This window comes from Triticum urartu, chromosome 3A, assembly GCF_056163025.1.
Source record: "Triticum urartu cultivar PI428250 chromosome 3A, HENAU_Tu73, whole genome shotgun sequence".
NCBI classification, from domain to species: domain Eukaryota; kingdom Viridiplantae; phylum Streptophyta; class Magnoliopsida; order Poales; family Poaceae; genus Triticum; species Triticum urartu.
The window spans coordinates 4,230,923-4,303,011 of NC_141875.1; the positions used below are offsets into that span (position 1 = coordinate 4,230,923).

The 72,089-nt window shown below is 46.1% G+C and overlaps 2 protein-coding genes and 1 pseudogene across 2 annotated transcripts; 1 reads left to right on the forward strand and 2 right to left on the reverse strand.

The window, feature by feature from the left end:
• Positions 1-14,527: 14,527 nt before the first annotated feature.
• LOC125547460 (pectinesterase inhibitor-like) lies at positions 14,528-15,245 on the forward strand (annotated as a pseudogene).
• A 21,440-nt stretch (positions 15,246-36,685) lies between these two features.
• Positions 36,686-37,974, reverse strand: LOC125542254 (Cyclophilin-like peptidyl-prolyl cis-trans isomerase family protein). The gene is made up of 2 exons (XM_048705216.2): positions 37,092-37,974; positions 36,686-36,975 (listed from the first exon to the last, which is right to left on the reverse strand). Exons 1-2 carry the CDS (start codon positions 37,871-37,873, stop codon positions 36,867-36,869), a joined length of 891 nt encoding a protein of 296 aa, XP_048561173.2. The 5' UTR covers positions 37,874-37,974; the 3' UTR covers positions 36,686-36,866.
• Positions 37,975-50,664: 12,690 nt separating this feature from the next.
• LOC147977572 (uncharacterized) lies at positions 50,665-51,345 on the reverse strand. The gene has a single exon (XM_087516390.1). The coding sequence runs from the start codon at positions 51,321-51,323 to the stop codon at positions 50,781-50,783; it is 543 nt and encodes a 180-aa protein (XP_087372516.1). The 5' UTR covers positions 51,324-51,345; the 3' UTR covers positions 50,665-50,780.
• Between the last annotated feature and the right edge of the window lie 20,744 nt (positions 51,346-72,089).

The window sequence follows — 72,089 nt, forward strand, 5'->3', positions numbered from 1 at the left end:
CATATTTGCTGGTAGAGTATCAAATAAATAAATAAGGGATCTAACTAGGTATAGCATAGTGATAAATGTACAGAGTGTTTAGCAAATCAACTAAATAAATGAAGGATCCCATGAGTGCTACTAGTTGTAGAATAGTGATAAATGTACGAAGTATTTGTCAAATCAACAAATAAATGTAGGACCCCACAACGTCAGATTTGGATCTTTCTATTATTCAACAATTCATTCGAATGGGGGGAGTACTATTATTCATTTGATTTACTATTAATATCATGTAGCAACAAGGATAAATACATAATGATTAAGATGGATAATAGCATAAGGATTTTCTACTACGCAACGTCTTATATATAGAAGAAAGAGTCGCCATATATTGCACCAGCGCAACAACGCCTAGCTAGGTTCGAAGTGCAAACTGCAATAGCGGGTGCTGCAACAACATCCGTATTTATGGTTCTTGCCATGCTCGCCCTTGTGTCCAATGGGCTAACCAGAGTCCACGGCGATGCTGCCTTCATCTATCGCACATGCAAGAAGACCCGAATGCCACGTTGTGCACCGACATGCTCAGGCTCGATGAAGGGAGAGCCAACAAAGCCTCCACGGTGCACGACCTCGCCAGCCTCGCGCTGGAGATAGCCACTGATGCCACCAACTTCTACTACACGATGATCAGAGATGGAACCAGGCATAGCGAGGGAAAGATGTGGGGCATGATGTTCAACTGCCTCGGAGCCTATACTGATGTTGTAGATGACCTCAGCACTGCCAAACCAACCTTCGATGTTGGAAAAAATGAAACGCGTCAAAGCTCATGTTAGGTGCTTAGGCCGCGGGTGATGTGTGTGATAATGCGTTAAAGCAGGCCAAAATAGATTCCCCATGGCCGAACCGAATCGCAATATGAGGGGGAAATGCGGCATCGCCGGTGAACTCATTGGCCTGCTTGTTCACAAGTTATAGATCGTAGACCATTATTGGCTCATCTATGTATGTACCTATCAATAAGTAGTTGGTCAATCCTTTATCAACATGTTTGGCCATTGACACGATCATGAAATATCTATTTGGATACCTACATTTGCATCTGTATCTTAGAAGCCCTCTCAGACATCCGCAGTTGAGCCAAATATTGTTGGCTGTCAGATTTTTTTGAGCAAATATTGGCCGTTCACTAGTGTAGAACCGGGCAATAGCACCGGTTCGTAAGGCCCTTTAGTGCCGGTTTAGGAACCGGCACTAAAGTTTCGGCACTAAAGGCCCCCCCCCCTTTAGTACCGGTTCAGCACGAACCGGTGCTAAAGGGGATCCACGTGGCACGAGCCAGCTCCGGAGGCCGGGAGCCCTTTAGTACCGGTTGGTAACACCAACCGGTACTAAATGGTTGTGTGTTTTTGTTTTATTTTGTATTTTTCAATTAAATTTGTGTTATCAATTTAATTTAGGATTGTTTTACGTTATAATAAGTTGAAGTCGTCATCATCATCATCATCATCATCATCGCATATTAATAAATAAATAAACTCTAGCTAGCTAAAAATCATCATAGTCGTCTAATTACCACTATTTAATCATCATAGTCATTACCGCTAGCTATCTAATCATCATCAACGCTGGCTAGCTTAAAGAGGAAACATTCACTTTGTAACAGAAGCAAAGATATCATCAAGTTCAACATAATCATCACCAACATCGAAGTTCAGGATACGGACATGAGACAAGTACTAATTAAGAGTATGAACTAGTAGCTATTGATCCTGCTGCTCCCTCTCAGGTAGAATAGCATAGAACATGTATAGCTCTCCTGATTCATCATACTGGAGCATGCAGATGAATCTGTCTCCTAATATTGGGTTGCGCTTCTCCTTGCTGCCCCCTAGTACTTCTCTGCGATCGTTAACAATTTTGCTCCAATCTTTCACTATTAAGCATTCTTCGCTTTCAGAAATCCTGAATGCACTCATGTGCAATGTAGGAAATCTTGGTCGTAAGCTAACCATTGACATGCGACCTTTTGTCTCGATCCACTGAGGCACAACTGTCATCGGAAGTCCCTGTTGAAGAACATCGTATAGTAATTAATATACTAAGCAATGAAAGTTTAGCTTCAAAAATAATGTATGCAAAAGATGCACTAATTAAGGACAAATATTTAAAATCTTACCATCTTTCGATTATAGATGTGACCGTAGTTCAATACGATCACCATTGGTCGCACGTTTTGAGTACTAACATTTCTAAGTTCAGGAAAAAAAATTGTCTTGACAGTATTAAGATCCTCAAGCCATGAAACATAATGACTTATCTCCTCGCAGTTTAGTTGAGCCCCGGGGCAGTAGTAGGTCCTGCCTACCAAGCGCCGGACATGTTTGCTTGAACCGAAATAAGCTGACAATACAAATTAGTTGTCAACTATCTTTGAATAAACTGTATGAAAGACATAAACATATGCATGCATGGTTGAGAAAAACTCACCAAATGGTAGAACTGAAGGCGTTTGCACATCGACCCAGATGTCTATATTACCTTCAATATCATCTTCCGGACGAATATCAAAGGTGATAACCATATCAGGCTCAAATGCATAAGCCTTGCATAGTGCTTGCCAAGTTTTGCATTCAAAATGGATGTATGTGTCTCCATTATATAATTTGACGTTGAAAGTATACCCATGCTCCGTCTTCAAGTAAACTCTCTTTACCTCCATATCATATATAGCACTAAAACCTATCTTATCCAAGACAAAAATTCTTGCTATTCCGCAAAAGAAGTCCGGAGTTTAAATAAGTTATTAAAAATAAAAAAGAGGTGCAATGCTGGTTAATTTGCTTCAAGCCATTCGGAATAGTGTAGACTGCACTGCACATAGCTCAGTGCAATATATGCTATTCCGCAAGGCTTGAAGCTAATCAACATGCAGTGAGCATTGCAACTCTTCGTCATTGTCTGTGCACTCACGGCTTATAAACCGCTCATACTGCCTCTCTCTTGGCGAGGTGGGACTAAAAACAACTTGCCATAACCTCATTAGTACCGGTTCGTGATACGAACCGGCAATAAATGGTGATGGTGGGGCCATAGCCTGACCGCAGGCTGACACAGCCTCTTTAGTACCGGTTCGTGGCATGAACCGGTACTAAAGGTTCGCCACGAACCAGTACTATTGATCGCCGCCACGAACCGGCACTAATGTACACATTAGTGCCGGCTCTAATTCAAACCGGCACTAATGTGCTTCACGTTTGATCCTTTTTCTACTAGTGGTTGGATGAACTTGCAATCCCGCGTGGGGGCGACTAAGAGTATTGGCTGCTAATGCTATAACATTATCTCATTGGGCCCTGCCAATGTGAGCTTGGAGAGAGTGAGAATCCCTCGCTCGATCCTCCTAGACTTCTCTCTTGCGCGACATCAGCCCTGCGCCACGGCCGTAATCAACGACCACAAGCGACGGCTCTCCTCCCCGACTCACCATTCTTGATGTTGACGATAGGGCTGGAAGCGACTAAATCAACTTGTGTCAAAAACGAGCTCATCACATTCTCAAAAAAAAACAAGCTCATCGCACACAAGTAGGATCATCGGTGAACCAACCCGTGGACCATCCTCTTCCAACACCTCACCCATTCTTCTCTCTCTCTCTCTCTCTCTCTCTCTCTCCCCTCAGCAATGCCCTAGGTGCACATGCGCCGCCCTGCCACCACCATCTTTCGTCAATGCTCTATGTACTTGTGTCACGTGATAATTGTTTTTCTTTTTAGATGACTAGGAAATATGCCCGTGCATTGCATCGGGGGAAATCATATGCTTCTAGATCAGTAAGCACCAACTTTTTTTTTCTCTATTCGGATTTATATTCGGTAATGACCGGAAAAATAGATTTTTGATTTTTCTTTGGAGAAAACAAATTCGGCTGAATTTTTTTAATGGATTTTGAATTCGGTTGTTCTGCTTCAAAATATAATGGATTTTGAATTCGATTATTCTAGCGTAAGCTCAGGGTCCGAACCACCCCTTCCCCAACCCAACCCAACGAACCGGCCATTTTTTGTTGTTGTAAACTCGAAAAAAACCCATCCCCAGAAGGCACAAGAAAACATGCCTCGAGATTCACGCTCCAAATCAAGCGGATAAGAAAATCGACTATGCACAAAACTAAAGGACGCCGATAAGTCCCGAACGTTTGGGATTTGCCCATGGCAAATCGAAGGTGTTCTGTGGCAAATTATATTTATCGACCATGACAAGTTTAGCTGGTAGGTAGGGCAATTTCTCCCTCGTGTTTTTATTATTATTTACCAGGAAATTGCCGTGCATGACAACTAAATTTCCTATCCTTGCCTCAAGTAAAGTTGCCATAAAAAAGTTCGACCGAACATTCGGGATTTATCATTTCCGAAACGAAAAGGGGTCAGCTTTTGTTTTAGGGAAAATGTAGTTATAGCAAAGCTTCATGTTTTCTTCCTAAAAAATAATATGGGAGGCCTAGACGAGCATTGTTTTGTTTCCAGTTTCCTGTTAAGATTTGTTCTTCCGGATTTGATTTTTGAATGAACAAAAAAAATGTTTTGGGGTCCAGTCCGTATCCAACACCGAGCTCTCTCTATAAAATGTTCCTTCCCTTTGAGAGGTATTTCCATACCCTGCCGCCGCCGGAGTCCTCCACCATTCCCGATCGCCAATTCGCCGTCACGCTGTTCGCAGGAGGAGGACGAGGCGCCTCCACCCGCCCCCGGGGCCATGGACCAGGAGGAGCCGGAGACCTGGAGGAGCGCCGGTGGCGGATCTTTCGGCTCCTCCGTGGTGCCGGTGGCCGCCCCGGGCGAGCACGACGCCGTGGGGCCGCAGCTCAAGTCCGGGGGAGAGGAGTGGATGTTTGCCGCGAACCGGAGCCTGCTGTGGCAGTACGCTGCAGCCGCCGCCGCCGCCGCGCTCCGGCCTCCCGTTGCCGTCTGTCGAGCCCAATCTCCGGCGGCCAGAGCCATCAAGAAGCGCAAGAAGCGGCATGACGGCGCGTTCTGGGCCGGCGTCGAGTCGACGTCGCCGTCTCCAGGGGCCTCCATGGGCGTCAATTCGCTGGACGAGATCATTGCCGTCGACCGCAGGCTGCGAGTGGACGAGGATCTTCGCCGCGGGGAGAGGTTTCTGGCCGCGGACCAGCGCCCGCCGCCGTGCTCCGCTGCCGCGGCACTCCGGCCTTCCGTTGCCATCCGCCGGGCGCGATCCCCTGCGTCCAGAGCCAGCAAGAAGCGCAAGAACCATCAGGAGCGCGAGTTCTTGGCCGGCATCGAGTCGACGTCGCCATCGCCGTGGGCAGAGGCCGCCGCGGCAAGAGCCAGCAAGAAGCGCAAGAACCACCAGGAGCGCGAGTTCTTGGCCGTCAATTCGCTGGACGAGGTGGCCGTCGCGGACCGCAGGGTGCGATGGGAGAACGATCTTGGCCGCAGGGGGAGGCTGCTGGGCGCGACCAGAGCGAGCAAGAAGCGTGAGGGCGGCGTGTTCTGGGCCGGCATGGAGTCGACGTCGTGGTCCGCGGCGGTGCCCGCCCCGGGCGTGGACTCGCTGGACGAGATCGCCGTCGTGGACGGCAAGCTCCGCGACGTCCTGCGCGGCCTCGGCGCGTCCGCCCCGGTGCGCATCTACGGGAAGCGGCTGTCCAAGTCGGACCGGGTGACCAACCAGCACCGGCTGCTCATGTCGTGCCGCAGCTGGCGGCACGGCGAGCCGTTCCCGTTCGACGAGGTGCTGACGGCGGAGGAGAGGCCGTGCGTGCAGGTGCAGGCCTACGACCGCGCGGGCCGGCCCTACGTGCTCGACTGCAAGAAGCTGGAGTGCAACAAGGCGTACCGCCTCATCGCCGGCTGGAGGAGGTTCCTGACCGAGAACGGCCTCGCCGTGGCGGACGACGCCAGGGCCGAGGACCTGGAGCCGGCCATGGTGGAGCTGTGGGCGTTCCGCTCGCCGGCGCTCACGGTGGGCGTGGCCGGCCAGCCGCGCGGCGCGCTCGGGCTCGTCATCGTGCACTACCGCCAGGGGGACGCCCCGCACGCCGACGCCGCCATCGCGGAGGTCCTGGCCGCGGCCAGGAACAGAGCGGCGATGGCATTGCCGGCCGCGGTGCCCGCGCTGGAGCACGCCGTTGGTGCCGCCCGTGAGGACTCCATAGAGGAAGCTGATGATGGACGATGGCCGGACGCGAGGGCGCTGGAGGCCGCGGAGGCGTTGCTGATGCTGAGTGAGAGTTGAGCAGATTGGTCGATCCACCATCGATGCCCAAGCTACAAACTTGCTCTGTTTCACTGCTAGAGTAGTCAGTAGGAAGAAAAAATAGCATTTTGGTTCCAGTTTAGGCGTTTTCTAGCATTGCAATCTCCATGGTTTGCACTTTGCAGAGGTGCCAAATGATATGATAGAACATGATCTACCAACACTAGTATTACCCATTGCCAACACTGCATTTCATCCTTGTGTTGCAACATGTTACGCGGAGCTTCATTTCGACGGCGTGGCGGGCTCATCAAAGTTGGAATTAACGTCCCATTCTTCTTCCTCCTCGTCCCAGGCATTTCACCGAGCGCTTGGTGAGCAGCCGAGGTAGCTCGTCTCGGCAGCTCGCCGGTAACGTCGCCTCGTTCTTCCGCGATGCAGTAGAACGCCCTGGTCTCCTGCTCTGCCGGGAACGACGCTGGCTCCCGCGAATTCCGACGCTCATGCCGTGGATCACCACCGTGGGCGCGAGCAGCCTCGACGGCGACTTCCCGGCATACGTGTTCAGCCGTCCTCGGAAACGGCAAGGACACATCACAACGGCGTGCTGTGCGGAGCGACAAGCGAGTGGCAGCCGACGGCGACCTGCTGACCTGGTGTTTGATGAAATGCCCAGTACGGGAAGGAAGAAGAAGAAATGCCTAGTCTTCTCCAGGCGGTGCTAGACGACGACATCTGGTGGTCCGGCGCAACAATCTTCAACGGCAGCCCAACCCGTCTAGGTCATTGGAGAAGATGGAGTAGGTGCATGGTCGGGGTGAAACTTTTTTTCACGTTTTCTTTATGATTCTTCAAGTTTGATCTAGGACGGCAAGGCAGAGGTATTGTAACAGTGGAAGAATAATGTTCACCCCGCTCTTTTCCCTTTCCGACGGTTTGCTTATCACAGGCGAGGGTTGTGTGGATTGTGGAGCAATGTCTCTGATGGGTCTTCTGGGATAAGTTCGGTTTTGGTATTCGTTGGATTCTATATTCAGCCGGCTTTCGTTGTCTTTGCAGTTTCTACAGGCCCTTGCCGGCGTTTTCTTCTCCCAGGCGGCGATTTATTGCGCAGATCACGATTGTCGGCTTCTGCTAGTTTGCGTCGATGACTTCCTGGACACTGCTTCTATAATCTCCTGGGTTTAAAAAGGTTTGCTCTGACGTGGTCGAGGCTAAGAGGCGGTATCAAGCTATTCTCATGGCACATCCCTGGTGGATGTAGAAGGAAGAAGATTTCAACACCGCAAAAATTTGAACGTATTTTTTCCCGCATGACTGTATTTAGTAAGAACCATGTGAGGCTTAATACATGGCCTTAGAGTATCACCAACGGTTCCCCAAAAAAAATCCCCCTAAATATAGTTTTACGAGGTGTCCATATAATCTAGCGGAGGTTGATAGGGGAGCTACTTTTGCAGTTCCCGAAAAAAATCTTCCCCTAAATTGGAATTTGGCAGTGGCGCAATGGCGACGACGGGCTCCAGTGGCAGCGGACAACGGATCTCAGTGGTTGGCGGCAGCAGGCAGGAGGGTGGTGCGACAGTGACAATCATTGGCAGCAACGGTCAAGACAACGATCTTCATCGTGCAGATGCGGCGTAGGTGCCGCCAAATCCCGCCGCATCATGGATGACCGGCGTGGGCGGTTGTCTATGGTGTGAATATGTCCCACCCTTCGGCTAGCATCATTCCAGCATAGCGTGGATCACATCCTTGCGTGACTACTAGAAGATCCGTCTCCAAAATGATGATTGAAAACAACTTCATGTCCAAGATGAAAACACTTATTTCGGTCTTCATCGGTTGGTCTCAGCAATGACGAACTTGAAGGTTTGTCTTCCCATTGTGTTGGCCTTGGCCTTCGCAATCAGGATGAAAATCCTTGTCTTGTCCATCTTCTGCCATACGTGACGACGACGGTGTGGGGCGCTTGAAGACGTTGTTGTGGAAGAAGTTGACTTAGTAGTAGATGTTTATTCATATGTTTAATGGCTCAGCCATGGTTGTATTTCCTTGTACTCTGCTTAATAATTAATAAGAATGGTTGTGTGCATCACGAATGATGTAGAGGCCGAAGGTTTAACCTCTATTTCAAAAGAAAAAAGAAGAAGAAGAAAACCATGGAGTTGCCTCACTCACCTCCATTCTTAACTTTCAGACATTCTACACTTAGAATTATAAGCCTGAATGAGTTATCTTTTACTCACAAATAGAAAATGTCATATATATTCAGAGTATCAAATATGGCCTTTCCCCCACACACACATAAAACAAATACTACCTTCGTTTTTATTTACTCCGCATATTAGGTTTGTTTAAAGTCAAACTCTATATATTTTCGACAAGTTTGTAGAAAAATATGTTAATATATACACCACCAAATATATATCATTGAATTCATCATTGCATATATTTTCACATCATATAAATTTATTACCGTAAATATTCATATTGTTTTCTACAAACTTGGTCAAACTTTATAAAGTTTCACTTTAGTCAAAACTAATATGGGGGTATGGAGTATGTTCTTTCCCGTCATAGAGATGCAATATTGGTGGATCAGTATTATTGAAGCCAAGTGACCAGTATCAAATATGCTCTTTCCCGTCACAGGTATATTCTAAATGTTATAGATCCACCAATAAAAAATGCTCCTTTATATACAAGTAGTTTTTTTTAATCATGGTCACTTGACTTCAATAATATTGAGAGTAAGTCGACTGAAATTGAAATTAGGGCCAATCGAAACATTTTCGGCCTTCGGATGCAGATCCAACGGCATATATGCTTTCTTTCAACTCTGAACAGTTTTCATGTTCATCTTGTACCTCCAGCCCGCGATTCTTCTTCTTCCTCAACCATCAAATGTGGCACCGGCCAAACCACCGGCCACCACCGCCCGCGGCCCACTCCCATGCCGCCTCACTGCCCTCCCCTCCCCTCAACCTCCTCCCACTACCATGATGTCACCGCGCCGGCCGTCCCTTTAGCCCCGACAATGACCGATTTTTTCTCTGACAAACCTGAATTTAAAGTTTACAAACCTAATTATTCAAATTTAAACATGCCAAATGGTCCAAATGTAGCAAGTAGCATGTGATAGAACAACAAGGACTTGCTAAGACGTTGCCAGTGATGCTCAATGAGATCTTGTTGGAGTTGAGCATGAACTTGTCGGTTCTCGATCTTGCAATGCTCTTCAAGGAATGCCGGGATCCTATTTGTATCATACTCTGGCTCAAACCAAATGTAACACCCTCGATGCGACTATATCTCCCACGTGTCGAGGCACGACTTAGAGGCATAATCGCATTGAAGGCATATGTCGCAAGTTAGGCAATCTTCACAACATCCCATGTAATATAAATCATAAAGGGGAGATAACATAGTTGGCTTACACTCGCCACGTCAATCAAGTACATAAATAACATTACATCATCCAAACAATCATGGCCCGACTACGGCGCCAAAATAAAAGATAACCCAACATGCGACACGGTCCCGATCACCCCCAACTGGGCACCACTACTGATCATCAGGAAAGGAAACATAGTAACGTTCAGAGTCTTCGTCGAACTCCCACTTGAGCTCATACGCGTCACCTGGAGCAGAATCATCAGGCCCTGCATCTGGTGTAATAGTAATCTGTGAGCCACAGGGACTCAGCAATCTCGCACCCTCGCGATCAAGACTATTTAAGCTTATAGGTAAGGCAAGGTAAAAATATGTGGAGCTGCAACAAGCGACTAGCAAGTATGGTGGCTAACTTATTCGCAAAAGAGAGCGAGAAGAGGAGACAAAGCGCGAGCGATAAACTAGAGAGCAACCTGCGCAAACATAACTCCAACACCGTGTCCACTTCCCGGACTCCGCCAAGAAGAGGCCATCACGGTAACACACTCAGTTGATCCATTTTAATTAAGTTAAGGTTCAAGTTATCTACAACCAGACATTAACAAATTCCCATCTGCCCATAACCGCGGGCACGGCTTTTGAAAGTTCAATCCCTGCAGGGGAGTCCCAACTTAGCCCATGACAAGCTCTCACGGTCAACGAAGGAATAGACCTCCTCCCAAGACGTTCCGATCAGACTCGGTATCTCGGTTATTCGAGACACTTCGACAAGTTAAAACTAATCTAGCAACACCGCCCGAATGTGCCGACAAATCCCGATAGGAGCTGCACATATCTCTTTCTCAGGGCACACTCAGATGAATACTACGTACAACTAAAACCAACCCTCAAGTTGCCCCGAGGTGGCGCTGCAAGTGGCTCTATTTGGACCAACACTCAGAGGAGCACTGGCCCGGGGGGGGGGGTTAAATAAGATGACCCTCGGGCTCCGGAAACCCAAGGGAAAAGAGGCTAGGTGGCAAATGGTAAAATCAAGGTTGGGCATTGCTGGAAAAGCTTTAATCAAGGCGAACTATCAAAGGGTTCCCATTATAACCCAACCGCGTAAGGAACGCAAAATCCGGGAACATAACACCGATATGACGGAAACTAGGGCGACAAGAGTGGAACAAAACACTAGGCGAGAGGCCGAGCCTTCCACCCTTTACCAAGTATATAGATGCATTAAAATAACAAGATAATATAATGATATCCCAACAAGTAAATAAATGTTCCAACAAGGAACAGCCTTCAATCTTCACCTGCAACTAGCAACGCTGTAAGAGGGGCTGAGCAAAGCGGTAACATAGCCAATCAACTATTTGCTAGGACAAGGTGGGTTAGAGGTTTGACATGGCAATTTGGGAGGCTTGAAAGCAAGTGGTAGGCATCGTAGCATTGGCATAGCAAAAGAGCGAGCAAACTAGCATAGCAAAGATAGTAGTGATTTCGAGGGTATGATCATCTTGCCTGCACAATTGTCAGAGTTGACTGGATCCTCAGAAGCAAACTCAACGGACTCCTCGTTAGCGAACTCGTCTCCCGGCTCTACCCAAACAAGACAAACAAGAAACAAGGATACAATCAACCACGTGCAAGGATCAAACAAGATGATGCAAAGATGATATGCTATGCGGGATGCGATGCGGGATGCAAAATGCAAGATATGACAGGAAATGCAAGAACCTGGCTTCAACTTGGAAATCCAAGTATGCCACTGGAAAGATGAGATGAAATCGCTTGAAAACGATATAAAGATCATCGGAATCAGAGTTACGGTTTGGAAATGGCAAGTGATTCAAAATTGACACCGGTCTGCGATTTACAACAAGTAACCATCTAAATGCAATGAGATGAACATGCTACAGCACCCAAACATGACAACAAAAATACATGGCAGGGATGCATTCAAGATGCTTAACAAAAGTCTAGCACTGAGCTACGGCCAATTCATCCATTAACAGGTTCAAACAAGCATGGCAAAAATGCATATGGAAAACAGATTCAGACTTAGTGAAATTAACACTTGTCTGGAATTTCAGATCAGGTAGCACTCTTCGGAGCAACCAAACTACATGCTACAGGACCTGAACATGGCAAAGTAAAGCATGGCATGGAGCTACTCAAAGATCTTAACAAAAGTCCCTTAGTGACATTGAGCCAAAAGGGATCAGAAAATACAATTGCAAGCATGTGAACATAGCAAAAACATAACCAGATCACAGACTTAGTGAAAAATGGCACATGCTGAAATATAACTCAAGTAGGCATGTTTACGAGCTTGATGCACTCACTACGGTGCAAGTCATGACAAACTAAGCATACACCCATCAAGAACACACACAATGCAAGCTAGAAATGGCAAGAACAATAGCATAGCATGCATGGATCAACTACAACATCATCGGCAAAATTGCAAACAAGTTGACAATCTGCCCAGATTCACAAAGTAGCAAAAGTAGAGCTCGATTGACTCAAGCTAGGGTGCTCTATAATTGCAAACAAAGACATGGATGGATAGAGCACTACAAGATTAACAAAACATCCTTACTTATCATCCTCAAAAGAGGCACGGATCGCTAGGAAACAACATGAACATATGGCAATATGAGATAAACAGCTCAAGGACTTAGTGGAATTGCTAAGTCCCTGAAAACAGAATTAGCAAGTGCACCACTTTGCAAGCTTGCATTAGTCACCACACACATCACAAAAATACATGGGTTGCACCTCTGGAAATATGACAAAACCCTTAACAAAACATATGTAGAGCATCAGGGCATATCATGCACACAATAATCATGGCAAAAATGACAAAAGGCTAAATAGAGTAGCAGATCTGACAATTATCTCAAGTAGCCCTCTTCTAACAGCATTTCGGGCATCAAGATGAACTCAAATGAAAATGATGCTATGGAATGAAATGATGTACTCTCTGAGATGAACATTTTGATATGCTATATGCCAAAAATGAAGCTACGGATGCAAAGTTACGGGGCTATGAACAGGGGCATAAGGATTAGGAAATCTCCGGGACTTAGAGAAAAAAATCACCCCGAGATCTAGGGTTTACTGTTCACGGCACGCGAACCGAGGCGGAATCCGGCGAGGGCGGCGGCTGCTCTGGCGAGGGGAGTCGAGGAGGAGGTGAGGGAGAGGCGAGGCCGGCTCCCTCTCGTCCCGATCCGGCGAGGGCGGCGGCGATCGACGCGGCGGGGCGGTGATGGACGGCGCGGCGAGGTCGGCGAGGAGCTCCGGTGGCTCGGGCGGCGGCCGGAGAATCGGGACGGCGGCGGCGGACGGCTGGGCGGCGGAGGAGGCGGCGCAGCGCGGCAGGCGGCGGGGCGCGGGTGGGCCGCGGGGAGATGCGGCCGGGCCAGTGGGGTTGCGCCACGTGGCGGCGGCGGAACAGGTGTCCGGCGGCGAGAGGTGGAAGACGACTAGGGTTTCGAGGAGGGGATCCGAGATTTTCGAAGAGGACCTATTTATAGGCATAGAGGGAGCTAGGAGAGTCCAAATGAGGTGCGGTTTCCGGCCACGCGATCGTGATCGAACGATCTAGATGATGGAGCAGAGTTAGGTGGGTTTTGGGCCAAATTGGAGGGGTGTTGGGCTGCAACACACACGAGGCCTTTTCGGTCCCTCGGTTAACCGTTGGAGTATCAAACGAAGTCCAAATGATACGAAACTTGGCAGGCGGTCTACCGGTAGTAAACCAAGGCCGCTTGGCAAGTCTCGGTCCAATCCGGAAATGTTTAATCCTCACACACGAAAGAAAGGGTAGAAATGACCACCGGAGGAGAACGAAGCGCCGAAATGCAAAACGGACAACGGGGAAAATGCTCGAATGCATGAGATGAACACGTATGCAAATGCAATGCACATGATGACATGATATGAGATGCATGACAACGATACAACACACGGAGACGAAAACCCGAACCTGAGAGAATAAAATAACTTAACACTGAAACGGCAAGAGTTGGAGTACAAATTGGGAAAGTTACATCCGGGGTGTTACACCAAAGTCCCGTTGGTGATATACCGAAAGTTCTCGGGCATATCCCTTTCGTCTTCTATGATCATTGCAGTGGCCTTAGTTGCAACTTCCTCAAGAATGATCGCTGGATCATTGCAATGACCTTTGTACTGACCCTTCCATCCTGCAGGACAATTCTTCCATGTCCAGCGCATACAGTCAAGTGATCCGAGCATCTCTAGCCAACCTCTTGCTTCACTCTCTGTCATCAGCCTCTGGGTATCTTCCTCGTTAGGTGCTCTCAAGTACTCCGGGTCAAAGACAATGATCGCTGCTTTAGTGAACCTTCGAACAGCCTCCAAGAGCATGTCTTCACCAATGCGGAAATATTCGTCAACACAATCGGCCGAACACCCATATGCCAAAACTCGAACGGCCGTATGGTGATAAACATATATGCCGGAGCCGTACAAATTAATATATGTGATGCAAAATTAATGGAATAACTTCAAAAATAAAACAACAACAATTTTGCAAACACATCCTCTGTCCAAAATATAATGATGTTTAGAGTGAAAATCTAGGGACGAAGGTACGTACTAACCAAAGAGCTGTCATCACAAGTTGAGTAAACATACCACACACAGTTTGTCTGCACACCACACACAATCTACTTGTATTATTGAGAAACACAGGGGGATTTTAGCAAAAGTGTCACTACGGTGAGCGGGAGGGTAGAGGCGATAATTGCTTTATTATTATATATATTATAGGAAAGATCTGATCTGATTTGATTTGATTTGATTTGATTCGGTTTGATTTGATTGATTTGATTTGATATGACATTTGATCTAGCGAGAACAATAAATATACAATCATACAATAATTTAGGCGGGTCATATCATAAGGATTTTCTCATGTGTGTACCTTTACATATAGAAGAAAGAATCACCGAGATAGCAACGACACCTAGGTAGGTGCAAACTGAAAGTTGCAATGGCGAACCAAGCAACATCTGTAGCCATGGTTTTCATTATTCTCGGCATCATGTTCGGAATCTCTGTCGCCGATGCCGACGCCAGCTTTGTTGCCCGGACTTGCAACAAGACCAAGAATGCCTTGTTGTGCATGTCCGTGTTGCACATAGATCCAAAGAGTACTTATGCCTCCACTGAGTTGGAACTCGCCAACATCGCGGTGAAGATTGCCGGTGACACCGCCAACCACAACGCCAAGGTCATCGATGACCTAGCCAAGAAAAAGAAGGGCACGCCAGAGGGGGGCGTGTTAAACGTCTGCCTCTAGTCCTATCAATTCGCGGGCAACGAACTCGAGGTCGACGTCCGCACTCTCCTTCATGATGGGGACTACATTACCGCGTCGAGTCTCATGTTGGATATCAAGGGCGTTGGTGATCATTGCGAGAATGCATTTAAGGGGATGGAGAAGAAATCCCCAGTGACAAACATAGATCGCGAGATGACAGAGCGATGTGGCGTTGCAGGCGAACTCATTGCCCTGCTTATCCACAAGTGATCAATCTTTGATCATATGTACAAGCTCCCGTCAATAATTAATCAGTTCGTCATCTAGCAACATGTTCGGTCATTGATGTTATTGTGAATTATTATTGAGCTTAGTACCACATAGAATGTCAATCTTACCAACTCGGTAACTCTAGTACTACTTTGGTTCCAAAAGCGACCAAGCATGATATCTTGTGTTCCGAGTTGGCTAGATGACGTATCGGCAAACCTCCCACGTATATCCTAGTACACGAGGACATGGGTTCCTTCCTTTTTGATCCTGTGATCCCACACAGACACACAGTAAGACAGTTACCTCGTAACAACCGATACTAAAATTGTTCTAAGACGGAGGCTAGCGGCGATGTCTGCTAGTTTGTTTGATCGCTTGGTTTCCTGCCCGGAGGCGCAGCCCATAGGCCATAGCCCTGCTCGCATGAGGAATTTCCATACCTTATGGCACAGCAAGCCATCCGCGCACAGGCGCACTGCATCACAAGAAGGTGCCTTCTCAGATGATCTAGCTTATTAATATAGCTCGTGCTTTTGATTCTGTTGAATGGCTGTTCCTCGTTGAAATTATGCAGCGTTTTGGTTTTGGGAACAATTGGATTCGATGCACGACTCTGTTCCTCGTTGAAATTATGCAGCGTTTTGGTTTTGCTGAATGGACGTTTGGGTGACCCAATCTGGCAGGTTTCTTCGAGAGGTTGCTTAATGCCAAGTTTCTGCGCGTAGGTCATCCAGTTTTTCTTCGCTATAACACCATCCTGTAAATACTCTTTTCTATTCTCAATATAATGACACAAAAATCTAAAAAAGCGCACAAGTAGAAAAACAGTCGGTGGCCGATACCAAGGTCAGGACATCACCTATCTGTCCACCAGGTGCGCTCAAACTGAAACCATATTTAAATTAGACTACTTTGTTGTGTTGAATATATAGATGAGTATATTGTGTGCAAATGCATCAGTTCATCAATCAAATTATCTTGAGAAGATACATAGTAGGTTTAGTCTTTTTGTTTTAGTATCTTGACAAGCCTATAATTTGTCTAGTGTTTGAATTTATTCATTTTTCTTTCATAAAAAATGTGTATTCTAGAAATTTCAGGGCCCCAATTCGCATTTCGCATCGGGGCCCTGAATTTCTGGAGACGGCCTCTTCCATCTATGTTACCCGTCCTGGAGCACGCCGTTGGTACCCCCCGTGCGGACGCCATGGAGGCTGATGATGGAGGTGCCCGTCCGTCCTGGAGGATGGCCGGGCGCGAGGACACTGGAGGCCACGGAGGCGTTGCTGATGCTGAGTGAGAGTTAAGCAGATTGATCGATCCATCATCGGTTCCCAAGCTACGAACATGCTCTGTTTCACTGCTAGAGTAGAGTAGAGTAGAGTAGTCAGTAGGCATGATTGATCCTTTCCTTGGTGGCACGAAATGGTGCGACACAAGGTCTTTTCTTTGTTTCTGGGATGGCTGTCCATCCCTTGTTCATTTAGGAGTTTTTAGTATTGCAATCTCCATGCTGCCAAATGCACATTTCGATCCCGAAGACGATCGGAATGCTATGATCAAACATGATCTACCAACACTGCATTTCATCCTTGTGTTGGAGCTTAGAATTAATTAACATCACATTCTTCTTCCTCCTCGTCCCAGGCATTTCACCGAGCACTTGGTGAGCGCCCGAGGTAGCTCGTCTCGGCAGCTCGCCGCTGCCGGCGTGACGATAGCCGCCGGAACCGTCGCCGCGTTCTGCCACGATGCAGCAGAACGCCCTGGTCTCCTGCTCTGCCGGGAACGACGCTGGCTCCCGCGAATTCCGACGCTCGCGCCGTGGATCACCACCGTGGGCGCGAGCACCCTCGACGGCGACTTCCCGGCATACGTGTTAGGCCGTCCTCGGAAACGGCAAGAACACATCACGACGGCGTACTTTTGGGAGCGGAAAGCGAGTGGCAGCCGACGGCGACCTGCCGGAGACGAGCTACCTCTCGTGCCGACCTGGTGTTTGATGAAATGCCCAGTACGGGAAGGAAGGAAGAAGAAGAAGGCAGAGGTGAATGCCAACTTGGACCGCCACGTGCACGTCTGGGTTCAAAAACGACGACACGTCAGCTAGGAAACCGTTCCTAGTGTCATGTGGGACCAAGTGTGTTCGGGTTAAGGAATGTCTACGAAATCTTTTCAAGGGAACATCAACTCCGCCGTGACTAAAAATGTATGACCTCCGTTTCGAATTATAAAATGTAGTATTGGGTATTTCAATGTATATAAACTACACACTTTGTTCGCATATGTAATATGTTTTGGTCAAATCATCTTATGTTTAGTAGGAACAGAGGTAGTACATACGGGCTAAGAGTGAATAAATACACTAAAACTCATTTATATCTTGTAATAATGAATGGAGGGAGTACTTTTCTCTTATCAGCTTTCCTCCCCCGAGACGTACCTTAGCCGCCGCCATGCAAATCCCGTGCCGCGCCGGCGAGGACAGGAGATCTTGATTGGGGGCGGCTAGCTTGTTTGTGGAGGAGTTGGAGGGATGTTGTGGGATGTCGAATGAGATGTGTGTTCGAGTGGCAGTCTTCTTCAAGCGATGCTAGACAGTGGCATTGGTGGTCCAGCGCAACGATCTTCAACGGAGGCCCACCCTATCTAGGTCAATGGAGAAGAGGGATTCGGTGAATGGTCGGGGTGAAACTTTTTTCACGTTTGCTTTAGGGATTCTTCGAGTTTGGTCTGAGACGGCAAGGCAGAGGTATTGTACCAGTGTAAGAATAATGTTCACCCTGCTCTTTCCCCTTTTCATCAGTGTGCTTACACTACTAGGAAAAAGCCTAGTAGTAACGCGGGTTAAAAGCTAATAGTAGCGTGGGTGCCTGCGCTACTACTAAGGCGCTACAGCTAACTAATAGTAATAGCGCGGTGCATCCCACGCTACTAGTACGTGTGTTACTACTAACTATCTGTTTTCAAAAACGAAAAAAATCTCGACCCCGTGCGTGCTATCAATGGTGCCAATGGTTCGATCCAGCGATGACAAGGGTCGCCGGAGGTGCGGACGGGCAGCGGAGACCAGATCCAGCGACGGCTGTTGTAGAGGGACCGGATCCAGTGCAGAGGAGAGCAAAACGACGGTGTGAGGGTCCTCTTCACGGCCAAGGCAGAGAGCTCCTCGTTGGCCATGTCGACGACCTACACAGGCATGGGCATGGGAGGTGAGTAAAATCGGAGGGACATGGAGAGGAAAAAAGAGAAACAAGGAAGAAAGGAATGAGATGGAGGGCGCACCGGGGCTCGTCGCCGGTGGTGAGGTGGTCTGACATGGTGGCATGGAGATGCGCGGAAGACCGGCGAGCTCCGGGACGCCGGCGGCGCGAGGCGGCCTCCCTCTTTTGGCGCCATGGAGGAGGAGGTGTTGGGGATCGTTGCAGAAATTAAAAAAATTCTACGCATCACCAAGATCAATCTATGGAGTAACTAGCAACGAGAGGGGAGTGCATCTTCATACCCTTGAAGATCGCGAGTCGGTAGCGTTGCAAGAACGCGGTTGGAGGAGTCGTACACATAGCGATTCAGATCACGGCCAAATCCGATCTAAGTACCGAACAATGGTGCCTCCGCGTTCAACACACGTGCAGCCCGGTGACGTCTCCCGCGCCTTGATCCAGTAAGGAGGAGGGAGAGGTTGAGGAAGAAGTCTCCAACAGTAGCACGACGGCGTGGTGGTGATGGAGTGGTAGTTCTCTGGCAGGGCTTCGCCAAGCTCACGCGGAGGAGGAGAGGTGTTGGGGAGGGGAGGGGCTGCACCTTGGATGTGGTGTTGCAGCCCTCCCCTCGCCCCTCTATTTATAGGGGGAAGGGGGAAGGGGCCGGCCCCTCTAGATGAGATCTAGAGGGGGGCTGCGGCCAAGGGGGAGGGGCTGCCCCCCAAGCAAGGGGGGCGCCCCCCTTTAGGGTTCCCCCAAACCCTAGGTGCATGGGCCCTAGGGGGGAATGGCGCCCAGGCCACTAGGGGCTGGTTCCCTTCCACCTACAGACCATAAGGCCCTCCGGGGCAGGTGGACCCTCCCGGTGGACCCCCGGAACCCCTCTGGTGGTCCCGGTACAATACTAGTATACCCTTGAATATTTCCGGTGACCGTATGATGACTTCCCATATATAAATCTTCATCTCCGGACTATTCCGGAACTCCTCGTTTCGTCCAGGATCTCATCCGGGACTCCGAACAACATTTGGTAATCACATACAAATCTTCCTAATAACCCTAGCGTCATCAAACCTTAAGTGTGTAGACCCTACGGGTTCGGGAACCATGCAGACATGACCGAGACAACTCTCCGGCCAATAACCAACAGCGGAATCTGGATACCCATGTTGGCTCCCACATGTTCCACGATGATCTCATCGGATGAACCACGATGTCGAGGATTCAAGCAATCCCGTATACAATTCCCTTTGTCAATCGGTACGTTACTTGCCCGAGATTTGATCGTCGGTATCCCAATACCTCGTTCAATCTCGTTACCGGCAAGTCACTTTACTCGTTGTGTAACACATCATCCCGTGACCAACTTTTAGTCACATTGAGCTCATTATGATGATGTCTTACCGAGTGGGCCTAGAGATACCTCTCCGTCATACGGAGTGACAAATCCCAGTCTCGATTCGTGCCAACCCAAGAGACACTTTCAGAGATACCCGTAGTGCAGGTTTATAGTCACCCAGTTACGTTGTGACGTTTGGCACACCCAAAGTATTCCTACAGTATCTGGGAGTTGCACAATCTCATGGTCTAAGGAAAAGATACTTGACATTAGAAAAGCTTTAGCAGACGAACTACACGATCTTGCGCTATGCTTAGGATTGGGTCTTGTCCATCACATCATTCTCCTAATGACGTGATCCCGTTATCAATGACATCCAATGTCCATGGTCAGGAAACCATAACCATCTATTGATCAACGAGCTAGTCAACTAGAGGCTCACTAGGGACATGTTGTGGTCTATGTATTCACACATGTATTACGATTTTCGGATAACACAATTATAGCATGAACAATAGACAATTATCATGAACAAGAAAATATAATAATAACCATTTTATTATTGCCTCTAGGGCATATTTCCAACAGTCTCCCACTTGCACTAAGTCAATAATCTAGTTACATTGTGATGAATCGAACACCCATAGAGTTCTGGTGTTGATCATGTTTTGCTCGAGGAAGAGGTTTAGTCAACGGATCTGCGACATTCAGGTCCGTATGCACTTTACAAATATCTATGTATCCATTTTGAACATTTTCACGAATGGAGTTGAAGCGACGCTTGATATGCCTGGTCTTCCTATGAAACCTGGGCTCCTTGGCAAGGGAAATAGCTCCAGTGTTGTCACAGAAGAGAGTCATCGGGCCCGACGCTTTGGGAATAACTCCTAGGTCGGTAATGAACTCCTTCATCCAGATTGCTTCTTGTGCTGCCTCCGAGGCTGTCATGTACTCCGCTTCACATGTAGATCCTGCCACGACGCTTTGCTTGCAACTACACCAGCTGACTGCCCCACCATTCAAAATATACACATATCCGGTTTGTGACTTAGAGTCATCCAGATCTGTGTCGAAGCTAGCATCGACGTAACCCTTTACGACGAGCTCTTCTTCACCTCCATAGACGAGAAACATATCCTTAGTCCTTTTCAGGTACTTCAGGATATTCTTGACCGTTGTCCAGTGTTCCATGCCGGGATTACTTTGGTACTTCCCTACCAAACTCATGGCAAGGTTTACATCAGATCTGGTACACAGCATGGCATATATAATAGACCCTATGGCCGATGCATAGGGGACGACACTCATCTTTCCTCTATCTTCTGCCGTGGTCGGGCATTGAGCCGTGCTCAATCTCATACCTTGCAATACAGGCAAGAATCCCTTCTTGGACTTATCCATATTGAACTTCTTCAATATCTTGTCAAGGTACGTACTTTGTGAAAGACCAATGAGGCATCTCGATCTATCTCTATAGATCTTGATGCCTAATATATAAGCAGCTTCTCCAAGGTCCTTCATTGAAAAACACTTGTTCAAGTAGGCCTTTATGCTTTCCAAGAATTCTGTATCATTTTCCATCAATAGTATGTCATCCACATATAATATGAGAAAAGCTACAGAGCTCCCACTCACTTTCTTGTAAACACAGCCTTCTCCATAAGTCTGCGTAAACCCAAACGCTTTGATCATCTCATCAAATCGAATGTTCCAACTCCGAGAGGCTTGCACCAGCCCATAGATTGAGCATTGGAGCTTGCACACCTTGTCAGCATTCTTAGGATCGACAAAACCTTCCGGCTGCATCATATACAATTCTTCCTTAAGGAAACCATTAAGGAATGTTGTTTTGACGTCCATTTGCCATATCTCATAATCATAGAATGCGGCGATTGCTAACATGATTCGGACGGACTTCAGCTTCGCTACGGGTGAGAAAGTCTCATTGTAGTCAACCCCTTGAACTTGTCGATAACCCTTAGCGACAAGCCGAGCCTTATAGATGGTCACATTACCATCCGCGTCTGTCTTCTTCTTAAAGATCCATTTATTTTCTATGGCTCGCCGATCATCGGGCAAGTCAGTCAAAGTCCATACTTCGTTTTCATACATGCATCCTATCTCGGATTTCATGGCTTCCAACCATTTGTCGGAATCTGGGCCCGCCATCGCTTCTTCATAGTTCGAAGGTTCACCATTGTCTAACAACATGATTTCTAGGACAGGGTTGCCGTACCACTCTAGTGCGGAACGTGTCCTTGTGGACCTATGAAGTTCAGTAGCAACTTGATCTGAAGTTTCATGATCATCATCATTAACTTCCTCTCTAGTCGATGCAGGCACCTCAGGAACATTTTCTTGAGCCGCGCCACTCTCCGGTTCAAGAGGCAATACTTCATCAAGTTCTACTTTCCTCCCACTTACTTCTTTCGAGAGAAACTTTTCTCTAGAAAGGATCCATTCTTGGCAACAAAGATCTTGCCTTCGGATCTGAGGTAGAAGGTATACCCAATAGTTTCTTTAGGGTATCCTATGAAGACGCATTTTTCCGATTTGGGTTCGAGCTTTTCAGGTTGAAGTTTCTTGACATAAGCATCGCATCCTCAAACTTTCAGAAACGACAGCTTAGGTTTCTTACCAAACCACAATTCATACGGTGTCGTCTCAACGGATTTCGACGGAGCCCTATTTAAAGTGAATGCGGCAGTCTCTATAGCATAACCCCAAAATGACAGCGGTAGATCAGTAAGAGACATCATAGATCGTACCATATCCAATAGAGTGCGATTAGGACGTTCGGACACACCATTACGCTGAGGTGTTCCAGGCGGCGTGAGTTGTGAAACAATTCCGCATTTCCTTAAGTGCGTGCCAAATTCGTGACTCAAATATTCTCCCCCACGATTTGATCATAAGAATTTGATTTTCCTGTTACGTTGATTCTTGACCTCACTCTAAAATTCCTTGAACTTTTCAAAGGTCTCAGACTTGTGTTTCATTAAGTAGACATACCCATATCTACTCAAGTCATCAGTGAGGATGAGAACATAACGATAGCCACCGTGAGCCTCAACACTTATTGGACCGCACACATCAGAATGTATGATTTCCAATAAGTTGGTTGCTCGCTCCATTGTTCCGGAGAACGGAGTCTTGGTCATTTTGCCCATGAGGTATGATTCGCACGTGTCAAATGATTCATAATCAAGAGACTCCAAAAGTCCATATGCATGGAGTTTCTTCATGCGTTTGACACCAATGTGACCAAGGCGGCAGTGCCACAAGTATGTGGGACTATCATTATCAACCATACACCTTTTGGCATTCACACTATGAATATGTGTAACATCATGTTCGAGATTAAATAAGAACAAACCATTGACCAGCGGGGCATGACCATAAAACATGTCTCTCATATAAATAGAACAACCATTATTCTCAGATTTAAATGAGTAGCCATCTCGCATTAAACGAGATCCAGATACAATATTCATGCTCAAAGCTGGTACTAAATAACAATTATTGAGGTTTAAAACTAATCCCGTAGGTAAATGCGTTGGGGAACGTAGAAATTTCAAAAAAATTCCTACGCACACGCAAGATCATGGTGATGCATAGCAACAAGAGGGGAGAGTGTTGTCCACGTACCCTCGTAGACCGAAAGTGGAAGCGTTAGCACAACGCAGTTGATGTAGTCGTACGTCTTCACGATCCGACCGATCAAGTACCGAACGTACGGCACCTTCGAGTTCAGCACACGTTCAGCCCGATGACGTCCCTCGAACTCTGATCCAGCCGAGTTTTGAGGGAGAGTTTCGTCAGCACGACGGCATGGTGACGATGTTGATGTTCTACCGACGCAGGGCTTTGCCTAAGCGCTGCTACAGTATTATCGAGGTGGACTATGGTGGAGGGGGGCACCGCACACGGCTAAGAGATCAATGATCAATTGTTGTGTCTCTAGGGTGCCCCCCTGCCCCCGTATATAAAGGAGCAAGGGGGGTGTGGCCGGCCAAGGGAGAGGGCGCGCCAGGAGGAGTCCTACTCCCAATGGGAGTAGGACTCCCCCCCTTTCCTAGTTGGATTAGGACTTGAGGGGGAAGGAGTGGAGGAGAAGGAAGAAAGGGGGGCGCCGCCCCCCTCTCCTTGTCCTATTCGGACTAGGGGGGAGGGGCGTGCGGCCAGCCCTTGCCTCCTCTCCTCTCTTCCACCTAGGCCCACTAAGGCCCATTTGATTCCCGGGGGGTTCCGGTAACCTCCCGGTACTCCGGTAAAATCCCGATTTTACCCGGAACACTTCCGATATCCAAACATAGGCTTCCAATATATCAATCTTCATGTCTTGACCATTTCGAGACTCCTCGTCATGTCCATGATCACATCCGGGACTCCGAACAACCTTCGGTACATCAAAACATATAAACTCATAATATAACTGTCATCGTAACGTTAAGCGTGCGGACCCTACGGGTTCGAGAACTATGTAGACATGACCGAGACACGTCTCCGGTCAATAACCAATAGCGGAACCTGGATGCTCATATTGGCTCCTACATATTCTACGAAGATCTTTATCGGTCAGACCGCATAACAACATACGTTGTTCCCTTTGTCATGGGTATGTTACTTGCCTGAGATTCAATCGTCGGTATCTCAATACCTAGTTCAATCTCGTTACCGGCAAGTCTCTTTACTCGTTCCGTAATACATCATCCCGCAACTAACTCATTAGTTGCAATGCTTGCAAGGCTTAAGTGATGTGCATTACTGAGAGCGCCCAGAGATACCTCTCCGACAATCGGAGTGACAAATCCTAATCTTGAAACACGCCAACCCAACAAGTACCTTCGGAGACACCTGTAGAGCACCTTTATAATCACCCAGTTATGTTGTGACGTTTGGTAGCACACAAAGTGTTCCTTCGGTAAACGGGAGTTGCATAATCTTATAGTCATAGGAACATGTATAAGTCATGAAGAAAGCAATAGCAACATACTAAACGATCGTGTGCTAAGCTAACGGAATGGGTCATGTCAATCACATCATTCTCCTAATGATGTGATCCCATTAATCAAATGAAAACCCATGTCAATGGCTAGGAAATTTAACCATCTTTGATCACTGAGCTAGTCAAGTAGAGGCATACTAGTGACACTCTGTTTGTCTATGTATTCACACATGTATTATGTTTCCGGTTAATACAATTCTAGCATGAATAATAAACATTTATCATGATATAAGGAAATAAATAATAACTTTATTATTGCCTCTAGGGCATATTTCCTTCAAAATGTAGAGGTAGCGTGCCGACGGCGATCACATCGACCTTGGAATCATTCCTGATGCGCATCGTCACCTCGTCCTTCGCCAGTCTCCGTTTATTCCGCAGTTCCTGTTTTGAGTTATAAATATGAGCAACTACACCGGTATCAAATACCCAGGAGCTACTACGTGCGCTGGTTAGGTACACATCAATAACATGTATATCACATATACCTTTGGCATTGCCGGCCTTCTTATCCGCTAAGTACTTGGGGCAGTTCTGCTTCCAGTGACCGTTTCCCTTGCAATAAAAGCACTCAGTCTCAGGCTTGGGTCCATTCTTTGGCTTCTTCCCGGCAGCTTGCTTACTGGGCGCGGCAACTCCCTTGCCGTCCTTCTTGAAGTTCTTTTTACCCTTGCCTTTCTTGAACTTAGTGGTTTTATTCACCATCAACACTTGATGTTCCTTTTTGATTTCCACCTCCGCTGATTTCAGCATTGAATATACCTCAGGAATGGTCTTTTCCATCCCCTACATATTCAAGTTCATCACAAAGCTCTTGTAGCTAGGTGGGAGCGACTGAAGGATTCTGTCAACGACCGCATCATCCGGGAGATTAACTCCCAGCTGAGACAAGCGGTTGTGCAACCCAGACATTTTGAGTATGTGCTCGCTGACGGAACTATTCTCCTCCATCTTACAACTGTAGAACTTGTCGGAGACTTCATATCTCTCGACCCGGGCATGAGCTTGGAAAACCATTTTCAGCTCTTGGAACATCTCATATGCTTCGTGTTGCTCAAAACACATTTGGAGCCCCGGTTCTAAGCTGTAAAGCATGCCGCACTGAACCAGGGAGTAATCATCACTACGCGTCTGCCAAGTGTTCATAACGTCTTGTTCTGCTGGGAAAACACGTGCTTCACCTAGCGGTGCATCAAGGACATATGCTTTCCTGGCAGCTATGAGGATAATCCTCAGGTTACGGACCCAGTCTGTGTAGTTGCTGCCATCGTCTTTCAGCTTGGTTTTCTCTAGGAACGCGTTGAAGTTGAGGGCAATATTAGCATGGGACATTTGATCTACAAGACATATTGCAAAGAATTTTAGACTATCTTCATGATAATTAAGTTCATCTAATCAAATTATTTAATGAACTCCCACTCAGATAGACATCCCTCTAGTCATCTAAGTGATACATGATCTGAGTCAACTAGGCCGTGTCCGATCATCACGTGAGACAGACTAGTCATCATCGGTGAACATTTTCATGTTGATCGTATCTTCTATACGACTCATGTTCGACCTTTCGGTCTTCCGTGTTCCGAGGCCATGTCTATATATGCTAGGCTCGTCAAGTCAACCTAAGTGTATTGCGTGTGTAAATCTGGCTTACACGCGTTGTATGCGAACGTTAAAACCTATCAGACCCGATCATCACGTGGTGATTCGGAACAACGGACCTTAGCAACGGTGCACAGTTAGGGGGAACACTTTCTTGAAATTATTGTGAGGGATCATCTTATTTATGCTACCATCGTTCTAAGCAAATAAGATGTAAAACATGATAAACATCACATGCAATCAAATAGTGACATGATATGGCCAATATCATTTTGCTCCTTTTGATCTCCATCTTCGGGGCGCCATGATCATCATTGTCACCGGCATGACACCATGACCTCCATCATCATGATCTCCATCATTGTGTCTTCATGAAGTTGTCTCGCCAACTATTACTTCTACTACTATGGCTAACGGTTAGCAATAAAGTAAAGTAATTACATGACGTTTATGTTGACACGCAGGTCATAAATAAATTAAGACAACCCCTATGGCTCCTGCCGGTTGTCATACTCATCGGCATGCAAGTCATGATTCCTATTACAAGAACATGATCAATCTCATACATCACATATATCATTCATCACATCCTTTTGGCCATATCACATCACACGGCATATGCTGCAAGAACAAGTTAGACGTCTTCTAATTGTTGTTGCAAGTTTTTACGTGGCTGCTATAGGTTTCTAGCAAGAACGTTTCTTACCTACGCCAAAACCACAGCGTGATATGCCAATTTCTATTTACCCTTCATAAGGACCCTTTTCATCGAATCCGATCCGACTAAAGTGGGAGAGACAGACTGTAACGCCCTCGATGCGGCTATATCTCCCACGTGTCGAAGCACGACTTAGAGGCATAGCCGCATTGAAAGCAATGTCGCAAGTGAGGTAATCTTCGCAAACAACCCATGTAATACAATAGGGAGAAAGATACATAGTTGGCTTACAATCGCCACTTCACACAATTACATGAATAAAGCATTACATCATCCAAATACAATCAAGGTCCGACTACGGAACCAAAATAAAAGAAGACTACCCCAAATGCTACACAGATCCCCGATCGTTCCGACTGGGCTCCACTACTGATCGACTAGCACGAAACAACACAAAGGACAAGATCTTCATCGAGCTCCTCCTTGAGCTTGGTTGTGTCATCTGCACGGTTCAACGGCACCTGCAAGCTGGTTTTGAAAGTATCTGTGAGCCACGGGGACTCAGCAATCTCGCACCCTCGCGATCAAGACTATTTAAGCTTATGGGTAAGGTAAAGGTATGAGATGGAGCTGCAGCAAGCGACTAGCATATATGGTGGCTAACATACGCAAAAGAGAGCGAGAAGAGAAGGGAAAGCACGGTCGAGAAACTATGATCAAGAAGTGATCCTAGAACAACCTATGTCAAGCATAACTCCAACACCGTGTTCACTTCCCAGACCCCGCCGAGAAGAGACCATCACGGTTACACACGCGGTTGATGCATTTTAATTAAGGTCAACTTCAGGTTTTCTACAACCGGACGTTAACAAATTCCCATCTGCCCATAACCGCGGGCACGGCTTTCGAAAGTTCAAATCCCTGCAGGGGTGTCCCAACTTAGCCCATGACAAGCTCTCACGGTCAACGAAGGATATTCCTTCTAGCGGAAAGACCCGATCAGACTCAGAATCCCGGTTACAAGACATTTCGACAAGGTAAAACTAAACCAGCAACACCGCCCGAATGTGCCGACAAATCCCGATAGGAGCTGCACATATCTCGTTCTCAGGGCACACTCAGATGAGACTAGCTACGAGTAAAACCAAACCTCAAGTTGCCCCGAGGTGGCCCAGCAGGCAGCTCAGTTCGGACCAACACTCAGAGGAGCACTGGCCCGAGGGGGTTAAAAATAAAGATGACCATTGGGCGCACGACCCCCAAGGGAAAAGAAAAGGCTAGGTGGCGAATGGTAAAACCAATGTTGGGCATTGCTGGAAGAGTTTTACTCAAGGCGAACTGTCAAGGGGTTCCCATTATTACCCAACCGCGTAAGGAACGCAAAATCCGGGAACATAACACCGATATGACGGAAACTAGGGCGGCAAGAGTGGAACAAAACACCAGGCATAAGGCCGAGCCTTCCACCCTTTACCAAGTATATAGATGCATTAACTAAATAAGATATATAGTGATATCCCAACAAGAAAACATGTTCCAACAAGGAACAACAACTCCATGTTCCAACAAGGAACATACTTCAATCTTCACCTGCAACTAACAACGCTATAAGAGGGGCTGAGCAACGCGGTAACATAGCCAAACAACGGTTTGCTAGGACAAGGTAGGTTAGAGGCTTGGTTCAACAATATGGGAGGCATGATAAGCAAGTGATAGGTATCGCAGCATAGGCATAGCAAAAGAGCGAGCAACTAGCAAGCAAAGATAGAAGTGATTTCGAGGGTATGGTCATCTTGCCTGAAATCCCACAAGGAAGAAGAACGAGTCCATGAAGAAGACAAACGGACGTAGACGAATGGGTCCTCACAAACGCGACGTTACCGGAACCAACCCAAAGAAGCAAACACCGGAAAGAAGCACACAACATAGTAAACAACCAACACATGAACATGATATGATATGCGGGATGCGGTATGCGATGCATATGCATGATTTGACAAGGAATGATTGTACCTGGCCTCAACATGGAAATCCAAGTGTACCACTGGAAAGGTGAGATGAAATCGCTTGAAAACGATATAAAGAACGCCGGAATCGGAGTCACGGTTTGGAAATGGCAAGCAATTCAAATATGACACCGGTCTGCGATATACAGCAAGTAGCCATCTAAATGCAACAAGATGGACATGCTACAGCACTCAATCATGGCAACAAAATACATGGAAGGGATCCATTCATGATGCTTAACAAAAGATGAACACTGAGCTACGGCCAATTCATCCACTAACAGGTTCAAACAAGCATGGCAAAAATGCATTTGGTAAACAGATTTCAGGCTTAGTGAAATTAACACTTGTCTGGAATTTCAGATCAGGTAGCACACTTTGGAGCATGAAAACTATATGCTACAGGACCTGAAGATGGCAAAGTAAAGCATGGCATGGAGCTACTCAAAGAGCTTAACAAAAGTCCCTTAGTGACCTTGAGCCAAAAGGGATCAGAAAATACAATTGCAAGCATGTGAACATGGCAAAAACATAATCAGTTCTCAGACTTAGTGAAAACTGGAGCATGCAAAATCAGATATCAAGTAAGCATGTTTACGAGCTCGATGCACTCACTACAGAGCATGTCATGACAATCTAAGCATACACCCATCAAGACTACACATTATAAAAGCTAGACATGGCAAGAACAATAACATAGCATGCACGGATCACCTACAACATCCTCGGCAAAATCGCTAACAAGTAGACAATCTGCCCAGATTCACGAAATGACAAAAGTAGAGCCCGATTGACTCAAGGTAGGGTGCTCCATAATTGCTAACCAAGACATGGATGTATAGAGCACTACAAGATTAACAAAACATTCTTACTGATCATCCTCAAAAGAGGCACGAATCACTAGGAAACAACATGAACATATGGCATATTGAAATAAACAGATCAAGGACTTAGTGGAATTGCTAAGTCCCTGAAATCAGCATTAACGAATGCACTACTTTGCAAGCTTGTGCTAGTCACCACACACATCACAAAAATACATGGGTTGCACCTCTGGAAAGATGGCAAAGCATATAACAAAACATATGTAGAGCTCATGAGCATATCATGCACACAATAATCATGGCAAAAAATGACAAATAACTAATTGGAGCAACAGATCTGACAATTATCTCAAATAGCACTCTTCCAACAGCATTTCGGGCATCAAGATGAACTCAAATGAAAATGATGCAATGAGATGAAATGGTGTGCTCTCTGAGACGAACATTTTGATATGCTAAACGCGCAAAACGGAGCTACGGATGCAAAGTTACGACGTGATGAACATGGGCATATGAAACATGGAAATCTCGGGGACTTGGCAGATTTTATACCTCCGAGAAACAGATCTAGGGTTTCGGGCACGGACTTCGAGGATCGCCGGAAATGGCCGCGGTGGTGGACGGACTTGCTCATCGTCGCCGGAGTAGGAGGGAGAGGCGGTGAGGAGGCCGGCCGGAGTTGGTGGCGGTGTCGGCGTCCTCCGCGGCGATGTCGGGCGGCGGGAGATGGTCGGAGGCGGGGCGGCTCGCGGTGGCTGGCCGGCGGCGAGCTCCGGCCGGCGAGCCGGGCGCGAGGCGGCGGAGAAAGCGCCCTGGCGGCGCAGGCGGCGACGAGGGCGGCGCGGCTGCGAGCTCGCGCGGCATCTCCGGGCGGCGGCGCTCGATCCGGGCCGGGCGGGCCCCGCCTGGGCTCCGCGGGCCGGCGGCGGGCACGGGAGGAGAGAGAGGGAGGAGGCGCGCTGAGGTGGCGGGCGCTGGTTGGTTCGGGCGGCGGAGGAGGCGACGTGGCGGCGTCTGATTCGCCGGAGTGACGCGTCCGACGGACATGTCCGGTGCGGGATGGACGTGTCCGGCGGCGCGAGGAGGGAGATGGCTAGGGTTTCGGGGAAAAGATCCGAAAACGAAAATGAAGGGGTCTATTTATAGAGGTAGAGGGAGTTAGGAAGCTCCAAATGAGGTGCGGTTTTCGGCCACGCGATCGTGATCGAACGCTCTAAATGATGGAGAGAGTTTTGGTGGGTTTTGGACCAAAATGGAAGGGTGTTTGGCTGCAACACACACAAGGCCTTTTCGGTCCCTCGGTTAACCGTTACAGCATCAAACGAAGTCCAAATGGTACGAAACTTGACAGGCGGTCTACCGGTAGTAAACCAAGGCCACTTGGCAAGTCTCAGTCCAATCCGGAAATGTTTAACCCCCACACACGAAAGAAAGGTAGAAAGGGACACCGGAGGATATAGGAGCGCCGGAATGCAAAACGGACAACGGGAAAAAGGCTCGGATGCATGAGACAAACATGTATGCAAATAAAATGCACACGATGACATGATATGAGATGCATGACACGCAAGCAATGACAACGCAACAACAGCGAATAACTGGACGACACCTGGCAAATCGGTCTCGGGGCGTCACACAGACACGCGCTAGCCACCTTATGCAACTAGTGCATGTCAGTCGGTGGAACCAGTCTCACGTAAGCGTACGTGTAAGGTCGGTCTGGGCCGCTTCATCCCACGATGCCGCCGAATCAAGATAAGACTAGTAACGGCAAGTAAATTGACAAAATCGACGCCCACAACAACTTGTGTTCTGCTCGTGCATAGAAACTACGCATAGACCTAGCTCATGATGCCACTGTTGGGGATCGTTGTAGAAACTAAAAAAATTCTACGCATCACCAAGATCAATCTATGGAGTAACTAGCAACGAGAGGGGAGTGCATCTTCATACCCTTGAAGATCGCGAGTCGGAAGCGTTGCAAGAACGCGGTTGGAGGAGTCGTACACGTAGCGATTCAGATCGCGGCCGAATCCGATCTAAGCACCGAACAACGGTGCCTCCGCGTTGAACACACGTGCAGCCCGGTGGCATCTCCCGTGCCTTGATCCAGCAAGGAGGAGGGAGAGGTTGAGGAAGAAGGCTCCAACAGCAGCATGACAGCGTGGTGGTGATGGAGTGGCAGTTCTCCGGCAGGGCTTCGCCAAGCTCACGCAGAGGAGGAGAGGTGTTGGGGAGGGGAGGGGCTGCGCCTTGGATGTGGTGCTGCAGCCCTCCCCTCGCCTCTCTATTTATAGGGGGAAGGGGGACGGCCCCTCTAGATGAGATCTAGAGGGGGCGGCGGCCAAGGGGGAGGGACAAGGGGGGCAACACGAGGGTCACGTGAGTCTCTGCTGCTAGATCGCCGTGCGGCAATGGCGAAGGCCCCGCTGGCCACCGTGGCCGAATTGACCTACGTACGTGTGCCCCGATCGATCCGTAAATGCTCGTGCCGTGCACCTCACTGGTTCAAAGACGCTATTGTTTCTTTTGCAAATCGACGAGCCGATTAACAGGTGGTAAATCGCAATTTCTTCCCCTTTGTTGACGTATACAAAGCCAGGGTGCTCAACTAGAGAGCATCGGAACTAGTAATATGCATACGATACTTGCTACTACGAAATTTGTACGATCACGAAAATCGTATGAGTTTGCATGGACGACTTGCTGGTACGAAAATTATACGATCACAACATCATGTTTCAAAAAATATGCATAATATAGCAAACGTTCATACAGCATACCTCCTTTGGCCGAGAAAAAAAGATAGAGGGTGGAGAGGGGCCAGGATGAAACACCCCAGCTCGTGAAGAGAAGGCTACAGGTTGCGTGAGCTGGATTCACGACTGACGCGGGAGAGGGGGAATGGGTATCGGGCTATGCCATTACGGTGGTTGTGGGATTAGCAATTCCAATCCCATACCAGCCAGACTGCAGCACCCGTATACCAGCGAGGGGTGTGTGGAATGTGGAGCAATGTCTCTGGTGGGTCTTCTGGGATTCGGTCAGATTAGGTTTTTGGTGGATTCTATATTCAGCCGGCTTTCATTGTCTTTGGAGTTTCTTCAGGCCAGTTTTTCTTCTCCCGGGCAGCGATTTATTTCGCAGATCATGATTGTCGGCGTTGTTGGTCTGCATTGACGACTTCCCGACCACTACTTCTATAATCTCCTGGGTATAAAAAGGTTTGCCCCACCGTGGTCGAGACTCAAAGGTGGCATCAAGCTGTTCTCATGGGGCATCATCGGTGGATGTAGAAGGAAGAAGACTTCAACACCACAAATATTTGAATGCATTTTTTTCCATATGGCTGTATTTGTAAAAACTTGTGATGCTTCATACATGGCAACGGTTCCCCTAACCCCCCCCCTAAATATAGGTTTACGAGGTGTCCATATAATCTAGGGGAGGTTGATAGGGTAGCTGCTTTTGCTTTTCCCGTAAAACTCTTCCCCTAAATTGGAATTTGGCGTTGGTGTGACGGCGACAGTGGATCGCGGTGATCGGCGGCAATGGGTAGGCGGGCGGTGCGACGGCGACAATCGTTGTCAGCAGAGATGGTCTACAGCGGCGCTGGTCAAGACAATGATCTTCATCATCCGCCCGCCCTCCACTACTAGGGAAAAGCCTAGCAGCAGCGCGGGTAAAACTCTTCCCGTAAAACTCTTCCCCTAAATTGGAATTTGGCGTTGGTGTGACGGCGACAGTGGATCGCGGTGGTCGGCGGCAACGGGTAGGCGGGCGGTGCGACGGCGACAATCGTTGTCAGCAGAGATGGTCTACAGCGGCGCTGGTCAAGACAATGATCTTCATCATCCGCCCGCCCTCCACTACTAGGGAAAAGCCTAGCAGCAGCGCGGGTTTTGGGCCTATTAGCAGCGCGGGGGCCGGCGCTACAGCTAACGTATAGCAGTAGCGCGGGCGCACCCGCGCTACTACTACGTCCGTTAGTAGTAGCGTGGGTAAAAACCCGCGCTACTACTAACCCGCAGAATTTTTTTCAAATTTTTTGCCCGAATTTTCAAATTTCTGAATTATTTTAACCTCTAATCTCTAATCACACTCATCGCTGCTCAATTTAATCTCTAATCACCCCTCATCATTCCAAATCATCTAACTTCCCGGACGGTCACCCATCCTCTTACTACTCCAGCCTGAGCACGCTTAACTTCCGGGTTCTATTCTCCCTCGATTCCAAGTTTGCACTTGTTGTTTTCCTGACAATAGTAAGATGTCAATCCTATTAACCCTCGGGAGTTTAGCTTGAGCATGAAGTCACACATTTCGCTGTTTGAGTTTAAAACTATTGTTCTAAACCACAATAATTATTTAGTAACACTAATATTTTCTTGAATAAGGAGTTTGACCACAGTTTGACCAGATTTGACCAAAATTCCAAAAAACTGAAATAATTATTTAGTAACACTAATATTCTTGAATAATTATTTAGTAACACTAATACGTCTTGAATAAGTAGTTTGACCACAGTTTGATCAGATTTGACCAAAATTAAAAAAACTGAAATTTGAGCATAACTTTTTTCCTTTTAGAATTTGAGGATTCTAAAAATTTGCAAACAAGTCATAGGCGATCTCCATCGTATGCGGATTTTCGTGCTGAACATTTTGATATATTATACGTTTTTTTCTGACATCGTATGCAAAAGTTATAGCCGTTTTACATTTTCCCTACACTTTTTGCAAAACATGTCCAAATTTAAGTTTTTAAATTTTCCTAACTAGCAGATGTAAGAACATAACTACATCTCGAAGGATTTTAATTTTTGAAACATTTTGATATATTATACGTTTTTTTCTAACATCGTATGCAAAAGTTATAGCCGTTTTACATTTTCTCTACACTTTTTGCAAAACATGTCCAAATTTAAGTTTTTAAATTTTCCTACCTAGTAGATGTAGTAATATAACTACATCTCGAAGGATTTTAATTTTTGAAGTTTTTGTTTCAAAATGGGACCTTTAGTAGTAGCGAGGGATTTTACCCCTCGCTACTACTATGGCATGTCCCGGAGGGGCACGGTTGAGACCTCTTAGTAGTAGCGAGGGGTAAAAACTTAGTAGTAGCACGGATTTATAACCCTCACTACTACTATGGCATGGCCCAGGGGCACGGTAGAGACCGCTTAGTAGTAGCGAGGGGTAAAAACCAGCGATACTGCTATCAACTTAGTAGTAGCGAGGGTTAAAAACCCGCGCTACTACTATGGCATGTCCCGGGGGGCACGGTAGAGACCGCTTAGTAGTAGCGAGGGTTAAAAACCAGCGCTACTGCTATCAACTTAGTAGTAGCGAGGTTTAAAAACCCGCGCTACTGCTACTTAGCAGCAGCGCCTAATTTTAAAGCGCGCTGCTGGTAAGATTCTGTGTATAGACTTTTCCCTAGTAGTGCTCCTCTGATGGCATGGGTGGTTGTCTATGGTGGGAAGATGCCCCACCCTTCCACTAGCATCATTCCAGCCTAGTATGGAAGGCTTGCATGACTACTAGAAGGTCCTTCTCCAAAATGATAATTAAAAAACAACTTCATGTCCAAGATGAAAACTTTTGATTTGGCCTTCATCTGTTGGTCTCATCAACAATGAACTTGAAGGTTTGTCTCCTTGCCATTGTGTTGACCTTAATTAGGCTTGGCAGCCAAGATGAAAATCCTTGTCTTGGCCGTCTTCTGCCAGACATGGCAAGTTGGCATGGGGTGCTTATTCTTTCTTGAAGACGTTGTTGTAGAAGAAGTTAACTTAATTGTAGGTGTTTGTTCATATTTTTAATGGCTTAGCTGTGGTTGTCTTTCTTTGTACTCTATTTGATAACTAATAAGAATGGTTGTGTGCATCATGATGATGCAGAAGTCGGAGTTTAACCTCTTTGTCAAAACAAACAAAGAAGAAGAAAATCATGGAGTTGCCTCAGTCACCTCCTTTCTTAGCTTTCTGACATTCTACGCTTAGAATTATAAGCGTGAATGAGTAATCTTTTATTCACAAATAGACAATGTTATAGTTATTCGCAGCATCAAATATGTTCTTTCGCACACATAGAAAAAAAAAATGTTCTTTCCCGTCATAGAGATGCAGCATTGGTGGATCATTATTATTGAAGTCAAGCGACCAGTATCAAATATGCTCTTTCGCGTCACTGGAACATTCTCAATGTTATAGATTTTTTATTTTGAGAAAAATTTTGTTCTATTCATATTCTATCATGACAGTACCACGAACATCAGAAATAATAAAAAATTATACCTACATCCGTAGACCACCTAGCAACGACTACCAGCACTAAAGCAAGCCGAATAAAAAAACAAAAAGATATGCTCTTTTATTCACAACTATTCTTTTTTTCTATCATGGTCGCTTGACTTCAATAATGTTGAGAAAAAGGGAGAGGCTAGGGGTAAGTCGATTGGAATTGAAATTATCATCAGTTGAATCATTTTCGGCCTTCGGATGTAGATGCAACGGGGTATAGCTTTCTTCCACCTCTGAACAGTTTTCCTGTTCATCTACCTCCAGCCCATGATTCTTCTTCTTCCACAACCACCGGCCGAACCGCCGGCGGCCGGCGGTGCTCCCGCGTTGCCTCACCACCTCGCCCTCCCCTCAACCTCCTCCCACCATCATGCTGCCGCCGCCCCTGGCCATTCCTCTAGCCTCGGCAGGGACCGGTTTTTTCTCGGGCGAACTTGACCACCGTCGTGCTGCCGCCCCAACCCCCCACCCTAAGATAGATGATGGGGTAGCCTGCCAGCGAGCTTCTTCCTCCCCTCCGGCTGTTTCTCCCTTCTAGTGAGAATAATATTATAGTTGCATGCATTAGTGGATCTAGAAGCCCGGAGGTTTAACCTTTCCTTTTCAAACAACAAAACTCGACTCCATTTTGCAACAAATTCACTGTCCTTGGACGCCTTTGGATGATCTAAGACTGGTTGCAATGTGGACGACAGGAAAGAATGAAAAGGGAAAGAAAGCCATGCATGAATCTCAAGTATATATATCTTTCTTATTCCACTACTACTACTGCTGCTCAAGGACTCCACAGTTGGTTACTAGGATCTTGGTGTAGGGGCGGTTGAACCCTCGCTCTGCGACCACCGCTCTCTTGTCCCCGATCAGCTTCGCCACCCTGCAAAATCACATTCGTTCTCGATCGTAAAAAAGATGCAGTCTTCTTCTTGGACAGAAGAAGGCCGGTGAATTTTGCTTGCGGCAAGAAAGAGCGAGAGCTAGCGTAGCACTGACTTGAAGTAGGCCGAGCCGGTGTTGTCCTTGACGGTGGCCACGGCGGCGATCCTGCCGACGACGTCCATGCCGGCGACGACGCGGCCCACCACCAGCGCCGACGCGTCCAGCTCGGGGGAGTCCCTGGTGGCGATCACGAACTCGGTGCCGTTGGGCACCACGCCCACCTGCTCCTCCTCGATCTTCAGCCGCCCGCCCCGCGCCACCAGCTTCGGCTTCGGCGGCGGCAGGCTCGGGTCCCGCACCACGATCGACACCGCCCCCGCCGCGTTCATCGCGCCGCCGCCAACGCACCGCGCGCGCGCGGCCTCCATCTCGGCGGCCAGCCGGTCGGTCACCGCGGGGATGACCGGGTAGGAGACCACGCCGGCGTGCTGCACGTAGCCCGGCACCACCTTCACGAACTCCTTGCGCCGGTACCCGACGCCCGTGGCGAGCGACAGGAACCGGGCCGCGCCGGCCGGCGCCGCGTCGCCGAACAGGCCCACCGTGATGCGGCCCGCCGGCTCGCCGCCGATGGACACGTCCAGGAACGCCTTGGCCGTGATCGGCAGCTCGTCGATGCAGGGTGCCGACGCTGCTGCTGCTGCCGCTTCCTGCGCCCGGGCGGACGGGGAGACGGCGCCGAGGAGTGCCGGCGAGGCCGCGATGGCGACCGCGACCGCGGCGGCACGGCGGCCGAGCTTCGGTGCTGTCGGTTGCTGGGGCGGGTGGTGGATCAGCTGAGGCGGCGGCGCCGGCGGCAGCGTGGGCTTGGAGGTGTTGAGGATCCGATGCGACATGGTTGCTGCTGCTGCGGGATGGAGTGGACGGCGCCCTTGCCGCGTCTGGATGAGGACCCAAATCCATTTCCTATCTCAAGTGTATGGTCTGCATTTGCATAGGCTGAATAAACCAGGCATGCAGATACTCCACTAGTATATGCATAGAAAAGGGGAACTTTAGATTATCTTAGCCATGTAAATAATATTGGTCTAAAGGGCAGTGCTAGGCGCCGGCGCGTCGCCCCAAATTTGGGCCGATCGGCCTTCAAGCGTGCGATTTAGCCATCTGGTAGCTGTTAGATCTGATCCTCATGTCCTCTCTCCATGTCGTCTTCTTTCTCACTCCGATCGTAGAAAAAAAAGGAAAGACCCACACGCCCACCACGCGCATGGCGCCGTCTCCCGGCTTGCCGCTTCCAACCCTCAAGAGGTGGCGTTTGCCCCGCCGTTTGTGGACATGCCCGGCGAGGACCGACGAGGTCCCCGTCCCTACCACCGGGATTGGAGCACGACTGAATCCCACACCGCGGTCACCATGGATGCATCTCTGGCACCTGTTGGCTCCAGCGCGCGGTCACCATGGTTGCAACATCTCTCGTGTCGTTGTCCCACAGTCGCCGCCATCATCGACTAGCACATTCGTGTTCTGATCAAAAAACGATCGAAGGAAAAACAACTCTGGTGGCCAGTTGAAGAAAAAAAAGTCAGTTCCAACCAAAAAAAACACTAGTTCCGGCAAAAAAAAAACCACACAACAACAATCTCCAAAATAGTTTCAATGTAGCAAAACGATCTAGCTGGTTCTAGCAAAATTTAGGGCTGCTTCTAGCAAAAAAACGTCGCCGACAATGGATGTAGCAATTACCGTCACGTTCGACTGTAACATCGCCGCAGATGGATGTAGCAATTACCGTCACCGGTCATAGCAACAATCTGACATGGTTGCAGCAAAAAAGTCGTTGCCGCCACATCGCTTGACTCGCTACGGATGGATGTAGCAAATTGCCGTCGCCATAGTAGCAAAAGGCTAACACGGTTGCAGCAAAAAAATTCAACAACCAAACTCGTTGTCGGTTGAAGCAAAGAAAACCGGCCGTAGCATCCTCGTCAACTGATTGTAGCATCTCTCGCTAAGGGTTGTAGCATCTCGCTGCCGGGGGGTTGAAGGTGATGTTGGCACATCCATGGCGACTGTTGCATCACCATGGGTGGAGAGGTTATCAAGGGGGTGCGTGGGAGACGACGGCCAGCTCACCGGAGGAGAAAACAGGCAGGAAATAGGATCTCCCCCGTGCTAACAGAAAGGTGATCTCGATCGGTCGGAGACTCTAGGACGGCTGGCGGACGAGATCTGGCAAGGTGGCCCATAGGATTCGAGGAACTGTGCAGATCCGGCCGGAGGTGCTCGGCGAGGTGGTGGTCGAAGGCCTCGGACGCCATGAATGGGGATTCGATGCTTTTCTCAAAAAACAATGAGGGGAAAGGGATAGCGTGGGATATAATGGCAACACGTCACGGGATCGGAGCGCGTCCTTGTGACCAGCCGAAGCTTCGGCCGTCACGCCATTTTCAAATGTTTTCCTTGCTCTAATGGTTGAAGAATCAAACTGAATCTTTAACATTATTTATTGGATCCATTCATAAATAAAAAACAATTATTTAAAAAGGTAATTTCTGAGCAATCTCTCAGCTAAAAGATAGAAGAGTTCTTTAAAAAAGTTTTTTTTTCATCTTTAAGCAATGTTGATGTCAATGAAGAAGGCCAAGAAACTAATCCCAAGCAGGAGTTACTAGAATTTGATTCTTATTTGAGGTAATCATGTCACTTTCATTTTGCTATCTTTTTAGTCTTACTATCCTAATATGACATTTCCCAACAATTATTATTAGACATCTAAAACTGAGAATGTATGACTAAAAGTTTGCTTTTAATATTTTGTAAATGAAGTTAGACAAATACAGGTTTATGTAGTGTTCAAACACAAATATATACATATTTTTCATAGCCTCATAGGTATAGCTAAGCTTTATTGATCATAGTCCACATGAAGTGGTATAAAAAATGATCATGGGGATGGATGAACCATAGATGTCACCCCTGATCAAGAGTGTTTGAAAACTTAGCTAACCTATCTGCATCAATGTTTGATGTCCGACCTTCAAAAGTAAACTTACAATTAATTAAATTAGCTCACTGCTTAATCTCGCTAATGATACAACCATAAGTGCTACTAGTCCCTCTTTCAATGTCGTTCACCACCTGCTTTGAATCGGAGGCAATTATAACATTTTGAATCATCAAGTCTTCTTCCAGAGCCAAAGCTTCTCTGCATGTCATCGCCTCGAGTGTGGCTACATTGATGATTCCCCGAACAACCAAAGAGGAGCTGCCTAAATATCGTCCATCATCATCTAGGCGCACTGGGGATGCCGCTCCTCTCAACTTGGACTTTGCCACGCTTCCATCGACATGGATTTTTGTGTAACCCTAGGCCTGGCCGTTGTTCTTCTGATCTCAGCCGGTGCCCTTGTCTCCTTCTCTGTTGTTATCTCCGGTTATGGTATGAATCTTTTAATGAACTCGTGAGTGGTCAAAGGACTTTGAAAAACCTCTTCGTGTATCACTTTCCTTCGCGTCCACTATATGGCCCATAAGGTGACAGACAACTTAACAAATGCCTCATGTGATTTTTTCCGACAAAGGGTGAATTTTATTGGCTCAAAAGAAGCATCAAGAGGATACAATATAATGAGAATACACCCGGCCTCTGCATAATTAAGATGCACACAACCAACCCAACACACACTAAAACACACCAACGACTAGCAAAGTCATAAGACCAAAAGCTATGCATAGGTGAGAAAAGGAAAAAAGAAATAAAAAAGGCCCAAAGCGATCAGATCAGCGAACGACAAACTAGAACTGCGACCATATCCGCACCAACCATTGACACCACATTGATGACGAGGATCTTCAACAACAACGCCTTCAAGAAGGAAGCGACACTCAAGCGCCGCCGTCGCCGGATTCAAAGGCTAGAATCAAAGTTTTCACCCTGAAGAAACAGTCCGAACGTATCCGAACAATGCCTCCAACAAGGTCACGATGTAAAAAAACATCGCCATTGCCAAGGATGACCACTCGTGTCTGACCTAGGCTTTCGCCCCAGAGCTCGAGACCGGGTGCTCGCAGCACCACCATCAAAGTCACACATGTGTTGTCGCCACCGCTTTTCCACAATCCAAGCAGCTACAATTTAACCGCCGCCACTCCAACAACATTCCTCTGCGTCAAGTCATCGTCCATAATTTGTAACTCACCACTGAAAGTCATTCACCGGATCAAGAGATAAAAACTCCCGAATTCACTTCGATGACCCCCGATGCCGTGGATCCATAGAAAATTGTTGTAGAACGATCTACAGTCACCACCATCTGGCCAATCAAATCTAGACCACCACCACCAACAGAGGATCACAACGGCGGCCTGCATCGCACATGCCTGAAGGCCAGCTCATCGCCGCAGCCTCACATGTCCAGAGACCGCAGTGGCCGGAGCAATGACAACAAACACTGCAGGGCGCCCAAGGGAACCTCCCCGCGCCACACCCGGACAGGATCTTTGGGGGATGGAGGAGCGCGCCACAGCCGAAGGGTCACGCAAAAGGGGAAAGGTCAGGACGATCGCAGCCAGCCCCGCGACGGCCACCGCCGGCAGCAAGGACGCCGGAGCAGCAGACCGAATCTTCACGGGAAGGGCGGAAGTGTGCAACCAGAGGTGACGCAGACCCAACCCAACAGCCACCAGGCGCTGGGGCGCCCGGATCTGGCACTTGATTCATTTGTCTCACATACATGCTCCGCCAACTCTCCATCAACAAGTGCCCACGCGCACCTCGCCATGTTGCACTCGAGCAACGAGTGTCTCCAGAGTCAACCACGCCACAAAGAGCACAAGTACTAGTGATGGACATTTTCCTATGAGCCCGTACATTCTCGGTTGGTAAAGAGTGCCTTGCTAGTCTTCATAGAAATATACGTATTTTATCTTGTACGGGTGTTTTCCATAATAGTTTCCACAAATATATACATATCTTCTCTACTTCTAATGAAGCAGTTGATAGTCTCCGTCGATTTATTTTTATCTCACCATTTTCGTCCGGGTTTTCTTTGCTGGGTTTTTTCGTCCTCCTCCCACCCCTGTATCGTTTTTTTCGTCTTCCCCCGCACCTAACAAAAAACAACCCACGAGGCTGCCCTTGATCAGTTTCCTGAGATCTCTGCCCCAGCCCCCAGGATGAGCCGCCCCAAGATCCGAGACGAGCCGCCGCCGCTAGCCAGGCTCCCCACCGATGGAAGTTCTGGGTCGCCGCTCCCCGGGGCCAGTCCCCCTCGCTGCTCCAGATCGCGCCTCGGCTTATGATCCCTTGGGGATCCCGCCGGTGCCGGCTGGTGACCGAGCGGCAGGGCACATAACGGGTTCTGGTTGAGAGATTGGTCGGGCTGGCGGGGGAACTGAGCTGCCGTCGATGGATTCTTTTCGTAGCATGGCTGCATCCGCATCTCTCTCACTCTGTGTGTGTGCGCGCGCGCGAGCAGTTCACTTCACACCAGTAATTTCTAAACTAAAGCAGTCGATCTCTCGTTGCCGATTGCCGACCCATCGCCCCAATGGCCGCCGCATCAGTTCCATACCGCTACAGCACTGCCAGCAACCGTCGTTCTATTGTCTTGGATTCGATTGTGGCTTGGGCTGGAAACGTACGGTGTTGTCTGATGCGTGATCTGAGTGGGTTTGATCGGCTGATGCCAGGTATGAGAAGCTCCTGATCCTGATCGCTCCATGTGTGCATGCACGTAATGGGTATGGTCATGTTGCTTTGTGTGTAGAGGCAACCTCTTTTTAGGTAAACAAAATGAGGGGTGATGATGATGGTAAAGACAGTCGTGCTGTATGGGTACTAAATAGACAATCCTCATCACACTATCTTTCTCAAACACTAAAAAGCTGCATTACATTTACCTCTAATCTTTGTCTATGCTCACTGATAGGATTAGAAGTCTGCCCTTATTATCATTGACATGAAAATGTTGTTTGTTTTACATTGAGCAACCAACTTATGTCCTTTACTGTGTAATTTCAGGAAGTACATTGTGGTGGCAACAAATCTGATACTCAAGACTTTGTTTTCTATAGATGGTGATCCAAAATACATATAAACATGGGTAGAGATGGGAACTATCAAAGTGATGGGAACCATCTGGGACGGACAACGCCATCATCTTATACTGCTAACATGTAATACTTCATATATGTACAACATAACGATGCATCTTACATATCTGAAACCATAATGTAATTAACTATTGAATTTGCCCTACAACAGGATTGACTGATCTAGCAGATACTTATGAGCTTGTGAAGCTCGGTTGTTCAGATTATCATGGACGAGATGTCATTGAAGAGCCTGAAATAGTAAGTGTTGATCTTCTGGTCTTGGCATATAGCAAGTGGTTAGCTCCATAAACGAGTTTTGTAGTATGTGCCTTTCTTCTCCATAACTGGAAGAAGCATATGATTCAGAAGGCAAGGTCCTCTACATGGAATTTGTACTAACTTGATGGGTAACTTTATTTTAATGTTATGATGGCTGTTATTTTCTCTATTTGTTTATTTATTTTCCTTGGTACCTATCTGCTGTTACAAGCTTCATTCTGAATTTTGATGTAAATCTCATGTTCCCAGGTCCACCATGAAATCAATGCACTACAAATAGGTGCTTGTGTAAATAAATTAGACATGTGGCCAAATTCTTCTAAAGATGACAGTGATATTCTCCATTGAAGTGCTGAATATGACTTCCGCTGACAGTACTCATATTTATGCCTCCGTTACTAAAATCTTCGAAGTGTGGATCCGATATGATTCTCTTCATATGAAATACTACTATTTTGGGGAAGGCATCTAGCTGAGTTTTAATAAAACTCTTCATGTTTGTGTGATGAGATTGTCTTCAGCAAACAATATTTCTAACGGTGGTAGAACGACAACTGATAAGGACTGCCAACATTAGAGCTACCCTTTGGCCCCATGTTTCAGTATGCAGTCAAGAAGGCAACAAAGGTAATGACAGGGGCATCACGTAGTTTCGGGTAGTGCATGGTTCTACTAATTAGTTTTTTTTTCATACAATGGCTCAGCAGTGTTGGTTAATAAATATATGTACATCCATGGAACAACTGATTAATTTGGTCTGAACTGACAACATCATTAAATTTATAGAAATTCCAATAAAAATAAAGAAGGAGAACAAATGAGCTTCGTATGAATGATGCATGAAAAAAATCTCATATTTACATGCCTGAGTACAGTATGTCCTATACCCAATATTTATATAGTTCAAAGTTAAGTGAGTAAATATGACATTTGACGCCAAAATGTTTTGAAATCCCAAGTTCAATCTATTATTTTTATTACAAAGCGATGATTAAATTTAGACATATAGAATAGATTCAAGGCATTTATGCAACGTGTTTTCGGTGAAAAGTCCACCTGATTAGTTTCGGGTAGTGCATGGTTCTACTAATTAGTTTTTTTTCATACAATGGCTCATCAGTGTTGGTTAATAAATATATGTACATCCATGGAACAACTGATTAATTTGGTCTGAACTGACAACATCATTAAATTTAGAAATTCCAATAAAAATAAAGAAGGAGAACAAATGAGCTTCGTATGAATGATGCATGAAAAAAAATCTCATATTTACATGCCTGAGTACAGTATGTCCTATACCCAATATTTATATAGTTCAAAGTTAAGTGAGTAAATATGACATTTGACGCCAAAATGTTTTGAAATCCCAAGTGCAATCTATTATTTTTATTACAAAGCGATGATTAAATTTAGACATATAGAATAGATTCAAGGCATTTATGCAACGTTTTCGGTGAAAAGTCCACCTGATTAGTTGCATCGTTCCCTATACTGACCCCCCTCCCCCCCTAACAAAAAAAGAAAGGGAAGCACTTCTTCATCAATGAATTAAAAATATGTGAAAGTTGTAAATGTGTTTTTTGTTGATAATGTTCAGTGTAAACACCTCTTTTTTTCTTGATTGCCAGATTTTTGCACTTTTCCCATGGTATAATTAGAAACAAAATCCTTTTTGTTAGCTTCTGATCATGATTGGGAGTATCTTCATCACTATCAGGGCACCCATCTCGACCACGCCCCTCTCCCCACCTCTCTCCACCCATGAGAGGTCCTACGTACTGAGGTGACATCAGCAGCGACCAGCCGACCATGGACGGTGGCAGCGCGCATCCGAGCGTCTCAAGGTCGGTGCCATCAACTACTTACTCATGTAGTATTCTGCATTATTGTTAGAAATAAGGAGATAAATATGAATGGATCAGTATTCTGCATGGACACCAGTATTCTGCATTAATGGAGGATGAAGTGTGCCCGTACTATCTCCTGGTGTTTATAGCGATGTGTGCCCGTACTATGTCCTTGACCAGCTCCTCTGGCTCTCCCTGTGCGGTAGCGGCTCAATCTTCACGATGTGGTCGAGGAGGAAGGGCTGGGGCGGCTGTGTCTGGTGCGCTCTCTCTAATCATCGACCTCGCTGTTAGTACCTCATCCTTGATGCTGTGAGTGGCCTCTAATTTTGCCTTTTGAGTGTTCAATGCAAACTGTAAACGAAGATATGGTTGGTTGGCTAATCAGCTTAGTTGTTGATTTGCTCGAGGGATAGCATATGAAGTGAGTAAACAGAAAGAAACTGAGCTTGCGGATGAGGACATCGATCGCCAGTAGGAACTTCAAGTGTTCTATTTCAGTCAAAGCAGGGGAATGTGTACAAGGGAAAGGTCAGCACTTGCAGTGTCATTTTCATGATACATCGATCACGTTTCTACATTTGAAGGTATAACACTGATGCTTGTTTCTACTCCCTACGTTCCTAAATATAAGCCTTTTTAGAGATTCTAATACGGACTACATACGGAGCAAAATTAATGAATCTACAGTCTAAAATACACTTCCTTTATTTTCTTTCTAAACTCACTCGAACCCATTATGAATTAAAACGGGTTCGCGTGAGTTTCAAAATGGGTTCGAGTGAGTAGGCTTCAAGTGTACTCCCTGTGCCTGGTCGATTAAAATCTGTACATTTATTTTGTTTCTAAATTCACTCGAATCCTACTCTCTAATCCATATGTAGTCCGTATTAAAATGTGTAAAAAGGCTTATATTTAGGAATAGAGGGAGTACATTTGAATATTTCTTCTTGTGGTGATGTTAACCGTATTATATTTTCCCATCTTGGGTGAAACTTGCTTGCAGAAGCACAAAGGAAGAATTATCAGTTTGTTAACCCCTTCCTTCACCATTTAGCATTTGCATTTGCTTGCTCAAAGTGTTACCGTAATACACTACATGGTGCTTGCGCTCTCCCCTTTCTCTCTATACATATTTCTCCACTAATTAGTCACTACCTAATCAATACATACTGAATGATCTGTATATGCTACCTAGAACACAACCTATTTTCATGAATGGGGGAGAATAGAGATGCATAGTTAAAAGATTTTTTGCAAGTTCATGTGACATTATATTCCAATTTTTTACTCATTATATTCCAAAATTTCTTTTGGCAGCGAATAGGCTAGGGGAAAGAGCAACATGGCCAAGCAAGTCTTACAGTAAATAAGCATGAGAACAAACTAAGCACAAACTGAGTTTTTGCTTCTTTTTTTATGCACGTTTAATGTTGTGTGGACTTAGTATACACTATTTTTTTCTCTTCTTCCATTCGTGTAGCTACAGGAGCACAAACTAAGTTTCCTCACCTACTCTCCCTCTCATGCGCGCACTTGTCGCCCACTACACATGTGCCTTCGTTGTCACCCTCAACTCTCTTCAGTATAAGGCCGCAATTGGATTGACGGATTGCTTTTCCGGCTGTAAATATCTACACTTGTATTTTACAAGGCTCTAACAAAATACTGACGCAACCCTGTATTTTCTTTCCGGTTGTAAGATGTGTTTGGTTCTCGGGTTGTAATCCGGTTGTAACATCATGAGCTCATGCTGAGTTTGGAAACACCCGGCGGAGTGCGAGGTGCGCCGGGTCATCAACATCGGGGATGGTGATGGGGCTCAGAGTGATTGTTGGGGGTTGTGGTAGCTTGGGCAGGGTGGCGGTGCCGGACGATTAGGCAGGTGTAGGTGTGAAGACAATTTGGGGATCCGATTAGGAGCTCTCTCTCTCTCTCTCTCTCTCTCTCTCTCTCTCCTCGATCCGACTGTGTATTTCTCAAGTTTTGTGCTAATACGGAAAAAGGAAATATATTTATCATATTAGTATACCAATAATTTGTGCTAGAATCTAGATTTCTTAGGGAAGAGCTTCATTTTTACTGTATAAGAGTCTATGCAAGTATCTTTCCATTGCAGGTGTCTTAACGCCACTACTGAAGTAGCATTTTATTGAAGTAAATTGTAGAGTATATCACAGTGATGAGGTTTTGGGATCCCAATATTAAATCTGTTTGTATGTACATGCCACTTTTATGCGTACAACAAGCTGAATATAATGTTTTTTATTAATGTTCTATAATTTAAATTTATTTCCATTTTTTCCCCCGGATACAATTTTACAATGATCTCCTAGGAGAAGTTAAATTAGCCAAACAAATAATGTTTATTTTTAGGAAACATAATTAGTAAGATGATTTGATTCCATATTGGGATTAATTTATCTACAATGTGCTTGGGAGGAAGATGAGAAGATGTTGATGGTGGCGGTGTAGTTGATGGCGACGGCGGCCATGGAGAGGCAATCAAGAGCATCAACAACCTCTTGGCGCATCTCGACAACAACATGAACCCTCTTGCGAGATAGCTGCTGGAGCATCGGGGCCGGGGTTTCTTCGAGGATCATAAGGACGACATCAACGGGGAATAAAAGACGGTTACCACCACGGGATAAGATGACCATGACAAACCCATGTGATGTGCATGCGGATCCTAAGGTATATGTTAGATATGATAAATGTTGAAGCACTAGAATATGTATGCCCCTGTTCCAATGCAAATGATTACCACATTTGTTTTCATCTTCCAAAACCAGTTTGTTTTTGCTACGCCTTATTTGACCAGACAATGGCAATATGTTCAGCTCAAGAAAATCATAAGAAGCATTTATTTGAATGGCCTCAATAGTCCAAAATCAAAATAGTTGATAAACACACACCTACATATGAGCGTTCTCAATCCATAAAAATAACAAATGGCAAGCATAGTATGAGCTTGCTTGTAATGTCACTATGAAACTGTATGGATGACATAGAGTGATGATGTCAAAGCTAAAGCAAGGAGTAGACCGAGATAAAAGAGGGTGAAGGAAGAGCAAATTCTGTCTTGTTGGTCGGGTGTGAGAAATAAGATGTGTGTGTCGAGAAAATTTAGAACCAATGGAAGAAGAGATAAAGCTGCTGTATAAATACAACCAATCAACATTGTTTTGTTATCCTCTGGCCATATTTTTTATACATGTGAAGTTTGACATGCATTATATTTATATACGCAACCACTAAAAATTTTTAAAAGCCCGTGGCAACGCACGGGCATTCTACTAATAGTATTAGAGGCCCATGTCATCGAGTTCGCCCAGGAGCCGCTCTGCACATCGGTCGATCGGCTTGGGCTATTCACACCGCCTTGGCGGCCCGCAGACATTCCTTGTAGAACGGCATCCGTGGGCCACCGTCGGGGCGGTGGGCATCGTCGGGCCGCTCGTCCTTGACCATTGAGGGCTGCCTTGTCGAGGGATTTGATGGCCGCTACGCTGCTGTTGTGGGAAATCCCTATTCGCCGCTCGCTGCGGCAAACTGTCGCGCTACCGCACAGGGGGCAGCGATGCGAGCGACGAACATGGGCCGGCCCACTTCGAGCTTTACAAAGGTGCGGCCAACCGGTTTTAGGAACCTTCTAGAAGGTTCCCTAAACCGGGTTTTTTCTGTGTTCTTTTCTTTTCGGTTTTTTGGCTTTATATTGTGTTTTATTTTTCGTTTTCTCTTTTCCTTCTTTTTTGTTTTTTGTTTTTCCATTTTCCTTTTTCTGTTTTTTTATTTTTTTCCTTTTCTATCTTTTGTTCTTTTTTCTTTTTCTTTCCTTTTATTTTATTTTCTTTGTTTCGTTTTTTATTTTCTTTCAATTTTATACCATTTTCACTTTTCTTTTCCAACATATATCCAGAATTTTTTAAAAAGTTCACATTTTTAAAATTTTGTTTGCTTTTTTCTAAAATGTTCCAATTTTCAAAATTTGTTCAGAAAATCCAAAAAGTAGAATTTTAATATTTTTTTTCAATTTACAAAAATGCTCCAAAATTTACAAAAGTGTAGAATTTCAAATTTTAAAAATATTTGCATTTTAATTTTCGTTCACACATTCAGAAAATGTTTGCGAGTTTCAAAAGATGTTCCCACTTCAAAATTTGTTCGCAAATTCAAATAGTGTTCTCTTCATGTTTTCAAAATTTTGTTCGCAAAATAACAAATTGTTTCGAGGATCTCAAAAAATGTTCTCCTTTGAATTTTCGTGCACAAATTTGAAAAATGTTTGGCAATTTCACTTTTGAACTATGTTCACGAACAAAAATAGCCATGTTTTCATGAATTCAGAAACATTTTAGGTAATATCAAAAAAATGTTCGCATTTTGATAAATTTGTAATTGATTTCAAAAAAATCTCTTTGTTAATTTTTGTTCTAGTTTTGTCAAAAAATGTTCGCATTTTCAAAATTTTGTTCGTCGTTTTAAAAATGTTCTCCCTTTGAAATTTGTTCCTTTTTTCAAAAAATGCTTGGGTTGCACAAAACGTTCGACTTTTTATAAATTTGTTAAGAAGTTAGGAAAATTTTATTTTTTAAGTTTTTTTTACTTCTTCCGAAAAGAAAATCATGTCTGTGGCTAGCGACACGGGGCTGCCATTTTAAATTTGTTTATATACACAGGGCTGCCATTTTAGACACCTAATCAAAGTAATGATAGTGGAGTTGTGTTACTAGTTTGCCGATGTCGTTTACTTCTTTTAGTGTCGCGTTGCCAATTTGATAGTAGAACCTACCTGTCGCAGTGGCTACCAACATGCACATCCCACTTCGCGGTCGCGTGTTGAATCCCACTGCCCGCGCCCACCTTTTCTTGTTTTTTCATTGTGACGATGTAATAAAGCTTTGCGAGGTTGCCTTAAAAAAACATTTTCTTGTTTTTTTCACGTCGCTAACGCGTGCCACCCCGTGCACTGGAAATGGGCCGGCCCAGGTGAGTCGCCCTGTGCGAAACGCCACCTCTTTGCCGCAACGAGCGGCGCATAGGAGGTCCCGCTGTTGTGTGCGAAATCACACACCGACGGCGACGCTCTTCGTCGTTGCAGCAAGTTAAGCATCGTAGTTTCAATTCAGAAGCTCATATTCTAGCTTAAGTCAGTATCATCTTTGGGTACTGACACTAATTCTTGTATCATGGGACGGAAGGAGTATTAATGAATACGCCTTTTATCCAAACAACAATATATTAATGAATAAAGACACCCCTTTACCCCTAAAAACACTAATCTAATTCACTTGCCCATGCGGGGTTTAGAAATTCATCTGGCTGCCATGAATGTTTAGAGTCCGAGATTGGACCGTTCAGAGGTTCGGATGCCACCTGAGAGGAGCTTCTAGTCTAGGATTCACGTTTGTAATGGCTTCAAAATAGAATAATTCATAATTGCATCAATGACCAAAACAATGTTGATAGACGACGGACTACCCATTTATTTATTTATTTATTTCGAAACGGAAACTAGCCATTTATTGATAGAAACATACACATATGAGCCGAGACTGCCTCCTTATCCATAAATCCATCACTTATGGATAAGGAGGCCGATGAGTTCAGCAGCGACGCCACATCGCTCCTTCATATGGCGATCTACTTCGGCATGGAAATCCTTTTTGATCCGCTTCAGCGTGTTATCGCACACATAACCGGCGGCCTTAGCACCCATCATGATCTTTGACGCGTCGGCATAGTCCCCACGATCAAAGCTTCGTTTCGCTTTGTACCTGAGGTGATCTTCGGCATCTGAATAGGCCCGGAGGCAGACGGATAGCGCGTCTCCCACGGGTGTACCCTGGTTGAATTTGGCCCCGACTCTGATGTTATTGGCCTGAAAGGTAGTGAAAGAGGTGGCTATCCGTAGTGTGATGCTGGCGAGGTCGTGCACGGTGGATGCCTTGACGCTATCTTGGTTGAGTCGTAGCACTTGCTTACACAATGCGGCGTTCTTGGTCTTCTTGCATGTGCGGGAGATGAAGACCGCGTTAGCATGGCCTGCGGGGAGGCCACATGACAGGATGACAAGAATGACGAGAATCGTGGCTGTGGATGTGGTGGCAGTGCACGCCATTGTGTTGGTGCGTACAAGGCGACTCTTTTTTCTATATATATAGGGCGTTGCGCATGAGAAAATCTTTATGATATTTTCCGCCTTAATGATGGTGTATTTATTATTTTTGCAACATGAAATTAATAGCAAATCAAATAAACAATACTTAGTGAGTCAAGGCGGAGATAGATTTAGTTATTAAATGTACAATATATTAAAATGATAAAGTATATTAAATGTACAATATTTTCTTTATGAGTTGTACCAGCGAATCAAATAGATTTAGTTATTAAATGTATACAATATATAAAATTAATAAATGGATGTAACCATTGCTTTTGGTGAGTTCAGGATTGGCAAATTAATATATTTTCTTTATCAGAAGAGGAAAGGTAAACCTTGATACAAAGATGTACCAAGTCCAGTAATTAATGTACTACCAAAAAAATTATGATAAATGTATCAACACTAATTATGGTAAGTCAAATAGTAATAAAAGGTTATCAGTGAGGTAGGCAATCATAACTCGTCTTGAGGGTAGCAAGCGATAAGGAAAACAATGTTGTTTGGAACGAAATATGTATATGGCAACTGTGTGGCAGATTGCAAATCTGTCACACGATCTCATTAATTTTGGTTTTGAATCTAGCAGACACGATCCCGCTTCCCCTGGCAGCCCCCTGTTATCTCTCTCCCTCACCCGCTCTAGCCGCGCAGTCAGGAAGGCTTCGTGCGCCCGCGCGATGCGTTCGGCACTGGCCGCGCCGGCAGGCGTCCGTCGTCGGCGTCCTTGCCCGCGTCAGCCCCTTCTCCTTCCCTTCCTCTCCATCTCCTCCCTGCTCTCTCTGCACCTGCACCGGCCGCGCCGGCAGGCGTTCGTCGCTGGCGTCCTTGCCCACGTCAGCCCCTTCTCCTTCTCTTCCTCTCCATCTCCTCCCTCCTCTCTCTGCACCTGCACCGGCCGCGCCGGCAGGCGTCCGTCGCCGACGTCCTTGCCCGCGTTAGCCCCTTCTCCTTCCCTTCCTCTCCATCTCCTCCCTCCTCTCTCTGCACCTGAGTTCGCGCGGATGCAGTTCTGCCTCCCAGCCTCCCTCTAGTACTCCTTCCAACGCCCAACCGTGATCGCGTCGCTCCGGCGAGCCAGCCGCCGCCGACGATCTGAGTTGAGCTCCGCCGTGCTCCACCCCGCCTGTTCTTGCTCTCGATGATGCAGACATAAATTGGGGATGGTGACCATTACCCCTTCCCTAGTGTTTGCGAGGGACTGCAGCAGCCGGTGGTTTGCATCGCCGCACACCCACGCTTGCTTGGTATGCTTAGACTATAGGATTCTCGCAAAGTCCGACGGAGAATTCTCCATGTCCCAAGGGAGAATCATGTTCTCATGCTCCCCCACAGAAGCGCCTGTCCATCTAGAAGGTAAGTTGAGTTCAGTTATCAGTGTGTGTCAGCGATTTGTTTGTGTAAAGATTTTTCTTGTTTGACCACATCATCATCATTGGATCGGAGCTTCATCTTACTAGTTTGCTACAACATTATAGCCATGCATGGCTAGCTTCTAGTTCGGTCCGTTGAATGCTTGACTGCCAAATGTTATTTGGATAACTGAAGGTATAGAAAGGGCTTTTATGAGCGATGATAAGGCCTTTACATGTGTCAAAGAGAAATAATAATCAAGAATGCAAGAGAAGAAATCGCAGCGGCAACATCCACTGAAGAATGTAAATACATTTTACTTCAGTGTATTGGTGCGAGCCTCTTTGATCTGCTGAAGGTTTTTTCCCTAGGTGTTTTTGCAGAAAATTAGATTTCTCTTGAGATTCCTCCCTGCATTATTTTGATTTTTTTTCAAAACTATGATGATTTTTATAGCAAATTCGAAGTCTATATGTCTTCATGCAAGAAAATCAAAACTAGCACCCCGTCGGCCTCTAGTTGGCCGAAGAGGGGCTCTTCGGCCTGCGCTTGACCGAAGTGGGCTCTTCAGCCTCCCGTTGGCCGAAGAGTACCCAAACTAGGACGAAAATGACTCTTTGGTCTGCCGTAGGCCGAAGAGTACTCTTTGGTCAACCATAGGCCGAAGAGTACTCTTTGGGGCCCAAGGCCCATGCAGCTTCGGCCTCCCATTAACGTGAAAAGTTGGAGCCCAAGGACTCTTCGGCCTACGGTTGACCAAAGAGTGCTCTTCGGCCTACGACAGACCAAATAGTCCTTTTCGGCCCAGTTGGGGCACTCTTCGGCCAACGGGAGGCTGAAGAGCCCAATTCGGTCAACCATAGGCTGAAGAGCCCCTCTTCGGCCAACTGGAGGCCAACGGGGTGCTAGTTTTGATTTTGGTGCGTGAGGACGAATAGATTCCGAATTTGCTATAAAAATCATCACAATTTTGAAAAAAAATCCATTATTTTTCTCTATCTTGGAGTTGAGTTTCCCTGTTAGGTCCCCATAAAAAAGGAGTTTGCCTGTAGGAGACAGAGATCATCAGTTGTTGATCTGGGGTGGTGGTGTGTTGTCTCTTTTATCTTGTCATCTATAGAAAATGTTCCTAGGTATCCTGATTTATACTGGTTTTGCAAGATTTAACATGTCCGTTTCAGAGTTTATGTCTCTCGTATGTTTGAGATGCATCTCATGTTTGCCTCAACAATCTTGTCTGCAACTTTGTAGATTGTAAGATAATCAGCCAGAACCGTAGGTAACACCAGCGTCAACAACATGGTAAATTACTTACCGCAGGTGCGTTAACTTAGGCAGACTGGACCAAATAACTTTATGGACCTAGTAATAAAAATATTTCTTAAAGTTGTTGAAACATACCTGGTAACTTTTATTGGTATATCATGATAATTTACGTACTACAGACCTGATAACTTACTTGCAACACCATGGTAAATTTTACTACAGCTTTCTAAATAAAAACACCCCGATAACTTTTATGTAAATAGTATGATAATTTATGTAGTACATTTCTGATAAATTATACAAACACCATGACAACTTTGACCCGTGGGATTTGTTTATTGAAAACATACCATCGGTAAGTTTTGTGTAAATATCATGATAATTTATGGATTGCTTATCTGATAATTGACGTACAAACAAAGGTGGTAACTACTAACCGGGGAAAAGACGTTGAAACATATCCTCGGTAACTTATGTGTAAATAGCATGCTAATATACACACAAGTGAGTTGATAACTCACGTATAAATACCACGGTAACTTTTGACCCCTGAAAAAAGTTGTTGGAAATATAACCTTGGTAAGTTGTGTGAAAATGGCAAAGTAATTTACAAACTGCATATTCGATAACTTACATACAAACAATGCGATAACTTTGATGAGCTAAAAAAATTTGTTGAAAAGCATACCCCCGATAACTTATGTGAAAATAACACGGTAATATATGAACCGCATACCCGATGACTTACGTACAAACACCGCGGTAACTTGGGGGGGGGGGGTTGTGTAACTTATGTGAAAATAATACAGTAAGAAACAAACTGCATACCCGGCAATTTGCATACAAACATCGTGATAACTTTGACCAAGTGGGAAAACATTTTTGAAACACATAATCACGGTAACTTATGTGAAAATAGCACGGTAATGTACGAACCGCGTACCCGACAATTTATGTACAAAACACTGTGGTAGCTTTGACTAATGGAAACAATTTGTTGTTGAAAACATACCCCCGATAATTTATGTGAAAATAGCATGATAATGTAGAAATTGCATAACCGGTAACTTACGTACAAACACCGCGGTAACTTTGACCAAGGGGAAAATATATAGTTGTTGGAAAACATACCCCCGATAACTTATGTCAAACTAGCACGATAAGTTGCATACCCCACGGATGGTAACTTTTGACCCAATAGCACATGTACAAACACCTTCGTAACTTTTACCAAGGGGAAATACTTGTTTGAAAAATATAACCCCGATAACTTATGAGAAAATAGCACGGTAACATGCACAGAATAGGCTTGGTAACTTATGTAGCCCATGCGTGGTAACTTTTGACCCAAGAAAAAGTTGTCGAAACATACCAACATGGGATCTAATTTCGAAGATCTCGTCGCGAGAAATCTTTTATATGAAAACGATTTTTGCATCGGACCGACGGTTTGAGCTACAAAATATAAAAAATGAGGTGTGTGGTAGTTTTGCTATCTGGCACACGTGTGCCAAATATCACAGTCCTTTTTGGAAAAACTTTCGATCTATTTATCATATGTCATGATAGTACAATAAAAATCAGAAGTAAACACTACAACCAGGTCTGCAGACCACCTAGTGACAACTACAAGCATGGGAGTAAGCCAAAGGCGTGCCGCCATCATCACCCCTCTCCATCGGAGCTGGGCAAACCTTGTTGTAATAGACAGTCCAGAAAGTGTTGTGTTAAGGCCCCAAAGAACAAGCACCAGAATAGCAGCTGTCGCACCTTACCGATTCCTATTAGAAATCGCCTACATTTAGGCGCTATCGGGCGGCCAGATACTGTAGCGTGGCGTGAGTTTTTCCCTGTTTTTTTCTTTCGGCTTTTCCCATTGTTTCTGGCACAGTTTTCCTCGGGTGTTCTATGGTTTTTCTCTGGTCTTTTAGTTCTTCATTTTTCTTTACTTCTGTTCTTCTATTTTTTCCTTTTGTTTCATTCCATTTTCCCTCTCTTTTTCTTTGTTTTAGTTCCTGGGTTTTCTTTGCTTCTTAAGTTCTCATCATTTTTCTTTGATTTTTATTCATTCCACATTTTTTTTCCTTTTTCAACACATGTCTGTGTTTTTCATATGCATTGTACATTTTTCGTAGGACAGCGCTAGGCATCGGTTGGCCGGCCCAAACTTACCGTAGGTCAGTTGGTAGCCACCCGATCTGAGATACGCGAACTGTCAGATGTAAGCTTTTTGTCCCTCCTTCGGTTTCTCCTTGTCATTCTCTGCCTCATGTCCACACTGGAAGAAAGGGACGGCGAGCGTCGCCTAACCCCCACCATGGATGTGCAACGTTGAAGCACCGCGGGCTCATTGTGTTGGGAAATGTAGTAGAAAGCAAAACAAAAAATTGTCATATGGATCAAAGTCCCGGATCACTATGAAGATGCATACAAGATTAGATTGGATTGTTACCAACTTCGAGTTGCGGTAGGAAAGAAGTTGGCATAGATCGTTTTTTAAACCCTAAACAATTTCAGGGTTGGCTGTAGCACATGTGGATGTTGTTGGTCCACCCCGCCACATCACCACTGGAAAAGCTTCTGGTTGTCATGTTCCAACATCCGCCACTTATGGTTCGAGCTTCGACCAACATGTTGCAGCACTCGCCAGCCGCCATCATCAGGTACAACCGCCGTTGTAGCATCCTTCTCTGTTGGTTCCAGCATGCTCCCACATGGGATGCAGCCCGCTCACTAATAAAAAACAGGGCTTCGGTTCGGGCATGGCAAGCCCAGTAGTCCTGGTTCAGTCACGAACCGGGACCCATGGGGGCATTCGTCCCGGTTCGTGAGCCCAGGGGGCGGCCGGGGCCTCATGGGCAATGGTCCCGGTTCATACAGACCCATTTGTCCCGGTTCTAGGCACGAACCGGGACCAATTGGCCTCGCTCCTGGCCCACAACCATTGGTCCCAGTTCTTGGCTTGAACCGGGACAGAAGGTTGGGCTTTAGACCCGATTCCAGCCATGAACCGGGACAAATGAGTTGCCTATATATACCCCGTTGATACGTCCATTTTGCATCATGCTTTTATATCGATATTTATTGCATTATGGGCTGTTATTACACATTATGTCACAATACTTATGCCTATTCTCTCTTATTTTATAAGGTTTACATGAAGAGGGGGAATGCCGGCAGCTGGAATTCTGGGCTGGAAAAGGAGCAGATATTAGAGACCTATTCTGCACATCTCCAAAAGTCCTGAAACTCCACGGGAGCACTTTTTAGAATATATAAAAAATATTGGGCGCAAGAAGTACCAGAGGGGGGCCACCCACCAGCCACAAGGGTGGGGGCACGCCCTACCCCCTGGGCACGCCCCCTGCCTCGTGGGCCCCTGGTGGCCCTCCGATGCCCATCTTCTGCTATATGAGGTATTTTGTTCGAGAAAAAATAAGAAGCAAGCTTTCGGGAAGAAACTCCGCCACCACGAGGCGGAACCTTGGTGGAACCAATTTAGGGCTCTGGCAGAGCTGTTCTGCCGGGGAAACTTCCCTCTGGGAGGGAGAAATCATCGACATCGTTATCACCAACGATCCTCTCATCAGGAGGGGGTCAATCTCCATCAATATCTTCACCAGCACCATCTCATCTCAAATCCTAGTTCATCTCTTGTATCCAAACCTCAGATTGGTACCTGTGGGTTGCTAGTATAGTGTTGATTACTCCTTGTAGTTGATGCTAGTTGGTTTATTTGGTGGAAGATCATATGTTTAGATCAATTATGCATATTAATACCCCTCTGATTATGAACATGAATATGCTTTGTGAGTAGTTACGTTTGTTTCCGAGGACATGGGAGAAGTCTTGCTATAAGTAGTCATGTGAATTTGGTATTCGTTCGATATTTTGATCAGATGTATGTTGTCATCCCTTTAGTGGTGTCATGTGAACATCAACTACATGACACTTCACCATTGTTTGGGCCTAGAGGGAGGCATTGGGAAGTAATAATTAGATGATGGGTTGCTAGAGTGACAGAAGTTTAAACCCTAGTTTATGTGTTGCTTCGTAAGGGGCTGATTTGGATCCATATGATTCATGCTATGGTTAGGTTTACCTTAATACTTCTGTTGTAGTTGTGGATGCTTGCAATGGGGGTTAATCATAAGTGGGATGCTTGTCCAAGTAAGGACAGTACCCAAGCACCGGTTCACCCACATATCAAATTATCAAAGTACCGAACGTGAATCATATGAACGTGATGAAAACTAGCTTGACGATAATTCCCATGTGTCCTCGGGAGCGCTTTCCTTCATATAAGAGTTTGTCCAGGCTTATCCTTTGCTACAAAAAGGATTGAGCCACCTTGATGCACCTTATTTACTTTTATTACTTGCTACTCGTTACAAATTACCTTATCAGAAAACTATCTGTTACCGATAATTTCAGTGCTTGCAGAGAATACCTTACTGAAAACTGCTTATCATTTCCTTCTGCTCCTTGTTGGGCTTGACACTCTTACTTATCGAAAAGGCTACGATACATCCCCTACACTTGTGGGTCATCAAGACTCTTTTCTGGCGCCGTTGCCGGGGAGTGAAGCGCCTTTGGTAGGTGGAATTTGGTAAGGAAAAAATTTATATAGTGTGCTGAAATTTACTATCACTTGTTACTATGGAACATAATCCTTTGAGGGGTTTGTTCGGGGTATCTTCACCTCGTCCGGAACCACAATTAGCTACCCCTCAACCTACTGAACCTACTGAAATTTTTTACTTTGAAATTCCTTCGGGTATGATAGAGAAACTGCTAGATAATCCTTTTGCAGGAGATGGAACATTGCATCCCAATTTACAGTTAATCTATGTGGATGAGGTCTGTGGATTATTTAAGCTTGCAGGTATGGCCGAGGATGTCAGCAAGAATAAGGTCTTCCCTTTATCTTAGAAGGGAGATGCATTGACATGGTATAGGCTATGTGATGATATGGGATCATGGGACTATAAGCGATTGAAATTGGAATTTCACCAGAAGTTTTATCATATGCATCTTGTTCATCATGATCATGATTATATATATAATTTTTGGCCTCGCGAAGGAGAAAGCATCACTCAAGCTTGGGGGAGGCTTAATTCAATGTTATATTCATGCCCCAATCATGAGCTCTCAAGAGAAATGATTATTCAAAAAAATTATGCTCGGCTTTCTCTCATTAATCGCTCCATGCTCGATACTTCTTGTACTGGATCTTTTATGATGAAGACTATTGAATTCAAATGGGATTTATTGGAAAGAATTAAACACAACTCTGAAGATTGGGACCTCGACGAAGGTAAGGAGTCGGGTATAACACCTAAGTTTGATTGTGTTAAATCTTTTATGGATACCGATGCATTTCGTGAATTTAGCACTAAATATGGACTTGACTCTGAGATTGTAGCTTCTTTCTGTGAATCATTTGCTACTCATGTTAATCTCCCTAAGGAGAAGTGGTTTAAATATAATCCTCCCATTGAAGTAAAAGTAGTTGCACCTATTAAAGTTGAAGAAAAGACTATTATAATGATCCTGTTGTTCCTACTGCTTATGTTGAGAAACCGCCTTTCCCTGTTAGAATAAAGGATCATGCTAAAGTTTCAAATGTAGTCAACAAAAGTAATATTAGGACACACAAACCCCCTGAGCAAGTTAAAGTTGAACCTAATATTGCTATGGTTAAAGATCTCTTGGCCGATAATATTGATGGGCATGTTATTTACTTCTATGATGAGACTACTAGAATTGCTAGACCTGATACTAAAAATAAACATAGACATGTTGTAGGCATGCCTGTTATTTCTGTTAAAATAGGAGATCATTGCTATCATGGCTTATGTGATATGGGTGCTAGTGCAAGTGCAATATCTCATTCCTTATACAAAGAAATTATGCATGATATTGCACCTGCTGAGATAGAAGATATCGATGTTACCATTAAGCTTTGCCAATAGAGATACTATTTCACCAATTGGGATTGTTAGAGATGTTGAAGTCTTGTAGCATAGCTGGAGCATAGCCAGACTATATGATTTTGTAGGGATAACTTGCTTTGGCTATGTTATTTTGATAAGACATAATTGCTTAGTTAGTATGCTTGAAGTATTATTATTTTTATGTCAACATTAAACTTTTATCTTGAATCATATCAAATCTGAACATTCATGCCTCGATAAGAAGAATTATATTGAAATTATGCCAAGTAGCATTCCACATCAAAAATTATGTTTTTATCATTTACCTACTCGAGGAAGAGCAGGAATTAAGCTTGGGGATGCTTGATACGCCTCCAACGTATCTATAATTTTTTATTATTCCACGCTATATTATATTCTGTTTTGGACATTATTGGGCTTTATTATACAATTTTATATTATTTTTGGGACTAACCTATTAACCGGAGGCCCAGCCAGCATTGCTATTTTTTGCCTATTTCAGAGTTTCGCAGAAAAAGAATATCAAACGGAGTCCAAACGGAATGAAACCTTCGGGAACGTGATTTTCGGAACGAACATGATCCAGGAGACTTGGACCCTACGTCAAGCAACCAACAGGGAAGCCACGAGGTAGGGGGCGCGCCTACCCCCCCCTCCCCCCAGGCGCGCCCTCCACCCTCGTGGGCCCCCTGTTGCTCCACCGACGTACTCCTTCCTCCTATATATACCTACGTACCCCCAAACTACCAGATATGGAGCCAAAACCCTAATTCCACCGCCGTAACTTTCTGTATCCACGAGATCCCATCTTGGGGCCCGTTCCGGAGCTCCGCCGGAGGGGGCATCGATCAGGGAGGGCTTCTACATCAACACCATAGCCCCTCCGATGAAGTCTGAGTAGTTTAGTTCAGACCTTCGGGTCCATAGTTATTAGCTAGATGGCTTTCTCTCTCTCTTTGGATCTCAATACAATGTCCCCCCCTCTCTCGTGGAGATCTATTCGATGTAATCTTCTTTTGCGGTGTGTTTGTTGAGACCGATGAATTGTGGGTTTATGATCAAGTTTATCTATGAACAATATTTGAATATTCTCTGAATTCTTTGATGTATGATTGGTTATCTTTTCAAGTCTCTTCAAATTATTAGTTTGGTTTGGCCTACTAGATTGATCTTTCTTGCAATGGGAGAAGTGCTTAGCTTTGGGTTAAATCTTGCGGTGTCCTTTCCCAGTGACAGTAGGGACAGCAAGGCACGTATTGTATTATTGCCATCGAGGATAACAAGATGGGTTTTATATCATATTGCATGAGTTTATCCCTCTACATCATGTCATCTTGCTTAAAGTGTTACTCTGTTCTTATGAACTTAATACTCTAGATGCATACTGGATAATGGTCGATGTGTGGAGTAATAGTAGTAGATGCAGGCAGGAGTCGGTCTACTTGTCTCGGACGTGATGCCTATATACATGATCATACCTAGATATTCTCATAACTATGCTCAATTCTGTCAATTGCTCAACAGTAATTTGTTCACCCACCGTAAATACTTATGCTCATGAGAGAAGCCACTAGTGAAACCTATGGCCCGCGGGTCTATTCTCCATTATATCAATCTTCCAATACTTAGTTATTTTTATTGCTTTCTATTTTACTTTGCATCTTTATCATAAAATACCAAAAATATTATGTTATCATATCTATCAGATCTCACTCTCGTAAGTGACCGTGTAGGGATTGACAACCCCTTATCGCGTTGGTTGTGAGGATTTATTTGTTTGTGTAGGTGCGAGGGACTCGCGCGTGGCCTCCTACTGGATTGATACATTGGTTCTCAAAAACCGAGGGAAATACTTACGCTGCTTTACTGCATCACCCTTTCCTCTTCAAGGGAAAACCAACGCAGTGCTCAATAGGTAGCATTTCGTGCCAGCTCCACGCATGTAGCGGCTTGCACTCGGTGGCGCCAATCGCCGATCGCAGCATCATGACGACATAGCTCGCAATATACTCTCCTTGAGTTGATGGCGCCAGCAAAAGTGTCCTTGGTATGTGATGTCTACTACACAACATTCTTCTTGTAGACGTTGTTGGGCCTCCAAGTGCAGAGGTTTGTAGGACAGTAGCAAATTTCCCTCAAGTGGATGACCTAAGGTTTATCAATCCGTAGGAGGCGTAGGATGAAGATGGTCTCTCTCAAGCAACCGTGCAACTAAATAACAACACTACAAAAAATACACTTCCGTGATGATACGTGTTTGTCACAGTAGGTCGCTTTTTTTTGTCATGCATGTACATCCATGACAAATTTATGACAGAATCAAGATAGTCATACATGTGTTGTCGTAGAAGTGTTCCGTGACATTACCAAAATTATCATCACGGAAGTGTCCACTTCCATGACGATAAATCGCGCGTCACAGAAGTGCTTTCGTCAAGGGTTACCGACACGTGGCATCCACCGTAACGGAATGCCGTTAAGCTATCGGGTCGGGTTTTGGATCCGATAACCCATTAACAGCCCCGACCAATGTGGATTTTCCACGTGTAAAATCATCATTGGCTAGAGGAAACACGTGTCGGCTCATCGTCGGGACAGATGTCATCCACTCACTGGACAAAAGGCGCATATGATACGTCGACACGTGGCACGACCCAACAAGTTTAAATGGGCCGGCCCAACTAGAGGCCCACAAGATTTTGCGGACCATAATGGGCCGGCCCAGCTAAAGGCCCACGAGATTTTGCGGACCATAATGGGCTGGCCCAGCTAAAGGCCCACAAGATTTTGCGGGCCATAATGGGCCGGCCCAGGTAAAGGCCCAAAAGATTTTTTTTGCCATAATGGGCCGGCCCAGGTAAAGGCCCACAAGATTCTTACGGGTCATAATGGGTCGGCCCAGCTAAAGGCCCACGAGATTTCGCTGACATTAATGGGCCAGCCCAGCTATAGGCCCACAAGATTTTGAGGACCCTAGTAGGCCGGCCCATTAACTGGCTGCCATGTTTTGGGCCAAATGCCGGCCCATATTTGATCCGGTCCATTAATGGCCTGCCATGCTCCAGGCCTAATAGTGGCCCATATGAGATCCGGCCCATTAAAAGCCTACCATGTTCTGGGCCAAATTACGGCCCAGATCAGGTCCGGCCCTTTAAGAGGCTTTGGGCTCAATTATGGCCCATATCAGATTCGGCCCGTCAACTGGACACTATGCTTTTGGGCCCACTTGCTAAAGGCCCACTTAGTAATTCGGCCTGATATTAGTTTTGCCTGTTAAGGGCCCGTTTAACATTTCGGCCCTATATTAATTTCGGCCTGTTAAAAGCCCTTCATATAGTTGGGCCTAACTACGGCCCGGTTTGCATCCGACCTGCTCGCAGCCGATATCTGATTGGGCCAAACAAGAACCCAGACAATTTTGGCGTGTTAAAAGCCCGTGATTTGATTCACACAATCATGGGCCGGGGTTCATTCCGGGCTGCTGCGTAACTAGTAGGAATTAAGAACAAACCTACTCTATACAATAAAGAAATTATGGCATAGTAACTAAGAATAAACCTACACTACACAATAAAGGATTTAAGGTATATTACATCCACTAGGCATCAAAGTTCGCCACCAGTGATCATAAAGCGCAACGAAGAAGCAGATTACAAAAATTGGGCACCATTGCAGCGTAACAAAATAATACTGAACCGAGACCACTTCCAAGACAGTTCAAGAAAGGTTAGCCTTGCGGGGAAACTGCTGCGCAAGCTGCTGAGCAAGGCTATGAGACCAGCCTAGCATGTCGGTCATAGCTTCCAGGTGTAGCTGTTTAGCGATGAGGTTCTCATTGGTGTTCTCCGCAATCTTTCTTAGAGATAGGACTTCAAGTCGAAGTTGAGTTGTAGAATGCCTTTCTGCTAGAACTTGGGACTGAAGAAGTCGAACTGATTCAGACAATGAATTCTGTGAGCTTGTCTGACTGTTAGTCTCAAGTAACTTGAACACTGCATCAAGACAAGTCTTTGGGGTTGTCTCGCTATCTTCAAGATGTTTTGCCTTCTTTGATGCAATATATGTTGGGTTTGTCTCACAGCCTTTAGCAGACTTGTGCATGCCATCAGGCATATCACCCTGAAACAAAGCAGAGAGATGGCAGGTTTTGCACGTGTATAAACAAAGATAATAACTGTTCTGTCAATTCTATCCAATTTCAAATTAGAAAATAAAGAGTATGTTCAAAATATCAATAGCATAATTTGGCATTGTTCATAATGCGGGGAGCTTCACCACACTACTGGATTACCATGTCAACGTAAGAAGCATAGATGAAGGGCAAAGAAAATCATTGTATCTATTTTGGATAATGTGCATGGCATGTTGTTCATATATCAGCCACATCAGTAAGATAAAACATGAGATGACAAGGTGCAAACGTGGGCTGCTTCACCACACACTAGATTATAGATCCACAAAAACAAGCATACATATAGGGAGTATTAAGTAATGTGCTTGGTATGAATAAGGAATTTGGTTTTACAAGTAAAACTTAGAACTTGCGGTTCTTACGAACATGCATTTTGGTAGAAAAAGCAAACTAAACAGCAGTAAACGATAGGGAGTATGAGCAAATTAAACAGGAGTTGAGGATAAAGGCTTTAGAAGGACTGACTTACATTAACAGTTAACACCAGCTTTATAATGCCCTTCTCCATGGCAAGGGAAGGATAACTCAAGAATTTCAGCACAGAATCTTCTTCATAAGCATTGCCTGTACTCTACATTTTGTAGAGAGTAATTATAGATATGATAATACTGGAAGGGATAGAGGATAATGAAGATAAGATGCAGATTGATGCTACATAATCAACTACCAATCCCTGGAAGTACAAGCGTTACAGGACAAAATGTACGGACAAGAGCAATGGGCTACACTTCTGCACTGGCATTGTCTGTGTATTCTACTTGTTGGTAAGATTAAATATAGATCTGATCTTTTTTAGTAAATGGTGGGCGAGGGAGATAAGATGTAGAATGCTACAAAATGAACCAATCCCTCTTCCCATAATACAAGAGTGTTTTGAACACTGGTGTACTGTACAAAACGTTCTTATGTTGTGAGGCAAAGGGAGTAGCTGTTAATGTAAGTACAGTGATAGACCACGTTTAGTCCTTACAAGAGGACTGCAGAGCTAAACCTCTTCAAAAGCATTGGGTTGATTCTAAATTTATGTAAGAGTCCATACGGATCTTATAATGTCCACCAAATGGACGATTACGAGGCTAACATGTGCAGTGATGCTACATAATCAAATAGCTATGAAAGTAAGTATAGTCATACAGGGCAAGAGGTACTCACAAGAGCAATGCAGTGTGCAGTATAGTTGCGAGATTCTGTGGTCCCTTGAGAACGAATGTTCTTCTACTAACAGTTTTCGTACAAGTGAGACATTAAGGCAAATGCAGAAACGTAGTTCAAATTGTGATGTGATATCATAGACAGTACCTTACGCTGCAGCCGAGACCAATGTGTAACAAGATTATTCCAGTCACCGTCGGATAAATGTAGCACCGGAGACTTTACAGAAATTTGGTTCAGAGACTTGCCATCGAAGTGCGCTTGCCTCAGGTAAGAACGATACTTCATCTACAAGTGCTTAAAAAGCGCAACCAACCCTTTCTCGTCATCACAACTGTGACGCCCTCGATTCAATCGTACACTAATCATACACGCAAATGTGTACGATCAAGATCAAGGACTCACGGGAAGATATCACAACACAACTCTAGACACAAATTAAAATAATACAAGCTTTATATTACAAGCCAGGGGCCTCGAGGGCTCGAATACATAAGCTCGAAAACACAAGAGTCAGCGGAAGCAACAATATCTGAAAACAGACATGAGTTAGACAAGTTTGCCTTAAGAAGGCTAGCACAAAAGCAACAACGATCGAAAAGGCAAGGCCTCCTGCCTGGGAGCCTCCTAACTACTCCTGGTCGTCGGCGGCCTCCACGTAGTAGTAGGCACCCTCGGGGTAGTAATCATCAGTGGTGTCGTCTAGATCCTGGGCTCCAGCATCTGGTTGCAACATCCGGAAATAAAGGAAAAGGGGAAAAAGACGGAGCAAAGCAACCATGAGTACTCATCCGAAGTACTCAGCAAGCAAGGATCTATACTACATATGCAACATTATCAAAGGAAGGTTGTATATGTGGACTGGGCTGCAGAAATGCCATAATAGAGAGAAGGCCTAGTCCTATCGAAGACTAGCATCTTCTGGAAACCACCATCTTGCAGCAACAGGAGGGAGTAGGGTAGCATAAAGTAAAGTAGTAGTAGTGTTATCAACCTCGGCCAGAGATCCTTTCTCGACTCCCTGCGAGAAAGCAATCCCAGAGCCATACTATCCAATTCTCATCACAATCCATTTCTCATCACAAGTATCCAGTTCTAGTTGTATCGATCGGGATACAACTCCAAGTGTCCGTTACCGTAGGACAGGCTATCGATAGATGTTTTCTTCCCTGCAGGGGTGCACCAACTTACCCACCACACTCGATTAACTCCGGCCGGACACACTTTCTTGGGCCATGCCCGGCCTCGGCCAAACAATACGCCGCAACCCGACCTAGGCTTAATAGAGAGGTCAGCACGCCGGACTAAACCTATGCCCCCAGGGGTCATGGGCCATCTCCCCGGGAACTCCAGCACGTTGCGTGGGCGGCTGGTGAGCAGACCTAGCTACCTCCTTCAAAAAGGTGGGTGCTTACCAGTCCAACCCGGCACGCGCCGCTCAGTCGCTGACGTCTATTAAGCTTCGGCTGATGTATACGACGCAGAACGCCCATACAATGCCCACATGATGGTTAGTGCTATCAGGCCAGAGGCCCCTCGGATCAAATATCCAAATCGTAGTGGATTAGGAATGCGCGGTAACAAGCAGAGACTCACGAAAGATGTGACCCCGTCGCCCCGTCTCGAGTACTTGCGGCAAGGGCTAAGAATGCCCGGCCGCGCCTCGTAAGTATCTCGCAGGCACCCTCCAGGTCAACCTGTCTCCACATCACTCGCAAAATATGCTCGCACGGGTACCCCTCAGGGCCGACCCATCTTTAGTAATAGGGTTCAGAGTAAAGTCATAGTAACCATAGTAATTGTGTGTCTAACACCAAGGGGAAAACCCGAGGAATCACCCCCGGTGAATTCCACTCTATGTAATCATCAAGGTGAACGTAAGAGGATCCATCCTCGAGGTTCACACTTGAGGGGTTGCACGACAGAGCCGTATCGGAAGTGGTTAAGGAGGAAATCACCCTCGATGACCACGACCGGATAGCTACACTACAGATATCTCATCAGGAGTGATGTATGAGGTTCCACCCTCGGCACTCGATGGTAACTCTACAGAGTCGAGCAACAAAATGGGAAACTGATGTGCGGTGCCAGGGCCTGGTCTTCGTTCCCGTTGATCGGGTCTTCGATGATGAAGCAGGGGCAACAAGGACAAGGTGGGGGTCACTGATGGATCACTAACCAACCTATACTAAGAAGTTTAGGATAAGCAGGTAAGGTAACAATAAGCAGGATACAAAAGCAGGCTATGCATCAGAATAGGAGCAAACAATTACAGTAGCAAAATCTAATGCAAGCATGAGAGAAAGGAAATGGGCGTTATCGGGATGATCAAAGGGGGGCTTGCCTGGTTGCTCTGGCAAGGAGGGGTCGTCGGTGACGTAGTCGATCACAGGGGCGACATCGGTCTCGGGGTCTACCGGAGAGAAGAGGGGGAAGAAACAATAAATATAAAAGAAATAAAGCATCATAAAGCATATAACATGGTAAAACGATGTGCTAGGGTTGACCTAACACAGTACTACTTGATACAGAGAAGGGGAAAAACATCCAGGAAATATTTTCCCGGAGTTTGGCATTTTCCGGACAGATGAATCGGAGCGGACGGATCCATGTCCGCTATGCTAGAGGTATGTGACAGGTATGTGGGTGGCATATTCCGATTCGTCGCATTTTTCTGAGCAACTTTCATATATAAATTATTTTCATCTGAATTATAGATTATTTTATATGATTTTTCAATGTTTAATTGAATTTCTAATATTTTGCTTTTGTTTCAAAACGAGTTGACCAAGTCATAATGATGAGTCAAAAGGGAAGGTGTGGCCCACATGTCATAGGCTAGATATTTTTAACTTACCTTAACCTTTAAATTATCAGCGGGGTCCACATGTCATATGCACATTAAACTAAATAGATAACTAGCTAATCTAATTAGTGTTGGCTCAACCCCAGTACTTCCGGCGAAGGCGATACGACCTACGACGAACGACGATGACTAACAAAGCTCACTGACAAACACAACAAAGTGATTTACACCGAGTTGCACCTTAGTACAAAGCTAGCCTCCAATTGATCTAACACGTACGCAGTACCACACAACAGCTTTGGCCGGTCAATCTGACTCACACGCACGCACGTACACTAGAAACCGATTGGATTTCCATGGGCATGATGATTACTTTATTGTCTTGTAAACTCATGGTTCGATTTACAAGGGGGTTTACACACGTATATGCCAGGTTACTTGACCGAATTAGAAGAGAAGACTAATCCTACATGGTCACTGAGGGAGTCCTGAATTAGGGGTGTCCGGATAGCCGGACTATGCCTTCCGCCGGACTCCTGGACTATGAAGATACAAGATTGAAGACTTCGTCCCGTGTCCGGAAGGGACTTTCCTTGGCGTGGAAGGCAAGCTTGGCGATACGGATATGTAGATCTCCTACCATTGTAACCGACTCTGTGTAACCCTAGCCCTCTCCGGTGTCTATATAAACCGGAGGGTTTTAGTCCGTAGGACGAAAAACAATCATACCATAGGCTAGCTTCTAGGGTTTAGCCTCTCTGATCTCGTGGTAGATCTACTCTTGTACTACCCATATCATCAATATTAATCAAGCAGGACATAGGGTTTTACCTCCATCAAGAGGGCCCGAACCTGGGTAAAACATCGTGTCCCCTGCCTCCTGTTACCATCCGCCTAGACGCACAGTTCGGGACCCCCTACCCGAGATCCGCCGGTTTTGACACCGACATTGGTGCTTTCATTGAGAGTTCCTTTGTGTCGTCACTTTTAGGCCCGATGGCTTCTCCGATCATCAACAGCGATGCGATCCAGGGTGAGACTTTTCTCCCCGGACAGATCTTCGTATTCGGCGGCTTTGCACTGCGGGCCAATTCGCTTGGTCATCTGGAGCAGATCGAAAGCTACGCCCCTGGCCATCAGGTCAGATTTGGATGTTTGAACTACATGGCCGACATCCACGGAGACTTGATCTTCGACGGATTCGAGCCACAGCCGAGCGCGCCGCACTGTCACGATGGGCATGATGTAGCTCTGCCACCGAACAGTGCCCTGGAGGCCGCACCTGTGTCCGCTCCGACCCCTAGCTCGGAGCCGATCACACCACTCGAGGATGGGTATTAGACACTGCCTCGGAGGCTGCAATCTCTACGGCGATCGAGCCGAACACTAGCCCTAGTCTCTGCGAAGCCCGTGACTCCAAGGAGCCGGACTCCTCTCCGGACTCCGAGCCCTCCGCGCCCCTACCGATCGAACCCGATTAGGCGCCGATCATGGAGTTCACCACCGCAGACATCTTTCAGCACTCGCCCTTCGGCGATATTCTGAATTCACTAAAGTCTCTCTCTTTATCAGGAGAGCCCTGGACGGACTATGGTCAGCAAGGTTGGGATGCGGATGATGAAGAAATTCAAAGCCCACCCACCACCCACTTCGTAGCCACTGTCGATGATTTAACCGACATGCTCGACTTCAACTCCGAAGACATCGACGGGATGGACGCCGATGCAGGAGACGATCAAGAACCAGCGCCTATAGGGCACTGGAAAGCCACCTCGTCGTATGATATATACATGGTGGACACCCCAAAAGAAGGCAATGGCAATGGAATAGAGGAGGATGACCCCTCCAAGAAGCAGCCTAAGCGCCGGCATCAGCGGCGCCGCTCTAAATCCCGCCAAAGCAAAAATGGTGATTCCGGCACGGGAGATAATAACACCCCGGACAGTGCCGAAGACAACCACCTCCAGCAAGATTCAGCACAGGAGGATGGAGAAGTCATCCCTCATGAGAGAGCGGCAGACAGAGAGGTCGAGGACGATAATTACATACCTCCCTCCGAAGACAAGGCAAGCCTCGACGACGACGAATTTGTCGTGTCATAGGATCCCGTCGAACAAGAGCGTTTCAAACGTAGGCTTATGGCCACGGCGAGCAGCCTCAATAAAAAACAGCAACAGCTTAGAGCTGATCAAGATTTGCTAGCCGACAAATGGACTGAAGTCCTTGCGGCCGAAGAGTATGAACTCGAACGCCCCTCCAAGAGCTACCCAAAGCGCAGTTTGCTACCCCAATTAGAGGAGGAAGCACCTAAACCTACATCACCAGCGCATGATGCGGCCGACCGGCCACCCCGTGGCCGCGATAGAGAGGCCTCTCGGCCCTCCACTCAAGCCGAACCCCGGCGCCACTCAAAAAATACCAAGGCATGGGAAAATGCGCCAGACCTGCGAGATATATTGGGGGACAAGGCAAGGCAAACAAGATCGATCTACGGATCATGTGGGCGCCCCACGGCACGAGACGGTAATCGTCACGCCGGATACAGTAAATCCGGCCGGGCCGAACACAGTAGACAAAGCTCGTTTGAGCTGCGTCGTGATATAGCCCAATACAGAGGTGCCGCACACCCACTATGCTTCACAGATGAAGTAATGGATCATCAAATCCCCGAGGGTTTCAAACCCGTGAACATCGAATCATACGATGGCACAACAGATCCTGCGGTATGGATCGAGGACTATCTCCTTCATATCCACATGGCCCGCGGTGATGACCTACACGCCATCAAATACCTCCCACTCAAGCTTAAAGGACCAGCTCGGCATTGGCTTAACAGCTTGCCAGCAGAATCAATTGGTTGTTGGGAGGACCTGGAAGCCGCATTCCTCGATAATTTCTAGGGCACTTATGTGCGACCACCAGACGCCGATGACCTTAGCCACATAATTCAGCAGTTAGAGGAATCGGCCAGACAATTCTAGACACGGTTCCTAACCAAGAAAAATCAAATCGTCGACTGTCCAGACGCAGAGGCCCTAGCAGCCTTCAAGCATAACATCCGCGACGAGTGGCTTGCACGGCACCTAGGACAGGAAAAGCCGAAATCTATGGCAGCCCTCACGACACTTATGACCCGCTTTTGCGCGGGAGAAGATAGCTGGCTAGCTTGCAGCAATAACATGACCAAGAGCCCTGGTAATTCGGATACCAAGGACAGCAGTGGCAGGTCGCGTCGCAACAAGCAAAAGTACCGCACTAACGGCGACAATGCTGAGGATACGGCAGTTAATTCCGGATTCAGAGGCTCTAAACCTAGTCAGCGGAAAAAGGCATTCAAAAGAAATACTTCGGGCCCGTCTAGTTTGGACCGAATACTCGACCGCTCATGCCAGATACATGGCACCCCCGAAAAACCAGCCAATCACACCAACAGGGATTGTTGGGTGTTCAAGCAGGCAGGCAAGTTAAATGCCGAAAGCAGAGACAAGGGGCTGCATAGCGATGACGAGGAGGAGCCCCGGCCGCCGAACAACAGTGGACAAAAAGGTTTTCCCCCACAAGTGCGGACGGTGAACATGATATACGCAACCCACGTCCCCAAGAGGGAGCGGAAGCGTGCGCTAAGGGATGTATACGCGATGGAGCCAGTCGCCCCAAAGTTCAACCCATGGTCTTCCTGCCCGATCACTTTTGATCGAATGGACCACCCCACTAGCATCCGTCATGGCGGATTCTCCGCATTGGTTCTAGACCCAATTATTGACGGATTTCACCTCACTAGAGTCCTTATGGACGGCGGCAGCAGCCTGAACCTGCTTTACCAGGATACAGTGCGGAAAATGGGCATCGATCCCTCGAGGATTAAACCCACTAAAACGACCTTTAAAGGCGTCATACCAGGTGTAGAGGCCAACTGTACAGGCTCAGTTACACTTGAAGTGGTCTTCGGATCTCCGGATAATTTCCGAAGCGAGGAGTTAATCTTCGACATAGTCCCG

What these genes read in the sequence shown, in the direction of transcription:
- LOC125542254 (XM_048705216.2), bottom strand. Translation starts at nt 37,873, where the DNA reads ATGTCGCATCGGATCCTCAACACCTCCAAGCCCACGCTGCCGCCGGCG. An exon ending in ACCGGCTCGGCCTACTTCAA is followed by an intron (nt 36,976 to 37,091) that starts GTCAGTGCTACG and finishes GTGATTTTGCAG; the next exon opens with GGTGGCGAAGCTGATCGGGG.
- LOC147977572 (XM_087516390.1), bottom strand. Translation starts at nt 51,323, where the DNA reads ATGGCGTGCACTGCCACCACATCCACAGCCACGATTCTCGTCATTCTT.